Consider the following 72,089-nt stretch of genomic DNA (forward strand, 5'->3'; position numbering starts at 1 on the left):
CTGACCTCGTGTCTTCCTGACTGCTGACAACAAAGTAAAGGTGTGTGTGTTGTTTCTCGTCCCCGCTGTGCTCACTCAAAGTCTCTCAAGCAGCCCGGGGAATGCATGCAAATGTACTCTCACTTTGCAAATGTAATGAGCCGTTTTGAATGCTTTTATTTGGTTGTTAATAGACTCTTTTTCTGCGAGGTATCCTCCAGCTAAATACACTTTTTATTTTCTCCACATCTCTACCTTTGCATTTGCACATTTGCATTTTCGATCCCCCTCAGGGCGGGCCTCTCTGTGTGGAGTTTGCTCGTTCAGTTAATTGTTGACTCAGAAATTGCCTGTAGGTGTGAATGTGAGTGTGGCTGGTTGACCGTCAGCCCTGTGATTGACTGGCACGAGGATTTTCATCTCTGAGCAGTTATACCCGTAGAACTCACAAATAGAGGTCAGTGATAAAAACATATTCTCATAAATCAGTTTTACAGAGCGCTCTGCTCTCTGTCAGGGTTTTATGGACTTTCTAGAAACAGCAGAGACCAAGGTGACATTTCTGCTCTTTTCACCCACTTCCTGCTCTAATCAGCCAGCTGAGCAGCAACGCTTCTGCAGCATGGATTGGCAACAGGTGCTGCAGTGTGTGTGTGTGTGTGTGTGTGTGTGTGTGTGTGTGTGTGTGTGTGTGTGTGTGTGTGTGTGTGTGTGTGTGTGTGTGTGTGTGTGTGTGTGTGTGTGTGTGTGTGTGTGTGTGTGTGTGTGTGTGTGTACGAGATGTGGTCTAGGACTTCAGCCAGCGAGCACAGAGAAGGGGTCAAAGAGCAATGCGATGCAGCAAAAAGCCAAAAACTTCAAACAGACAACAAACACTCCAGATCCTCGACATGCACTCTCCCTCAAACACACAGAAAAAGAGTAGTTTGTGTTCTTACAAGCACTGTTCAGGGCTAATGTTAAGATCCACATATGATCCTTTAAACTACTTTGTTTCTGAAGCCATGAATATCAAATGACAAGATGAGATGGCCAAAAAAAAAGCTTTGGACAGATTTTTAAAACACCATAAATGTCAAGAGCTTTTGTAGACATGAGGATGATGATGAGTCATATTACACTCTGTGATAGAGAGTTGAAGGTCAACAGGTTTGCAAATTGCAATTTTGAATACAAAAAAAGCTAATATGGCTGTCTATGTCTATGCTATAGCATTCTGCACAGATATTACAGTGGAGACAGGGGGTGGCCCTTAAGAAGACGTGACCCTCTAAACCAGAAAGTCTATATCCTGTAGAATTTTTTTATTTATAGGGACATTGCATATTAATAAACATTTCAGTAAATATGCCAGTTAGCCAAAAGGCTAATTTTTATCTGTTGTCCCTGGCCAGATTTTATAAAAGGCTCCCTAAAAAAAACCAAATTCAAACATCGCTAAAAGCTACAAATAGAAATATCATGACAGTAATGAAGCAGACAGGTAAGCAGCCACAGGAGAAAATACATAAACCATGCAGGATACACATAAAGCAGCATTTGGTTAATATAAAAAATGTATATCATGTAGGACAGACATGGAGCAGACATAACAATGTACCAAAAAAAAAAATAGCTCCTTTCTCACCTGCACTTCTGAAAATGTCAAATTTGAGGACAGCCTTCCCCCTGAAATGTTTGCAAAGTTGTTGGGAGTTCGGCCGTTAGCTTCACACATGCAGCTCAGAAATTTTCAGGAGTTTTATGCAATGGACCCGTCTAACTATGAAAGAACATGGAGACATTTTTCTCCAGACTAAAAATTTATTCCTCACTGCGAGCCTTTTGGTGAACTTAAAACTCAACTGAAAAAAAACACTGCAAGGACATTTCAGCGGATGCAGCAGAAGTCGGTTTTCAACAACAAATTCTCTCTCTCTCTCTCTCTCTCTTGTGAGGGAACGCATATAATGGATACGATATGAAGACCACACCCTATACATATCCCCTTTTCTCACTGGAGCTCCATTTGGCCACTGCTGAGTGTTAAGTGACTAAATATAAAATCAAACACACCTCCATGTGTGTTCCCAGAAACAAAACAAGCCCCTGAATCTGAATCACAGAGATGGTGAATGATGACCTTGTACATCTGAGCTGCTCTGCCTCCCAGACATGTTTGCATACAACTGAAACTCCAGTCGACAGCCCCACACACACACACACACACACACACACACACACACACACACACACACACACACACACACACACACACACACACACACACACACACACACACACACACACACACGTTATTGTGGAGTGAAATCAGCAAAACGACAAGCAGAAATACTTCCTCCAAACAGCAGCTTGCATTGCTCATCATTTTCAGTTTGTTTCACCATTTGGGTCATTTAAATGGAAAGTGTTCAACACAGTCTACTACGGAGCAGATGGCTAAGTATTCCTGGATTTTTATATCCTGATAGCACACTGCACAGGCGGCTAATGGCTAATTATGGAAAGTGTAATGGTTTAGAGTCAGAATGGAAATCTCAAGTATGAGATTATCCTTTTTTTTATGTGGCCCATAATCCTCGACTGCAGCACAAAGAATCATCTCCCTCTATTTTTTTAAATCAGATATCCACAAAAAGGCACAAACAAGTTGGACTTGATTCTGTCACAAAGCCATAATTAAGCACCATAAAGCGATTTCACACCTCTCCATCTTACGCCCACGCAGTCAGGAAGAAACAAAAAACAACAATCTGCTCTTGTTCTCTGTGCTGATGAGCTGCTGCACCGTCTGACGGAGTCCGTGATGTCACACTGACACCAGATGTCCCACAATAATGTCTCTCTCGCTCTCTCTCTCTCTCTCTGTCTTTCTCTGCGTACCTGTTATCTCCTCCCCGGCTACTTTGAACGAGAGGAGATGTGAAGCTGCTTCATCCTCATCTCTGAGCAACCTGTGATTACGAAATATGACGGCGATAAGAGGCACAGCCGCGTCCGTGTTATCTGAGTAATGAACATCCTGAAGATGATTACAGCCATTATGCAGCATTTGAAAAGTTTTGTAAAACAGAGAGAGCAAACATGAGGAAGAAAAAAAAACAGCACAAATGAGAACATTAACTCTCGGCCCTTTGCAAAGGTTGGCATGGCAACCAACAAAAGCGCATGGAAAGCAATAGATTAGCGGTGCTGGTGGGCATCGCTGACCAGCAGATTGCTTGGCTCAAATGAGATGTTAAAAAAAGAATATGACTTCAACAAACAGATAAATGTCACTGTTTCTTGCTCTCTGTTAAATATTCAGCGTGCTGCATGATGCTGTGCTCGCTCATGCATGAGGCATACACTCATGCACACCACATATGTTTCATGCATCATGCTAACACATTAGCAAAGTTTCTGCATCATGCAAAGACCCTTATCAAGGCTTGCTTTCCGACCAGGCAACCAGACGATCTCTGTGAATCAGTCAGGTTTTTAACACAAATGCAGGAAACCTGCAGGTCCAGGTAGCCGAGGGGGGACTGTTTCTGTCTCTGTGGATATAACGAGGTTTCCACAGTCTGCTGTGTGCAGTGAACTTAGAGGAGACAGTGCACATGCATCATGCGATCATTGCACCCAAAGATGTTGAAATCCTTTTGAAGGTGGTAAATTAATGTTAAAGCTAAGTGTTTATCTTTTTTTTTTTTTACAACTCTCTTGACTTACTGAAAATGATCAATACTGCCGTGCATAGTATGAAATTATATAAATATCGTAGCTGAATGTCAGCTCACACTGTACGGCCCGATTGTCCAGCACCACCTCAGCGCTCTCTCACTGTACGAGTTCAATCAGGATGGAACACTGACAATAAAGTTTCCTTTGAAAGTAGAAGTCAGATATATGTATTTCAGTTGTCTCATATACAAACACTGTCAGAAATGATTCTCTCTCTCACACACACACACAGTCAGCGACTACAAAAAACACATGCTAACTAGCAGCTAAATCATAACAAATATTTATTTTCTGGCTACACTTTTCTGTTATTCTTGTTTTTCATGATGTGGTGGGGTAGACACATCGCTGTTTCCATGGTGATTTCAGACACTGTCTGCCATCTTGCGCGGGTACATTGGGGAATGGTCTTGTGGCTCTGCTGTCACTGTGCGAGTGTCTGCAGTCGTACGACCAGAATTTAAAAACATGCCTGAAATTCTTCTGGCCGGTCAGCTGCAGCTGATCTTCGGTGAGCGGCCCTCAGGAAACGATGCGTGATCGAACTGAAAGATGGCCTGAATTCACACAGTGTACGCCCAGCCTAAGTCAAGTCCAATGCTTTGACAAATAAAGAAAACTATTAGCTACCTGTTCAAGAAAAACACCTGTAGCTGAATCGTTAAGTCAATCCTTGACAACTGTACTTTGTTTCCATGACAACTATAGTGACACACCCTGTTTCATCACTTGATTCTGCAGCACTGTTTCTAAAGCAGTTTGAAAATAAAAAAATACTTTGCATCACCCCACTCTTTACCAAACAGCAAACAGGCATAGAAAACAACTTGGATGTGATTATTAAATTGAAGTTTAAAATATATTTTAACAGCTGGGAAGCTGGTTAGAGACCCAAACAAAGCTGGCTGTGGAGTAAATTAAAAACTGCTGGGTGTCCTAAAACAAGACTCATGAGACCAACACAGAGGTCCAGAGACCTTTTGGAATAGAGTGGCTCAACTGGGGCACTGACTTAAATCTTCATTTGTATAGCCCCTTGTATAAAGTGCATGAAGTATGTGTGCACACATGAACACCAATGAATAGCAAATATATACATTTTCTTTCATATCATATCTACTTTCACTGATATTCCTGTGTATAATTGTTTAACTTGAAATGCTAACACGTGGAGTGGCAACATATTGACCTACTGTGCTTTATTCTTTAAGGATTAAAAAAGGGAGATGTATTTCTAAAGACACAATTTTAAATTCAAAAAAAGGAAATGTATTGAAATGCAAATAAAGATACAAGCAGCCAAAAAATGTGGATTTTAAACGTACTGTATGTCTCGCCTTTGACAAGGCAATTAACCAATCACAGTCCAGGTTTTTGAGGCGGCACCATGGGGTGGCCAATCCGTTTGTTTCAAAGGGAATTGGGCGCCTGTGACCTTGTGGTTAGTTTGTGCTCCCATGTACAGAGGCTATAGTCCTCAAGGTTGGTGTCCCGTGTTGGAGTCCGACCTGAGGCTCCTCTCCTGCATGTCACTTCCCACTCTCTCTCTCTCTCTCTCTCTCTCTCGCTCCTTCCTCAGTTCCCCAATCTATCCACTGTCCTGTCCACTCAATAAAGCCCAAAAAATACATCTTTAAAATATGCCCCTGTCCACTCCTCAGGACCTCCTCCTGCCTTCACATGCTTTTCACCTTGACATTTTTTTGATAAAAATACCAAGAACTTAAGGTAACACACTGAATCTACACTATCAGACACTGTTCTGTTTGTTCTCCCTTTTAATTGGTCGTAACAATTAGTACATGCTCCTGAGTGCAGGATGAGTCATGAGGCATTTGAAACAGAAGGATAAAATACGGTGATTTAAAAAATACTCAGATAATAATTTATTGAAATATATTGGGGCAGATAAATGAACATTTTACACAGAAACACTCGATTAAAACTGGGGCAATTTATATTTCATCGCTTGGGGACTTTAAGTTATATTCATTTATTGATCAGTAACCCTCTGAGGCTCTCTTGTACTGCATCATTCATAATGTCACGCAGCCTAATCAGATACAGTGGGTGCAAGGACGATTATTGATTACTTAGAATATCCGGAGATTTCTAAACACATGAATGCAGAGCGATAAAATCAACAAGGCATGACAACTTTCATGCACTGTGTGACGGGCAGAGCTGTGGCGCACATACAAATGGTCTGTTTAAGTGGCTGGACAACGATCCACAGTCTCTGACAGACTCTAGTCAGGAGATCTGGGCAGGGTGCATATGAAGAATTCATTTTTGCAGACTTGATTTTTTTTAGGAAATCAAAGAATGTGTGAGACCGAGGTGATGTCGCTGACAGGATGCCACGGGGAAGGAGAAAGAGAAGTCAGAGAGGATTTGATTCAACGCTGTGTGTTCGTGTTTACAGAAGAGCGGGACATTGTGGCTCGGAGGAGGAGGAGGAGGAGGCTTGTCCGTTAACATAACTTCATCATGATGGCCTGTTGTCGCCCGGACTGACCACAGCTAGATAATGACGTAAACAAGCAGTCCAGCACTCGCCATCCATCCAGAGAGGCTGCTATGAGTCAGTAAGGCCAGCTTTTCCATGGGTCCTGAAGTTTGACTGGAAGCTTAAACAATCTCTCAGTTATGTTTGAGGGGTATTGGTCCATTTTGTGCTACAATATGTCATATGTCTATCAGGCAACGGTCCAAAAGCGATCTTTATTATGCTCGTATCTTCACACTGCATGTAAATTTACCTGAAATGAGCGTGATCTAGAAATACAGTTAAGCAGTGAGTACAGTATGTTATTCTTCTTTTCTCTAGTCCCTCAATTAAACAACTTTTATACTCGAGGGGAGGAGTCAGCCGGCCGTCCGGGCGATGTAAACAAACTGAAGATAGGACTCTGAAAACTCTGAAAACATCACAGACAGTGGGACTCGGGTGTTACACCCATTGTAGACAGTCATGACTCACAGAGTTATTTTCAGAGGATATATTTGATTTATATTATATTTAAGTGTGAGAAATCACATATAAAGACTTTAAATCTATCAAATTTGGAAAGTGCACATTGATCAAAACGGGAGGTGGGGTACACTCTGGACTGTTCTCAGGGCTGACATATAGAGACAACGTTTTTAAAAAATGAATTATTTTGTGTGCAAAAAACTTCAGTAATATTCAAATTGATCTTCACGCTCCTGCCAGAGGTCAACAGGTCAAACTGGGATGATTCCCTGTGATTTAGTGAAGGGCTTATACTGCATTTAAAGCGCTTCAGAAGTGACACACCCACCCTCACAGGTCCGTCCCTCCTCCTCCGGATCACACAGAGATGAAGATGTGAGGAATACGTTGGCGGTCAGCCTACATGCCAAGACGCCAGACCCACAGAGGATTCTTATGTAATGTTTGAGGAGCAGCTGCGGCCGTTCAAAGAAACTCACCGACATGTTTGAAAGATGTCAACAACGTAGGAAGGCTGAAACCTAATCATGTCCTCAACGAGCTTTTCTACCCTTATGTGAGTTCACTTAAACACTGACTGTGATTTAATGTTACAATCTGTTGAAGAAAGGATTACATCACTCTCTCTTATTGCTCCAATATGTCCTAAAAATATTGTCAGTTTAGTAATTGTTAGATTATTAAAAAGCAGTCATCCAATTCAGTCGTATGTCCCTCAGAGTCGTGGTTCTCAACTGGTGGGTCGGGACCCAAAGGGGGTCACGGAGCCGTTTTCAGTTGAGACATAAAAACACAGAAGTTGAGCTTGTTGTTACTTGTTTCTGAGTGGATTAAATACGTTTGTTTGTTTGTTTTGTCTCATAATTGAGATTGTGTCGTTGTTTGTTTTTGTTTTTTTATATATTTTTTATATGTGATGCGTCTAAATTGTTTATTTTAAAAAATCTTTCACCGTTTAACTTTAAATTAAACTGGAAACTTTAAACGCACAGCATGTAAATTCCACCACCAGGGGGCTCTCAATCAAATCACAGTGAGGCTGGCGGGGAATCATGGGAGTTCTCTCTGCTACTCTATCCCCAATGAAAACGTACTCCGCACTGACCGTAGTCAGGACAACAGGGTGAAATCAACCTGAGGAAGAGAATATGTTTACCGACAAGTATAATTTACATGATGTTTTTATCACAGCAGCACATACAGCAACAGTACGGCAACTTTCAGGAGCAGCTCGCGCTTCCTTATGCAGCGGTCTTTGACATAACATCGAGTGTTTCCATGGCAACAATAAACATGTTGTGTCTGACGTGGCGGCTCTGTCATATATCAGGTCTTTGTTTATCTCATTTCACTGCTTCGCGTGGTCTGGAATAATCAGCAGCTTGTGGTGGAATAAGCTCAGACATTTTAAATACTGTTCCTGCACAGTGTTTAAAATGTCTGTTGCCTAATTTTACGAGGCTTCTCTTTATTTGGGCACCTGTTACTTTAAGCTTTAACTAGAATATCACTCACTGGTTTGTAGACTGCTATTCTAAGCCTTTTTGAGGTTTTGCATATTGAAGTGGTTTTTAAGGCAAACATACATGTAGCAGCTTGTCGATCAGCCAACCGCCTGAAGAACTTGATAATAACAATTGAGACCATAAACTCGTTTGTAATAAAGGGTTACTTTGACAGAAAAATCATCTGCCATGTAAGTTCATTTTCTGGTAGACTTCAGCGGTTTTCACACATGCCCTCCTGAAAAATTCAACAACATTTCACAACAACCTGCCCCTGAAAGTAGGAGCTGTATGTGTGAACGTAAAACAGCCAAATGTTTCACTCGGACTTCACCCGGAGTTTCTCCTGCCAGACCCTGAGTAATATTTTCGCAGCAAGTCAGAGTGAGCTGATGTGAGAACACAGCAGGATGTTATTCGGAGAATTCACCTCAAGCCAATAGGAGGGGTGTGACATTTATATCCTGTGACTGGATTTAGCGCATAATATGCACGCGACCGCAACAATCTCTGTGCGCGTAATCAAACTGCTGCATAATGATTTCTGTTCTTCAGTATGTTCTTCTCCCCTCTGCTATTGTGATTCTGTTGAACTACACATAACATGGAGATAAAGGCAAATTTTCCCATTATTGCATTGCATAGCACACTCAGTTGCTTCATCCACCACTTCCGTGTTGTTCTTTTTTTAAAGAGGTCATATTATGCCCTTTTTGGGGTTCATATATTTAATCTATGTACCTACTAAAGTATGTTCACAATAGATAAAGTTATAAAAAAGTATCTGTTTTCATGTACTGCCGCTCCATGCACCGGCTCTCTTCTGACTCTCTCTCTAAGGCTCTGAAGTGCCCACGTTCAGAGTCCCCACGTGTGCCAAGTCTGATCTGATTGGTCGGCCTGTCGGCTCTGACGTAATTGGTCAGTCGCTCTGCACGGTTCTCGGAAATGTCCCGCCCCTTTTACCATATTGGGAATGCAGCCACTGGCTCCGAGGGGAGCAAAAACATTAGCACCTTAGCACTACTGTGCTACCGCAGGCTACGACATATCGTGGGCGTGCCACAGAAGTTAATGGGCGTGCAACATGAGCTGCTGGGCTTGCCACAACGAGCCAATGGGCTTAGATCAGTGATGTCACACTGACAAGACGTCACACTGACAATTTTTTTTCGAGGGGGGCTAGAACCGAGTGTTACATGCAGCTAATGCTACAGCTAACAGGAGGACGTAGGAGAAGCTACGTTTCTGCGGACTTTGAATTTTTGCACATAGATGTGCCTAAACATGCACAGGACACTTGGAAAACACACTAGAGAGCATATAAAACCAGAAAAAGCATAATATGGGACCTTTAAGTCATGTCTTGCCTCAGGAGACCCCCGCCCCCCCTCCTGTCAGACAGGGATAGTCTCTCGCTGTGAAGTGCATGTGTGAACAACCAGATCAGGAGCATTTCAGGGGCAGTCCTCCTGAAGTTCTCTAGAAAATGTAAAGGAGCGCATGTTTGAAAACCGCTTCAGTTTCTTATTCACACATCTTACTCTTATCACTCACAGCCTGATGGGACGAAACGATACGTTCAGGCGAAGCGAGAGACACAACAATTTTTTTTTTTTCCTTTTTATCAATGACACATGAAATTGGGAGTTATTCACAGTATCAACAAAGGAGGGGAAAAGAACTTAAGTCTGGATAAAGTCAGGGTGAAGATTTGTGGTCGTTTGCATTCACACGTGCAGCTCGTTTTGTGCATGTGTGAAAACAGCTTTACATATAATAGGACTCGTTTTTTGCAACCAGTGGAGTCGCCTCCTGCTGGTCAACTGAAAGAATGCAGCTTTCAGGTACCTCCACATGGACCCCACGTTTCAAACCAAGTCCTGCGCAGGCTTTTAAAAGTATTGCCATTTTTACACACTGCTGCAGCTGATTAAGGAATTGAGGCGTTTAAACTTGACACTAAAGGTTTAAAAAATAAATGTTATGTTTTAAAAATGACTATATGATGGTTTTTGATTTGCACCATGAGACGTCAGTACTGAAAAGAGGAGAAGCTGTATTCAAGGACTGGAGAAGAAGGTGACTTTTAATTCCAGACTGTAATATTCATGGAGACAATCTGCCTCCTGACACAGCGATGTTCCTCTCCAGCTCAGCGAGACTCTCATGTGTCAGAAAGGATGCCGTCATGTGCGCCCAGTTTAATTGAATTAGCTCGGCTTTAGACAGGAGAGCGGCCGGAGCCACGCGTGCATTTGACATTACGTGCTGGCAGTTTATCTGAGCGGCAACAACTGGCAGTGAAACCTAATTCTCCACACTGCGAGCTACTTTTAGAGCAGGAAACAGGAGGTGAAAGGTTCAGTGGTTGTACAGCATGAAAGGGCTGCAGCAGCTAGTTACACCGGTCACTTAAATGACCCCGCTGACCCCGCAGGGCTGTGAAATCCATCTGTACACAAGAAGGGAAAAAGAAACCACAGAGACACCGTGCTGTTTTTTTTTTGTTTTTTTTAATGGAATGTATCTTTTCAAGGTATGAAAATAGATCTCACGTTGAAATAAGAAAGAGCTATAACTGTGTGTGTTATGATGGCAACAGGCAGGCATGTCAGAGAAGCATCACACCAGTCGCATTAGATAAAGGGCACAGCTATTACCCTGTGTGGGAGATGACAACAACACTGAGGCATGTGTTGGTTGGCTGTGATACACAGGCGAGAGGGGGGAAGCAGTGGGAAACACTTCCTAGAGAAAAAGAGGAAATAACACGAAGCTTTGTGAAATGAAATGTTTTCAGACAGCAAGACATCCCTCCATTATGAAAAACAACCACACGGAGGCTGAACCACAACATGTGTCACAGCAATCGCACGTTTCAGTCTGATCTTTGCACAATTACTTTTTTTTCCCCTCCCTTGCTCTGTTAAAAGTTGCAGTTTTCTGACAATTTCTCAAAGGCAGAGCTAAAGAGAGACCAAAAGAATCTGATTGGTTGTGGTAATTGTAAGTGGGTGAGGCCAAGTCTGTGTGAGCTTAATTTAGCAGGTTGGAATGATTGAATTGCAATGAGGAACCCCTTTGCAATAACGGCAAAGTCAACAGAATTTGTGATATTTAACAAGCAGAAGCTAGTTACAAAGTGTTTATTTTGTACATTATTTAGTCCTCATTCTTCCATTGTATTAAGGGCCTGTTTGCACGGACGCCATTTATTTTTGCCCTAGTAGCGCTCATTTTCAAAACCAATGCACTTCAGCATTTTCTGCGTACGGCATCCGAAGTGTAAAAAAATGCCCTCGTCATGAGCTGGTGTTTTTGTGGCTGCGCTCATACAAGCTCAGTTAAAAACAGTTCAACTTTTGGAACACTGCCACAATGGTCAATGTAATTTCTCCCGCGTAGACCAATCAGAATCAAGAAGGGGCGGGACTTCGGATACAATTTTTGTCAACAACAATGGTGGAGGAGAAACTACTCTGACTTGTCTTTTTGAGAGTGCAATGTTCCAGGTCTAAATGAACAATTACTTTATATCACTTTCATGTTTTGTTTGTGATATTTCTTTGAATAACAGCAAATAATAAACACACAAAGCATTTTAAAACAGACCTTACAGTCACTAGCGAGGGAAGCGACAGTGCCATGAGCCAAATTTCATAACCTAGCGACAGTAAGAACTGGTGAGAAGCACTCTGAAATTTAGGTGGTCGCACTGCTAGTTCAAAAGAAAAAGCTGTTTATGGCGACTGAAGCGTTTATTAAAGGTTTTACTTTGACAGTTAGAAAACAGAATCCTACCAGGAAGACTTACAGGAACGCTTACATTGCTTTTGTAAATTCAAAATGTCCGCCTTTGGGTCCAATTAAAACAGTATTTTTGTGCTGTTCCTGTGCAGGTACAACGGGGACTTAGTGAACTCAGAACAGCATGACTCCAATGTGCTGAAAAAAAAAAATCAGCACTCCTTCATGACATATGCAGCTCTTTAAGACTGAATACATTGAGACTTTAAACCGGGCAAGACGGTAAGCTAACGTAGCTCACAGATTAGCATGTCAGGATCATGCTAGTGTCACTTTGAGATCTTTGACAAGCAAGCCAGTTAGCCCCTCAACAGTCAGTTTTCTAACTTGTTAGATTATCCAACTAGCTAAAGTTTGATCAAGAAGTTTATCACAGAGGAAGTGTTGTGGTTATAAGTCAGAAGAAGGATTAGCTTCTTTCATCTCTTAGTTTGAGACTGCTCGTACACTGAACCAGACAACACCACTCGCTAAGTTGTCCCCAAAGATTAAGAATGTGTGTAACCACTTATAATGTCTTTGTAGTAGCTGAACTTAACTGCAAATACGACACATCTCCATATCAATACGAGACAGAATGGATCGATCGTACCACATGTACCACTCTATCAATCGACATCAAACAGGTGGTCTACCCCGTGCAGTTTTGTTTGGTCAGGGTTATGAACTAATTGGTTATGGTTCAGAAAGTGGGTGCGTTACACAAATTAAATTGGGTATGCATGTTACGATAGGGACATGACGTAAATTAATCTCATATTCTATAATGACTTCTTGTTTGCACAAGGAGAACATCACTTTAATGAGTCTTGTTTTAACAAGCGTCCAGACCTAGCATAGGCGGACTTCCTAGAATTGTTTTGCTCCCGTCGATATAATTATGGCCACTAGAGGGCACCAACTAGCAATAAGTGTCAAGACAAGTGAAGATAGTCCTAAAAGGCTGCTTGCACAGCTGATTAGAACTGTAGGTAAGACTCAAAAAGATCGTAGATAGCAATTTTTAAAATCCAAATCAAATAAAAATGGCGGGAAAACGATGGATGTACAGAATGAAAGATTCACTGTAGCGATGAATAAATCAAGTGATCAAACAGAGTGGGTATTGATCGTGCAGGTAGCTCATTGTGTATCTAGAGTATTTCAGTGTAGTATATTCTGAGCTGTAGCTCTGCATGAGAACGAGAGAAAGGTCTGGAAATGATTCTTTGGTTCAGTTGAAAAATTAAAATATGGCTAAAATGACACATTTTATCTGTAGTTAAAGGATTTGACTGACGATACATCTTTCTCACATAACTATATTTACGCTTTTCTCAGCGAACTTCTTGTCAAACATGTCGGCTACAAACCTCCACATTAGTGTTTCCTGTTCCATTCTAGCAACAACCACACTGAACGTTCACCAACAATTTAACATTTTATATAGAAAATATATATACACATGTAATAAATAAGGGATAAACCCATCGCATGGTAGAATTCAGATGTTTTCTCACATGCTTTTAGTCCATCAGTCTTTGTGAAACAAGTCTCTGTCCTGAACAGGAGAACAGGATGGGGGGGCGCTGGTCAGTGGGAACCACTACATGGAAGAGGGGGACTCCTGGAGAGAGGGGGGGGGAAGCAGACCGGCTCGGTATTCGTCCTCCGGCTGAGTGTCCAATTAACCTGCGGATGCAATCAGTTAGACGTACTGCAGACTGATGGGTCTGACACAGGAGGCAAAGGTAATCTGAAGTCACAAGAAACATGGACTCAATATAGAGGGAGCTCCTCAGGCTGCACATTTCACTTCAACCGTCTGAGTCAAACCATCAATGCAACTCACCCTGACAGAAATAAGGATGTTTGTACAGGAGATATTTAAGGCCAGGATTGGGCCATCTTTGTTTTTTGTTCTGTGTTATGATAATAAAGTCAAAATGTATATATAAAGTTGAACTTTTCACAACTTTTTCTGTTTGCATTTTGAGAATTAAGTCTGAAGGACTAGACTGAATTTGAAATAGTTTTCATCCATACACTGCGAGCATGTAAAGCGGGGCCAGTAATGCTGATTCTAGAAGAACATTTTTCAAAATCATTGACTGTGTGTTAAGATGGACAGAGCACCAGCTGACTGGAGTGAAGGCAAATGATTTATAGCTCCCCCTGCTGACTGGCTGCAGTATAGGTCGTAAACCCCGCCTCCTCCATGTTAACAGATTCGACATGGGTCAAACTATAAAGTTAAAATACAGGTCAAATACATTTTGTCAAACTTGGAGCCTGTTGTAATGTGACAGAGCTGACGTGACCTCATGATCGACAGCTCTGTTGACAGTTGTGGCTCCTTTCAGCGTTCTTTGTCAGAAAGCAAGAAAAATCGCCGTGAAAGTTAACCATACAGTCATTGAACTTTCCATAAGTGTGAGTGTCTGTTACCCACCTGACGGATCTCTGATGCTTTACCAGTGATTTATACAAGTGCTTCAGTAAGGAAAGGGGCCGGACGTCTGGCTCTACATGACGTCACCAGTGCTAGATATCAGCGCCCTTAGTGGGAGCATTTTGGCTTCACTTTTCACCAGACAGTGACATGTTGTCCATATTAATACAGTCAATGGTCAAAATTCACGAGAATTCAAATTTAAAAATCTTCCTGTTCCAATATATTTTAATTGTATCTGACAAAACTAGAATTGCCACAATCTGAAGATTTACTTACATGTTTTTTTTTAATTGCTTAAACCCACCAAATCCTTAAATATAAGACATGACCTCTGACCTCAATGGAAGCTGCAGCCCTGCAGCTCACCTGGAGTTTAGGAAACATCAGCCCACATATTAAGAACACATGAATCACCTCTTATTGCCTGTTAATGGTGAACTGCCTTTAAACTTCATATTTAATTTTTTTGTTTGTGCTTCTTAAATAAGTTTCAGTTAAAGTGGTGATGGGTCATGTTCTTATTTCTGGTTGAGGGTCCAGTGGTTGATGCTCATAATGTATCACAACGACTGCATTAGTGAATCATTGCTTCCATATATTTATCCTTCCTTTTGTTTTGCTGGGATGAAATGTTGGTGTGACAACAAATCGCCACGTGCATGGAAAATACTGTCCAAACGCAAACAAAAAGCAGCTTATTTCACCGATTTGCACAAGTTTGAGTGAGAACGACAGTCCGGGTGTTCAGCTGATGTGTGAAGCTGCACACACTGGCTGTGATGAGTCTGAGCAACAGCACAGATAAGAGCAGTAGTGTACATTTTGGAGTCATATATGCATCAACCAACACAGATCTGACATTTAATTGGACGTTTTGGCGCAAGATGTGTGTGCGTCTTTACGCTAAATTGAGTCCTCAATGATTATATATGTTTAACATGTTTAGGCTTTGCATCCTTAAACATGTCCAAATGTTAACTAGAAGTAATTTCAAAAGGTTTGTTTGGACAGATATACATCTCGCCAGTTGTTCCCCATCATGAATATTGAAAATCTGCCAATCTCTGCGCGTAAATCCATGCTTAGGATTCGGAGGAGCCCTCCTTGGGTGAAATGTCAAACCTGCCTGGAAATGGATATCCGGCATGTTTTCCTGCAGAGGATTTCACCTCCATGAGGGGGGACATACAAAGAGGGTCCCAAACTTTTCTTTTACACAAAAATAAATCCACATTTTGCTCCCTTCTGGAAGAATATTCACTCAGTTTTAGATCTGTGAAGACTGCACGCTGTGGTGAAAACAGACGTCCTCGATCAGGGCACCAATATCCAGGGAATAAAACAAAACAAAAAAAAAAAGGGTCCTTAATTATGCGAGGGGATCCCCAGGTGGTCCCCGGACCTGGGGACCCCCTCCTCAATAGCGCTCTCTCTGTAGCTGTCTTACCGCAAATGGCGCACCAACGTCCACGGGTCTCGCCGCAGGTCACGCAACGTTTGGCGCGCTGCGGACCGTCTTCTGCCCGGGCATCTGCACCACGAGCAGCTGCTGCTTCTGCCGGGTAGACTTGACGGCCAGGATCGCCTGCCGGTTCTTGTACTGGACCATCTGCAGGGTGATCTCCGCGTTCCAGCCCTCGTCCTGCGGGCACCTGAAGTCGATCTCCTTCCCCTCCGTCATGACCACCGTGAAGTACACATACTTTCCCTTCCGCTCCACGCAGTCCACCGTCTTCATGTTGGCGAAGTGCAGCTCCTTGACTTTGCCCACGTCCCCGTGGTGCTGCTGGTGGTGGTGGTGGTGGTGCTGCGGCGGGTCGTGCTGTTTGGGCGGCAGCAGCAGCACGCCGTCCTCCGTCAGGACGCAGTGCTTCTTCTTCCAGAGCTGCAGCAGCCCGTCGCTCCGCTTCTCCAGCAGCCCCTCTTTGAACACCTTCCTGCCGTTTTCCAGCATCTTCATCTGGACGCTTCAGGCTTCCAGCTTCACGGCTGCTGCGTGTTCACAAGGCGGGGGAGAAGATCGCTCAGTGGAGGGATGGAGCCGATGGACGCACGATGCGGTGGGTGTAGTAGTGTTAGTGGTTGTAGTGAGGAGGCAGTCTGCCTGTCTGACTGTCTGACTGCCGGTCACCGTGTGTGAAGGGGGCGGGAGGGGTCTGCTGGAGATGTGCACCGCCCCCCTCAGTGACACACACACACACACACACACACACACACACACACACACACACACACACACACACACACACACACACACACACACTGACTACACTAACAGACTGCTAAGAAGATACTATTTCAAAAAGCTGCTACTTAATGATTCTTAAAATCTGGATTTAGTTTTTCAAATGCACATTGCAAATAAAAGATTTGGAGTAGTCCCAGTTTATACTGTTATACTAAGAGCTGTGTGGGGGAGACTGGGGGCAGTTTTCACGTTTTTCTTCCTAAGTCATGTATGGAAGCCCAAAGAGGACATGCATAAAGTTTGTTTTACTCCGTTTTCACACAACAAGTAAATATCTTTGAGTCTTTTAATTGAGACCTTGACTTAATTAGCCAGTTATCTCAAGATATTAAAGCTTTTTTTGTGTGTTTGAAAACAATAATTTACCCAGATCTCAAGAAAATGTCTCAAATCAAGTCATGATCCAAAGAGAAAAGGATGATTAAGTTGATATAAAAAAACAAAAACAACCAAATGTACGTCATTACTTGAAATGCACTCGTAATCTTTTAATACAAGAAATATGCGTAAACTTATTAACTAAGCTTTTGTCTTTTTTGACTAACAAAGAAATCATATCCCCTTGCCCCCTCCACCCTAGAGCCAATTTGCACGCAGGTTGCCATGTGGTGGACACTGAAGCTTCAGTGTTTATTCAGCTCTGTATGGGTCTGTAAACCTTTCTGTGTTCTAACCTTTCTCCATTTTTCAAAAGCATCTCCAATATTGATCCTAGTTTGAGCACGTTTCTGCTCGTGGAGCTTATTAGAAACATGCAGAGGCTTTTTAGGTCGGGTACAATCACTTCTATCTGAACCACTTCTCTTGCCCGCTTCCATCGCTGCAACACCTGTTGGTTTGACCTGATAACTGCTCTCATATCTGACAAACCGAGGGGCGTCCAAAACGGCCGTGTGGGGGGTGTCTTAAAAGCGCCTTCCTTCTCTGGTCCAAACAAATCCAGATCATTCAGGACCAGAATCTAAAGTTAGAAGGAGGACATACTGGCTGCTGCATTGTTGTCAGAGAAGCCAGCACTTCAACAGAGCATGTTTCCTTAATGTCTGATCATATAGTAAGATACCTTTATCATTTAAATCAGTAGATATCTTACAGATTGGACCTTTAATATACAATCAAGTCAGCAACACAAACTCCATTTACTGTTCGGCCTCTCTGAGTTATGAAGCTTTGTGTAAATAAAATTAATTCTCGGATGCAAACTTCTATCTAAAGCACAAATATTTCCATAAATTCAGATTTATGTGACTGAAATCTGGCTCACTCGTGTCAATACATGTATGAAGAAGCTGTTTTTACCTTCTTTGAGTGCATATATGTTGAAGAGAATGACCCATAATAAATCAAGGTGACTCGATCATGTGATAACGATAAGCAGGAGGAATTCATGTCACATCTCGCATTAATTTATGCATTAAACGATGACTCATGCTCTAATTGTTAACCCTTACATAAGTCTATTATTTTAGCCTTATAGTAAAATCTCACCATTCTTTTATTCTAGTCAAATCTTGAATGCAGATCTTTTGACATTAAATGGATTATTTAAAATGTTAAAGAATATTTTTATGACCACTTGTAAGTTTGTGTTAAGCTCGACTAACACTTTGCGGTGTTGTTGTTAAGTCGTCAAATATAAACCGTCTGGTCTGCTCTGGAGTTAGCATGTGGACTCAGCCAAACCATGACGTCTCTTCACACCTCTCGTTATAATTACTGCAGTGTTACCATGTGTAATATAACTGCTGAGGCAGATCTTTCTTTTTTTAAAGGTCATCTCTGTTGCTGTCCTCTCCACGGTTAAGTCCACCCAACAGCTCTCTTACAGAGTGTGTGTGGTATTTAATGTTGTCACTATTTCATTACAAACCAGATTCCCCATGGAGGCCAGTAGGTGTCAAGTCCTGAACTATCTTACAGCAATGGCGCCCTCTACTGGCCATGTGCAGTATAACCTTTATAATAATAAATGTGTTGACTTTCCTAGATCTAATAAATCAAAGGTTTGTTTTATTGTTTTTTGAGTCTTTCAGTTTGATAGTGAGAAATTTTTGACCACAATAACATCACTAAAAGCAAAACATGTTGCAGGTTTATTTTTGGTTGCCTTTATTATGACCATGCAGAGCAGACTGTTTTTTCTAACCCTGGTTCATTTTAAAGAGTTTGTGTGACAGTTTATAATCCAGGATCTTATTGAAATAAAGTGTTTTATTAACACATTTTGAAGAGGACATATTCTCCACCTTTTCAAACAGTCCCCCTGTGGTCTAAATGAAACATCTGTGCTGTGCTTTGATCAAAATATAACATGAATCAAGCACCAGAGGAGGTTTGTGACCCTGTATAAACCAGCTCTCTCAGAACGCTCCGTTTGGTGTGTGTCTCTTTAAATGTAATGACGGGGCGTTTTAGAGGAGTGTGTCAAGTTTAGAGCGTGACAATAGAAAGATTAAAACACAAACGTGTCGACCACACCACACATGTTTAACCAATTTATTCATGAACATACACGTACAGTTATTGAGTACATTAGTATTTTTGTAGCATAGCACTTTGCCTTGACAACAGCTGCTCAGAAGGACCCTACAGAAACCCTCTAGTCCTTTTTTTTTTCTTTTTTTAAATTTTAAATCCGATGAACATGATGTGAATACTCCCTGCAGAATGAGAAGTACCCTGCTCTCCACTGTGGACCGCCGACACAGGGCCTTTTTCACGACTTCAAACAAAAAAGGCCTTGAAGGATGGACAGGGAGGGAGGAGGGCAGGCTACGGTTCCTTCTCGGTCTCCCTCCTGGCGTTAAGTATTGCTCTGACATGCCTCTCTGTGGCCTTCTGGGTAACACAGAAAGGGGGCGGGGGGGTATGGTGGGTGAGGGAGAGTGGTGGTTCATTGGCCTAATAATAGCCTTATCACACATCCTCTCTTTCTTTCACAGTGATTCTTAATGGAGTGAGACATCGGGGGGGGGGGGGGGGGGGGGGGGGGTCGGCGTGAGTGACATTGACGACACAAGAGGTAAACTGATAAGAAAAAGGGAGGGGGGAGGGGTTTGGGAGTTTTGTTATCCTTTTGTCTTTGCTGTGCTACATCTGCCCAGAGCGTTCTCTGAAGACACCAAGTGTGCCTCCTGCGGTGAAAGAAGCCGCTTCAGAACCAGTTAGCACATGTTGATCTCTCCACAGAGCGCACCCCCCCCCCCCCCCCCCCCTTCTCCTTAAAGCAAGGGGGCGTGACACAAAAGTGCTGCTCACAAGGAATACTCAAACAGCCACCCAATGACAGGACGCCACTGGTACACAACACTAGTACAGAGTGCTAGAAAGGGACGACAGCGACGCCACTGTGAGCCTACGAGGAGCCTGAAGCACTCGGTTAGCGGTTTGCCCCGTTAATTCCTTTTTTATGTCCACGTTTGTTTTGGTATCCCCTGGAATGTTAAAGAGACTCGACCAGGCTGTGCTGAAGCCCTGGGAGCGATAAAACCACTTCCTGTCAATTTTAAACGTCCAGATTTTAAGAGAAGAGGAGCCTAACGGATGGTGCCGGCCAGCCTGCTTACTGGAATGTATCAAGAGCGGGGAAAGTATGAGCAGGGAAAAAATATAACACCGACTCCAGATCCCACGCTCAGCAAGATGAGACAGTGGAATAGACACTCGGCTGCAGGTCACACGTCCATCTCTGCTCCGTCACTCGACCTGGAAATGCTACAGTGCTTTTTTTACAAGTGCTAAAGGCCCCGCTAAAAAAAACGACGAACAGAACGGACCAATCTGGAGCTTTGGTAGGAGGCGGTGAAGAGGGGGCGGGGATTGTTAGAAATTGACGCGATGCAGTCTTAACCACAGCTGTTGTCTAAGAGCAAATACAACAAAAGACTTCACAAGAACCCAAACTAGTTTTTTTGTTTTTTTTAGCAGTGAAGAAACAAGTTCATGCTGTTCCAGGGAGATTTTTTTTGTCCTGTATTCTATCTAGTTATTGTACAGAGAAGGAGGAAGAGAAGGAAAAAACAGGTCTAGTAAAATACTATGTATATCGAGCGACACAGCTCCCAGTATATTACCATTTTCGTAACAAAAATCTTGAAACTTTTTTTTTTCTTCAAATTCTCTACCAAGAAAAATACAAAACATTATAAGGCGGTAAGTAACTATTTTTTTTAAATGTTTTTTTTTGTTGTTGTAATTTTTGAAGCCGTTACAGTGCAGTCGATCCTCAAGGCAGCCGGGCCGGGCTTCACTGCTGCTTACACTCAGCTGGGGGGGCTGCATCCTTCTGTAAGACATCACAGGGGTGGGGAGGGGGGCACGGTTAAGACCAGAACGACTCCATGAAGAAAACAGACACAGACACACACACACACGCACACGCAGCAAAGCCATTTCAACAACTTAACAAATCCAAACAACGTCTGAAAAGTGTTGAGACAACATCGTTAACATGAATGAACGTGGAGACTATGAGGCAGCCACATCAGACAAACTATGACAGCGATGGGGTCGAGACGGTTGCATCCTCATGAATGCAACAGGAAGCTGGTGCAGGTGTCCCTTCAACCTTTTCTGTCTTTGTGTAAATCAGTGGAGATACGTGGATAGTTTGACAGTTTTGGGAAATTCACTTCATTTGAAAATAAGAAGCACAGTGACGCCTCTTTTATTTTGTCTTTTGAGAATGAAGCTGAAGTCAGGAGATGGTTCGGCTCGCTCAGTCGTTTTAACAGTGAAATGCATCGCTAAGGAAATCCCTATAAACAAGAGACTGAACTAAACTAGTACTGACTGCCGGGGACAGGTGACAACGAGCTATGAGATGCAGTTATAAGCTCTTCATCCTCTTTACTTCCAAATTTGGCTGCTCTAATAATATTTCAGACACTTCATTGCATGCAGAAAAAAAAGCAGAATTATTAGCACGGCTGTTCACTGGCTGCATCACCCGAATAAATGACAAAACCCAAATCTGTGATGAAAGCAGACCAAGATAGAATCGGGTGAGCGTGAGGCAGGTGAGCCACAGATGAGCGCAGTAGGCTAAACCTCTTCAGTACGAGGCAGTGGTACAGCCTCCTACTGACCAAATAATCAGAGATAAAGTGCTCCTGACTTCGAGTAAAGACGAGGGGTACGATCTCATTATCGACCCCAGCAGGAAAATTATGAAGTGTATTTCCCAAAAAAGTCAAACTATTCCTTTAGCCAGTCAACTCTATACTTCCAAGTTGAAGTTACTGAGCACGTAGGAGTCGAGGGAGGTCAACCTGAACCTCTAAAACAGAACAGAGGCCAGTTTTTCCCTCCTCTCCACATGTTAGACCTCTCCATATATCCCTACTCTAATCATAGTTTCCTCACTAGCTGATGAATTTCATGTTGCAGTTACAGGAAAACGAATGGAAACACTTCAAACAGAACCTCAGGCTGTGGTGCTAAAATCAATTAGCTGCCAAAAACAAAGGAAACAGTCGAGTAAATAAAGGATGAGAGATCATTAACAGCCCATCATACAGAGGGGGAGAGGGAGGGGGAGGGGGGCGTCCTTCCAGCACACATTAGACTCTCCTGGAGGTGATGGCACTCTGCAGCTGCTCTCCGCGGGCCTGATGCCACACCGACTGAGCCGTGTGAGGTCGTTGTGGTCACTGTGTAATACGTTTGGCTGCAGCTGAACTCGTGAATATTCAGTCTAAAATTAGTTCTTTGTGCGAGACGGTTTTTCATCAGAGCGTGAGAACAGCTCAGCGATGATGCAGCATCGGTTATAAGACTTCTCTCAACATTTTTTTATCTGCTACAAGCAATGACGTTTCTATTTAAACGAGAGAAAATAAGGTTAAACTTCTGACAACGTCGGCAGCCCCAGGGGGAATATAACACTTGGATGTCTTTTATTCTATTTTGGTAATCCGCCAAATATAACCTGGTGCTTATTTTAGAACAGAAAAAAGCCATTAAAGGCAGTTATTTAAAGGAGGACATATTATACTACTTCTCCACCTTTTCAAACAGTTCCCTGTGGTCTAAATGAAACATCTGTGCTTTGGTCAAAATATAACATGAATCAAGCACCAGAGGAGGTTTGTGACCCTGTATAAACCAGCTCTTTCAGAACACTCCGTTTTGGTGTGTGTGTCTCTTTAAATGAAATGAGCCCCCCCCTGAGTTTTCCTGGTAGACATCACTCCTTCACTAGTGAGAATAAAAATGGCAGACCTGAACAAAAGTTTTGTTCTAGACTGGGGGTGGAGATACCAGGAGATGGAGGGGATTTTTTTTTTTTACCAGAATCCCACTGTGACATCACAAGGAGAGCACATTTGAAACTGAGCATTTCTCTCTGTGTTGTAAGACTTATGCAGACTATAAACAAAGGACTGGATGGATTTATTTCACATGTTGTGGGTCAGTAGACACTCAGGTTACCCAGATATATGTTCAAAAACACTGTCAATGTGGACTTTTCATAATATGTCCCCTTTAAGAATTTAGAAGCAGCTACAGAGGGAAAGCAGCTGAAGATGACTAATGTGAACAGGAAGGAGGATATACAAGTAAAATGATGCTTACATGGGTTTTATAAACAAACATCTGTGAGACAAACGCACAGATTATGAAGATTAAATCGCGACCCGGACAAAAACTGAAAACTAGACAGCTTTTGTGGATGTTCGACAAACAGAAAAGGGAAGGTCCGACTCGCTTCAACATACAGAAATAATACAGGTGCAAATGCAAAACTCACTATGGGTTAAACTGCAAAAAAATAAAAACACCAAACGGATGAGTTAGTAAGGGGTGCAGCACGGCGGCAGAGGAGGAGGGTGCTGATGTGAAGGGGGAGGGGTGGGGGGTGCAGAAAGAAAAGATGGAGGGATGGAAAAACAAAAGAGGAGAAAAGGAGGGCGGTGGGTGTGATGGTAGTAAGCTGACAAGTCACAAGCTGTACCTACCAGGATAGGGTTATTTTTCTACTGTCACCACTTAAACCTAGTGAGGAAAAATTTAAAGAGCAGCTGACAAAAGGTGCCAAAGTGACCGGAGATGAAGACACATTAATGAATAGGAGAAAAAAAAAAAAAAAGCAAAACTAGCAGAATACAGAATGTCAAAGGCGTTTTTTGTTGTTTGGCCAAGAAGCAAAGGTCATGCTTGTTTTTTTTTTTTATGGCGGGGTGTCAAACTGTCAAAGCTGCTCTAGTCAGGTGGAAAAAGCAGAGTAACCCGATGAAACTACACTGAACTAAAACCCTGAAGCAGATCATGTGGCCTCACAGTGTAAAGCTTAAACTACACAGTGTATGAGGAGACTTACACCTGTGCAAGCTCAACAATGCAAACATTAAACTGATCAAACTGTGTACCCTGTTTCACTGATTATTCATAGTTTTGTTTTATTCCTAAAGAAGGCTGTGAAGCAGTAAATCAGCCGTCTACAGGAGGGGAGCCGTTATCTGTTAGCCTCAGTTAAAGTAGAACAACAACCTCTCTGCAGATTGGAAATACAAGAGTCATCATTTAAACTAATTACTTTTGTGTCAAAGCTTCTTGAAAATTAATGATTTTAAAATGAGGCCCAAACAAGCTGAATGTGGATTACATTCCACACGAGTCCCCGTCCTGATGTTTAAAGCTACATCCACACTGCTACGTTTTCAGCTTTTGAGGTATCTTAAACTAACACAGAACTTCCACCAGATACGTTGATGTGTGTTGCACGCCAGCTCCGCTCTGGTAGGGCTCTGTGCTCTCTCGCCGTCAACACCCAAAGTTTGTGTTCTCAGAGCGCAGCACGGAGCAAAAGGACAGACAAAGGATATCCCGCAGTAATAACAGATTCATACACGACAGCGTGAGAAATCCCTGTATGTGGTATTAAACTGTAAAAAAAAAAAAAAAAAAACCTTATAAATACATCAACTAACTCACATAAGGTCAATGTTCCCAACCGTCAAAAAGTGTTTTATTCTGAAAATAAACCGAACATTTTAATGTTGTTTCAGTGTCTGACTTCCTGTCCTGCTGGATCTGCTTTGTTGTAAATTAATGCCCCGTGCTCCGGCCCGTGTATCTGCTGCAGAGAGCTCAGGACTGCCGGAGCTCAGAGAGCTGAACCTTACACGCGTCAGCTGGAATTTATCAGTTATAATCCAGCCCAGGCTGCAGGTAGGACTAAGCATAGGTCACTCGCTCTACTAGCAGAGCTTTTTCAACAACCAATAAAAACTGAGTTCTAAATAAATAAATCTACATTGAGTTTAGAGTTTTTGCACAGTTGCATAATTACTCACTACAATAACAGGCTCTTGGAACAGAAATTACAAAAACAGTACATGATTATTTTATCCTTTTCCACCTGTATGCAGTAGAATAAAAAAATGTTGATTTCTTATTTTTTTAAAGAATATTTTTGGGGCCTTTTCGCTGAAGCAAGACAGGAAATGTGAGTTGGAGAGAGTGGAGTATACATGCATCAAGGGGTCAGGGTCAGGAAAGTCCAGGACTGTGACCTTGTTGTAAGGGGCGCTTGTTGAAGGAACAGCAGCTAGCTTAAACATTAAGGTCAGGGTCTGCACTGATAAAACACAAACAGCAGGCCTATGTGGGGCTCGGCCTTAAACAAACGTCCAACCTTTTTCATCCCACATACTAAAAACTAATTTTAACTAAAAGGATTCCCGCAGTGTGATCAGTGTGAACGGGTAGACATCGAATCACATACTAGTGTGGATGTAGCCTTAAGTTGACTTGTTCTGATCTGTCGTTTGATTTGGTTTAAAATTTAGTAAAAACATGCAGTTAGACTTCACTAACGGGGAAATTAATCCTGAAAAGAGAAGTTCAGGGTTCAACCTGGTTAGGGCATAAAAAGGTTAAAATAGGGAACATGTACTGGGAGTTGGAGAGTTTATTTTTGTGTCTTTGAGTCAAATGAAGATCACAGCAAAAATATAAAAGCTGAAGCAAACCAAAGCTGGTGTAGAATGAGATGCATTTGACAGCATGTATTCTGTATGTTGAACTCTTTGATTGTCAAATAGATTGAGCACAGCTGTTCTCTACCTGCAGCTCAGAAACACCAGGAACAAAGAAAACGTCTGTAACATTAACAGCGTTTGAGCACGGCTCTGATCGACGTCCTCTAAAAAGGAGCTGCTTTTACTTTTTGGGAGAGAGCCGACCGAGTAGAGAAGAGCTGAGTCAGGTCTTTATAGAGACACCAGAGATCTTTACAGGGGGAGGGGCTCTATGAGTGTGTGTGTGTGTGTGTGTGTGTCTGTGTGTGTAGAGGTGATCTCACCTTGGGATCATAGTCGGGGTCGTTCTCCTCATCAGCCTCCTCCTCACCTTCCTGCACAGACACAGAGCCACGTCAGACTACAAAGCCAACACAACTGCACCGAGCATAACGCTGCGGGAAACGGATCTAAAATAAAAACAGCCTGAAGAGTATAAGCTCTTTGAAGCAGAGAGGCGTCTATCAAACAAAGACGTCTACCGTTTGTTTTGATAACCTTGTTTCTACATATCTGATATCAAACCATAACATCAAGCATCATTTGATATTGTTTTGATTGAGAGCCCCCTGGCGACGGGTTTTAAATACTCTGCATTTAAGCAAAGTTTTTACAGATTTGAGAATTAAAAATTATTTTAATTCTAACACAAGAATGTACCTTTAAATTAATCAAAAACAACAGTATACATGTGTAGTTTATCTTGCAGAGCACAAAGGGTTAACCATCATCCACATCTATTGCTGCTCTCAATAGTCTTACCTCATCATCTGCCTCCTCTCCCTCTTCATCATACTGCAAAACAAAAACATGTCCATTACATTTTTAATACTTCACAAAGATTCACACACACAGCGTTAATAAAAATAAATAAATCGACAAACGATCGATCCTACATGAGAATATAGTATTTACTGTGAAGCCACAACATGAAGTGGAAACATGAAATGATGTCTCTCTAAAGTCAAACGCACAAAGTTATTTAACCTGAAACCTCACTCATGTCTGTGTTTGTTTACTTTACAGCCGGACTAAAGAGGACCAGACCAAACTGCAGCTGAGATGGCAGCACTCACATCGTCGTCGTCGTCCTCGATGGCCTCTCCTGTGAAGTAGAGCACAGCCCGGGGAACGATTCGCTCGCGGATGAAGTGGCCGATTTCAAAGTCTGCAGCCAGGACCGCCTCCGAGTCCTCGTCCTGAAGACAGACAGATGGGTTAAGTTCTGCATTTTACAAACTGATGTTTCCCTGTGATCCTTTTTGAGTATCTGTAACGAATCTCTTGATCAACAAACATCAGGGAGTTAAGATGAACCTTTGCAGTCAAAAACATTGAATTTGAAACCACACTTCCTTCATACATGTTCTTCTCCATTATTACATATATGCAATTTTACGCATGAACTCTGACCCTGTGGTTGTTTTGGTGGTTGTGAAGTATCATTGACATGTCTCTAAACAAAAATGCCATCATCTTTTGCTTTAAGCTTTATTGAAGCTTACATAAACCCTTTACTTATTAGGAGGATCAAGGCTTTGTTGGTTTGGTCTTTTCAGGAGATTTGTGGACGAGAACAGGAGTTTATACTTTCCCACCCCACTCATCAGTTAATCTGCTCGCTGCAGAGTCAAATACACTGCTGGTTGAGTCAGGCTGAATTAAACAGTAAAAGATTAATGAGTGGAGACAAAGATCAGAAGTGAATCTTTGTTGTTAAATGTTAGGCCCTCAGGAATTTCAGCATTTTGTTATTTTGACTAATCGGCTGATAAAACTTTTGAAATCTATAAATAAGTGTAGAAGAAGAGCTCAGACTCACCAACTCGCCATTTTCTGGAACTGCAAACAAAAAGAGAAAGTCACAATTCAGTTCAACCACACGTAATCATCTGAGAGTCATCGGGGTACCAGTGGTTCAGTTTTAGTGTCTTACCCTCTGGCGGGGTGAAGAAGTTGAAGAAGGAGTCGTTGGGGACCGTTTTGGTGACCGTCCTCACCGTGCCGCGGCCCTTGTGCTTCTGTTTCTTCTTGATGGTTTTCAACGTGACGTTCTTGCCCTTCGTCCAGTCGATCGTGCACCTGTGGTGAAACACGAGGAGACGACGGCGGCGAGAGAGAGAGAGCAAGGTCAGTGTCCCGACATTTTAAATGTCAAATCTAAATGAGAGCTCGGAGCTTCTTTTCAGAGTGCGACTGGAGATGATGATTCAGAGGGGGAGGAGCCAGGGACTTTTATCAAAATGACAGCAGTATTATAAAACAATATGAACATCTTTGACAACATCACATCAACAAACGACAACAATCCTCAGCGTTCCTTTTTGACAGACAAACACAACAAGTGAAATCAGCATGAAAACAAATATGTTAATTGATTCTACTTTCTAACGGTCCAGGGACCTTATATCGTTTGGCCAAAATAATTAGGGAAATGTGTACATTTCTTTTTAATCTTCCATTAAAAAAAAAAACATCTTTGATTAAATTATATCTTACTTTGGTGACTGTGAATCTTTTTCAGAAATCCAATTTTTAAAATGATCCCTACAAAGATCCTGTGTATCTACAATCAAAAATCAGTTACTCTGCATTTTTGGTAGTACAAAACAAAAACACTAGCCAATATTGGGTGTCTAGGACTTCTATTATGTTGCCATGGTAACAAAAGAGTTGTCTTTTTATTTTCACAGGTATCATATCTTAGTTAAAATTTCTGGTATCATGACAATGCTAGTCTGCAGACATTAGTGGAAGAAGATTTACTTGAAATTCTGTTTTTACACTTGTTAATGAGTCATGCAACACACATAGGCTGAAATATACACACATGCACAAACAGGATCCTATGGACATGCACTAATGGAGTGTGAGGGAGCTGCACACAGTGGGGGATTTGGTGCCTTGCTCAAGAAGTGATCTAGCACCTCTCCAACTACCAGACCAACTTCCAGATTTGGTCTTTGACTTGAACCGGTGACCCGCCGGTTCCCAACCCAAGTCCCTACAGACTGAGCTACTGCCGCCCCCGAGCAAATGATCCTAGTTGTTCTGTGATTGGTACAGACCAGCCCCCCCCCCCCCATGGATCAGCACTGATGTGATCCGTTGATTGGTGTAATAAACAAATAAATACTGCCAAGACTTTGACAAGTGAATTAACAAAATGAACATAAAGCTGCAATCTGAGATGCTCACCCTGTGCAGCACATGATCTCTGGTCCGTCGAAGGAGAAGGGGTCGCTCTCGTCCGGCTCTGACCTCATCTTGTAGGTTTTCGTCAACACTGTGTTTGTGAAGAAGTCGTTGGCCTCAAAGTGAAACTCTAACGTGAAGCTCTGAGGAGGGAGACCAATCAGAGCGGTGCATTTAAAGAAAGTAAACAAGGGAATCGAACCGTTTTGAACAATTTCAACACGAGAGTCGAGCTCACTCACCATGGGCTGTCCTGGATCTGAGAATTTTACTTTAATATCTTGTAAATGTTTAAGGATGGGTTCATCGTGTTCCTGAAGAAAAAAAAGCAAATGACAGCTTTTAGAAAATCATCCTGCACATAAGGGCTGCCATATTTTTTTTTACCATAACACTTTACACAATTTGGCCAGCAGGGGGCAGCAAACCCTGTTTTTTTTTTGTTTTTTTTCTTTAATGAACCAACACCGTCTGTGACCTATTTTTTAGCAGCAGTGTGGAGGAAGGTACCTGCAGCATGTCACTGAGCAGGTCCACGTTTTTGAAAACTGTTAACCAGAACTCGGGGATGCCTTTGGGGTCTTCCTTCTCCTCGTCTTTCTTTTCCTCCTCTAGCTTGGCCTTCTCCTTCATCTCGTCCTGGTAGAGGAGACAGTTTCTCTTTAAAATAATGCATGCTCAACAACATTTACTTTCTGAACATCACATCATGTGAAGTGGAGCCTTTTACTGTCCACATGCCTAAAGACAGGACTACAGACTGGAAGACTGAACAAAGAAACACAGACTGACTTAACGGTGCAAAAAGAAATAATCTAAAAAAAAAATTAAAAAAAAAAACAGTTTCTCTTCATTAGATTTATGCTTGAAGGTGGGAAAATTCTCTTTTCAATGAGCCACCATGCTACATGCATGAAATGTGTTACTCGTAAAAGCAACAAGTGAATCAAAGTGACGAGTCAGACAGGAAGCATGCAGGTGTATACGTCACCTGTACCTGCTTACTTACTGTCAACTCTTCCTCTTCATCTGCCTTCCATTCACACTCCTCATCTGTGGGCTCGTAGGCTGCTTTCACAATTTCACTTCTCTGTGAAAACGGGAGAAAAGATTGAAGTTAAAGGTTGTACCAGCTGCTCAAAGTTACACCAGACTTCAGTTCAGTAAGCATTAAAATCCCACGTTTGCTTTCATCTGATGGTTTTAATAGAGGCGTGATTAGTTTCAGTGGCAGGTGTGAATGTTTATGACATCTCTGCTGACCTGGACCACCGGACCCAACCAAACCCACTCTCCTGACCAGTCCAGGGCATCAAGTCCCACGGGTTTTCTCTGAACTTGGAAAACCCGCATTTTGCTTTTTCACTCCAAAAATGTGGAACAATTTACAGCACTCTCTCAATATTGACACTCTTGTTTCTCTTGGACAAATTAAGACAATGATCTCAAACCTCTTCACCACAGTGTGTGATTGTTTTCTGTCTGTTGTTTTATATGTGGTCTTTTTTGTTTTGTATCTTGACATTGTAAATGAAGGTTTGAAATGACATGAAAGCACACAGACTTTATGCGTGTATGAAATTAGCTATACAAATTAAAATGTATTGGCTTAGCTCGAGCAATATCATCTTGGCCTTGAGTAAAATGCCATTATCAACATTTCTGGATACATTTAGTAAAAGTGATTAATTAATTTGCAGATATTAAAATTGTTTACATCCCTCAATTTAATTGTAAACAACACCTAAATGCTACAGCTGCCGACACAAATATAAACAGGCTTCTCTTTACAGTGATTCGTTTTATTTTTGAGCTTTTGAGTCGATCAGACAAACTGAGCTGCTTGAAAAATCCTGACGTTGTACTGAACATCAAAGGTATTGGGTGTTTGGGAGAGAGGGAGGGCTTTTTTTGGACTGTATGTACAGGAGTAAGTAGGAGTTAAGCAGCTTTAACACGGCACAACACTCTAGGAGCGTTGTGTCTTTATCAACGGCCACATTTACTTCCAGAGTTGTAAAAAAAAAAAAAAGCTGATCCAGTTATCAAGTAGTTTCAAGATATGCATCAGATTTGAGTTCCTAGAAAAAGAATCATGACTTATTTTCATACGAGTCTTCCTAACAGATACAAACTACACTAGATAGAAGCACAGAAACCAGTTTAAGCAACAATAGAGAAAACAACATACTTTGTCGAATAGGGGTTGGTAGAGCGCTGCGTACTTTCTCTCCAGCTCATGGACTTCTTCGTAGAACTTCGCCTCAATGTGGGCGCATTTGACCTGCAGGTTCTTGAGGGCGTTTACACGTCTCTTTACAACCTTTGGTAAACTGCAACAGAAGAGACAAACACAGAAAGAGACATGAGTACATACTGGGAAATAGGCAGTAAAACGGCTGTAATTATCAAGTATTAAGAGATGATTTTTTGAGGGGGGTTGTATCATCATAAGGGATGAGACTGCCAGAGGTGAAAAAGCTGGAGTGATTTAGTGAGAACTTGATGACTTGACTCTGCTAGCCATAACTGTATCTAGGTTGCACGCCCAGGTAGATTTTAGCTTTGCAAAATACTTTAAAGGCTTTTTTTCAGTCAATTATGTCAGCTTAAGTCAGTTATTGGTTGATTGGTTTCTGATCTGTATCACTAGTGTGCCCTACAGATTCTTGACTGACATGCGCCTGTGTCTGTACGCAGCCATGGACCACGAGAAAAACACGATCCTACAGGCCTCAACTGTATGATTGAGATGTGTGGTTCAGAAACAGAGATGCCTGACATTTGAAAATGATTCATTTCAACCTGTGGTTTTATTTCATGGCATGTTTTATAATCCTCTTGTTTTGCAGATTTTGTTGTATTAACTCAATATTGTGTTAACGTGGGGTTAAAGCCATGAAGAGAGACGATCGTCTTCTTGATGATAGTGGTTCCCAGATTTTAAGAACTGTAACGATGCTGCACAGAATCAAGTTTTCCCCCACACTGTGGGAAATCAAAACGCCCGCACTATGCTGGCAGGGGAATTCATGTTTGGTCCAAATCGCTGGGATGTCGTAAGTGTAGGGTTTGTTGGTGCCAGACACTTGACATGTTGATCAAAGAGCTGCTTGCTGATGTTTTTTTTTTTTTGTGGGGAAGAAGAGGATCAGTGGGTGGCATAGCCCTGCAGCCAAGACACACAACCACGCTCACTCAGACGCTAATATCAAAGACTGAACCTCTGCTCGTGGGTTATTTTAACATTTTAGTTTCTGGTGCATTCTGTTCATCCATGAGTATGATAAGCTGAGTATTCACATCATCCTGGACTCTGACTGAAGTATAACACGGCATTAAACTTTAAGACGAAAGTGGGTACAAGTTTAATCAACCACTCTGGAGACTCATCCGTTAAACTCCTAAAGGTTACAGATGACAGAACAATAATTCGCCTCATTGGGATGATTAAGACTCTCCAATATGAATTGGAAATGTATCCTTACAACCTGGAGCTGAACAGGCTTTTAACAGGAGTTCACTGTCATCCATCACTACAGATAACAGTACAGTTACGTCTTCTGTTATGGAAATTATTCCCGGGGCATGAAGTGGGCTTAAACGGCAGACAGAAACATGTTCTTCCTGCAGCAGCTCAGGAAGTTCAAGCAGCCTCAGGATCTGCTGATCTAATTGTACTCCACAGAGATCCAGTCTGTTCTCTGAACATCAATCACTGTCTGTCCTCGCTTTCTGTCTCGTTTGGTGAATGATCCAAACCAGTCAGGACTGCAGGGGGAAAAAAAAAAAAAGACCTCAAGGTCAACCTGTCCTCCTTCAGGGCGTAAACATCACCAGAGTCAGAAGGCATCAAACTAAGACAAAAACTAATCCCTCTTCTCCCCTCTGGTAGGCGCTATAGACTTCTGTATACCATAACAAACTCACAACCATTTCATTTTGCTTTCAAGATATGAATATCCAGATATATCTCCTCATCAGTAACCATCTTTGTTTACATGTTTTCTGCCAATAAGTGATTCTGATTTTTTTTTTTTTTTTTTTTTTCATCTCATCATCATGCACAATGGACAGACAAGACAGCTGCAGATTTCCCATTGTGGCCTGTTACAGGGAATTCATTAGTATGATTCTATGTAGAGGATTTATAATGCTGCATTTTCACAGCCATGTTTATCCCAGAAAGCTTTTTTTGTTTTGCATTTCTGTGTGAAAGATTCAGAAGGTGCATTCTTACATCAGTAGCTATGTTTATTCAGGGGCTACACCGTTGACACCTGCCTGTTTTATAAACAAGCTGCAGGGACCTGACAAACTGGAAAGCAGCTTTTTGTACTCTCAGGTCTCCCCTGCTTGCTTAGCCATTTTTTTGTTCTTCAATCAAACATAGCTAAACAACAGGCGGGTTTTAAGCACACTTCATACGGGCTGTCTGTTTAAGCTTAAGTGATGCCTGTGAAGTTTGGCCAGATTCTCCTTTTGCTGTTTTGCTATTGAGATGGTAAATAAGCGACCAAATGTGGGCTGAGACTCAACATCATCATGTGAGCAGCTCAGCGGTCACAGTTAAATCTTCGTGCTCGGACATTAAGTTTGGGTTAAAACGTTTTATTTGTCTTTACCTTTGGTCTTAATAAACGTATCTGCTACCAGACACTGCTGCTAAATATGAATCACTGAACTTCTCTTGAACTTTGCATTGCTGCTCAGCGAGGCAGACTCTAAAGTAATTATCATGTAAATATGCAAACAGAAAGCAAAAACATCCACCTACCACTGAGGTGTTTGCTCATGTTTACAGCCTACAACTAATACCCCACAGCAACAGAATTTTTCAGTGAAGTAGTGCATTATTTCTGATTAAAGAAAAGTGTTTGGCAGCATTTTGCCAGACTTAAAATGCACATAGTTTGTTATAGTTACACGTATCAGGGATGTCTGAAGGAAACTCATTTCCTTGTTAGTTTAACAGTTATTTAAATTCAGCCTAACTAACTAGACTAAAGTTAGAAAAACAAATCAGAAAACAGCCAAACTTGAGCACAATATAATTAAAACTGTCTTCGGGTGAATGATGCATTTCATTTTGCTGAGCGTGGCTAACGTTACCAGCCTTCGGTGGTCCCTGCAGGTTACCCTCCAGATGCCTGGGGTAAAATGTTGATTCGCACTGCTTCGGTTGATATGCCAGTTCAACCTGACACAGCCTTCATGTGTTTATTTCCTCCATTTTCTGGATCAAAACGCTGCTAAACTGCGCTGCATGTTCCCTGCTTTTAAGTCCTTACAGATGTTCAACAGCTGCTCTATGGGGACTCTGGGCAGGGACACAGCTGCATGTATGCGTTTGAGGATTAAATAATCACTTAAGTCTCGTTCATGACTCACCTCTCGATGTACCCTGACGGTGAGCCGTTCAGACCGTCCAGCCTCTCCTGCAGCGCTGCCAGGATCTGTGGATTCTGCATCATCTGCACGGTCAGCTGGCGAGCTAAAGACACAAACAAATACAGTCAGATCAAGGCTGATTAATTTGACTTTGAAAATTATTTTTTTTCAGTTCTAATTTGATGCAAAATGAGCTCAAGTGGGAGGTTTGATTTAATCTTGGACGAGAAACACAAGACGCACAATAATTCAAGATGGTTGTCCTGTGTTTTCTTGGACCAAAATGAGAACAATATTGTTTTGAGAGATTTAGAAATGGCAGAAAATCCAAAGGAGTTAAAGGCTTTGTGTAATTCATCTACAATACAGATAATAAAGTTCTCTTATCTGTGTGTTTCTAGTCATCTTGACACTGCAGTTCCTGCAAAATGACTTTAGCACATGAGAACCATGGATGGTATTTCAAACAAGACCAGCTGAAAAATCACTGGAAATATTGAAGTATTTTGCTCGTGACACTTCCTTTTTGTCAAAGTAGTTGTCAGCTGGAGAATCTTCTGCATCCTTCTCTTGTCCCAAATCTTACAGCCCCACACCTGTTTTACCTGCACCTAGTAATAATGCTGCTTTCTTTTTGTTTTTTAATGCCAGTTAGCGAACTAGCAGCAATTACACATTACATCAAATCGCTGAAATTCCTCCTTGTTTTTATAAAGTAATGACTATTTGAGTACTCCAAAATCATGATGCATCTCTTATTTGAACATTTGCAATAGTTAAACAATGTTACTTCATCCTCCCTAGTAACATCTAACGTGCATTACCCATCTCATAATTGTGTTTACCAGAATATTTGAGCAGGGCGGAGCAGAGTAAACAAGCACAGTCATATCTCAGATCCATTTAAACATGTTTTTTTCCCCTGATTATTTTGCCTGTGGTGTAATTTGAAGTAAATAAATAAAACCCTGAATGTATGCATGTTGATACATTGCACAGACTGAATGAGTAGTAAAAGGCTGCTCTCTTTGTGTAAGCAGACAGGTGACAGATGGTACCATCCCAGTGTCCGACACACCGCCTGCACCTATCAAAGCTCCGTGAGAGCGCTGCTGGCAGGTGAGAAGATTAAAAGAGATTGGAAGTCACTTTTCCCTGTTGGCATTTTGCTTGTAATGTGTTATCAGCTAGCATAGATCGGCTGTCCAAGGCTCAGCTTCCAGTCAAATAAATACACCTCTGCTTGTCTGAATTCACACAACACAATCTGTTTCCTGGATGCTTCGATACAAAATGCTTCTTTTGGTGAATACATCAGTGAGGGGTCAGCTACTGCAGGGCCACATGTCTTTTTGAGGAGACAATGAGTGCTTTACTCTTTGTTTGCCTCTATTGTCCACCAGGCAGTGTCCCTGCTGAATACTAACAACTTTCTGATCTCTACCTCACTAAAACTTCAGAATTAAAATGTTCTTAAGTTACCATATTGACCTGAATATAAGACAAGTTTTTTTCATATAAATATATCTGAAAAGAGGGGTCGTACTATATTCGGGATCTAGGAATTTAAACAGCAATATACATCGACAACAGCCGGTTGCGCCAAATTCTCAAAACCTGAATGTGCCCCCCCCATGACTGGAGGAGCTGTCAATCCAAAGTCACAACAGTGAAAGCAAAGGGTCGAGGTCGGATTCGAACCCACGGTCGCAGTGCTGAAGACTACTTCCTACGTACATGGGGCGCGCACAATAACCACTAGGCTATTGCCACCCCAACGCATCCTGTTTTTGAAGGTTTTTCACAGATTAAAAGATGTTTAAACTGTCATCCAGTGAGACAATTTCTATTGTGTTCAGCAAAGTCAACAACATGCAGTTTCTGTGCAGTTGTGTCTTTCTTTTAGTTCCCATCTGTTTTCACTTTGTGGAGTTTGCACTCCTACCAGCTACAGTACAGTAAATGAGCTCTCAGCCTGCAGTGAAAGTTGTGAAGCACAGACCCCTAGATTACGAGCTCTCTGCCAGACTCTGCTGGTTTTTGGTGCAAAAGAAATAGGGTGTCTCTTCAGATGTTTGATTGTAGATCAGCCAAAACTCTGCAATGACGTCTCAAATAACCTAGGCAACTTCTTAAAAGACTACCTTAAATGATCTTTAAGCACTGAGCTGTGATTTGCAGGCCTAACTGAATTTTATTATGGAGTCAAACCCACGAGTTTACGACAAGCAGTGTGAGTTTGCACTGCATGTTAACACCATCAGGCTGTAACTGTGTATTACTCATGCATTTATAATCTGCCTCATGTAAGGCTTTCCTCAGAGTGTGGTCTCGATGACAGATCGGTCGTAGGAAGCCAGAATGAGCCTTCTTTCAAGTCTGGTTTTAAAAAAAGACTAATCAACTTGCTATAAATAGAGACGACCAAACAGCTATCTATATCCGTATCCACAATGAGCCGGAAGAAGGCTAATATGTGAGAGAAACTGAATCATAAATTGAGCCATGAAGGCGGCATAAACAGCATCCAAGATCCCAGAATAAAAACAGATATTGCCTCCCAGCTCTAAACTACATTTCAACATTGTGTCATGCAAATAATCCTGCTGTTTTAATACCTGGAAGAGACACAGAGGTCAGACTGTGACTGCTGCCAAAATGACACTTTTATGCACCTGAATGATTTAAAGCTTGTACACAGCTCTTGAAATAATCTTCTCCTTGGCATATATACACATCAACACAACCATAAATGAAAATATATTGGCATAAATCTGTAACATTTTCACAGGGAGACCAACCTTTGCTGTTTTCATCTTCTCCCGTCTCCTCCTCTTCCACATCCTCCACGTCCTCCATATCTGCCGGGTCCATCTCAGCCTGGTCTTTACTGCTCCAGGAGACACACAGAGAGAGAGAGAGAGAGAGAGAGAGAGAAGGAGGGAAGGTCAGCCAAAGCACAAGACACTTCAGTTTGTGCACAAAATTAACACCAGCCAACAAACTTTCCCTGGCATGTTTAGTGTGATGCTGCCAGGGACTTAGGCCACCCTTCAAGCTGTCTAAGATACTCATGGGACAAGGAGAAGACCCCCAAGACTTGCATTTTATCCTGCAACCAGCGGCCAAACGTTGTGATCAAATTAATCACATTGAAGCTGCCTTATACTCTCGCTTACCAAAAATATTACCCACTCATTCGTGTGTACCATCAATACGTCCAATTACATGTATCATTGATATAAAGGCAAAAAAACTCATCATTGCATTGTACTTTGTTTGCCAACTCCACACTGTCCTTTTGACATCATGTCCTGCCTACAGAATCACATCAGCAGAGAGAGACAGAGAGAGGTCCACCGTCTGTAGATCCTTCTTGTAAATGCACCTTGCTCCTATCAAAACTGAAGCTTCTCATGGCTTCATTTTTAAAATGTCAATGTACAGCTGCTTGCTGCTGATTCTGTGCTGAACCCCTATAGATAACGGAATATTGAGTGGACCTTTTAAAAGATGCCCAGGTATCGCGTCATTCTGTGGGAAACACTGTAGAAACAGAGAAGTCAGGAAGATTTAAGTGGCAGCTTGTCCTGAAATTATTTGAGAGCAAGTGTGAATAAGGATTTACACGGACAACACGGCTTTGCTGGTAGAGCAGGTTTATGTTGTTCTGAGCTAAAAAAAAATTTAAAAAAGAACTTGTGATATCTTCGTATTAAAACGAACAAATCTGTGTTGACAGGAAATTAATTAACAGGAAACTCTCATTAGGTCTTAAGGAGTTAAAGTAAGAATGATCTGGTGCAGTTATACTGAAATGCTTCACTCAATGGATATCTGAAGGACAGGGCTCAGTCTTATTCTCTGCACAAACAATACTGCCCGTCTCAGCAGTTAAAGATCCAGAGGCTCCAGTGTAACTCCAGCAGTGATCAAAATTGCAGGCCTTTGTTTTTCTACCCATGGTGCTGTTCAAAGCACTGAAACACGACACCATGCTTTAAGATGCAGTGCTGCAGAGCTCAATGATGAACACAACACAGACAGCCTCCTGTCTGTCTGCAGGACAAAGCTTAACTTATAGAGTTAGATAAGCATGTGTGTGAGGCGGAGGGAGATGGTACCCTCGCTAGTGCAACATCAATCTTGTTTAGAAGCATAAAGATGGATGGATGCCACACACGGGGAAAAGATGGCATCTTCACCCTTACCTGAAAAGACGTGTTGGTGAATGTCTTTTCCCCGGGTGTGGCGTCAAAAATAGCCCGGGGATAAGTAAACAGAGCGTGCTGTGCTTCCCTCTATCTGTTTAATCATGTTGTATATCTGACCATGGCAAAACGAGGCAGGTCACAGCAGGGGATCCCTGGCATTACAAGCTTTAGACCTACAGAGGAAATAAGAGAGCAGCCGAGTGTTTGATACAGGGCGGCACTGGGAGAAGATTACTTACTTGTCGATGTCTGCCATCTTCGCTGAGTCTCAAGTGATGCTAAAGGGAGAGAGAGGAGAAAGTAATTAGTTTACCTAAGGACACAAGCTCATTAAATTTTGAGTAACATTTGACTGCTACGAGATCTGGGTCAAACAGCGTTTGCAAATAACTCCTCATGCTAATTTTAAGCTGCTTAGAGAGAGAGAGAGAGAGAGAGTACTACGGGGTGATGCTAAAGTTAGCAACACAAGAACAATGGTTAAAAACCGCCTCGTCATTTTTAAAACAAAAACAGGTGTGTCATCTGAGAGCTGCAGATCTTGGTACATTTTTTTTACATTGTGTGTTTTATTTACACGACTTGAATGAAGTTTTGGGATGACCTGAGCTGATTATAAGGTTCTATTTTAAGGACAACACTGGCCTATTTTAATGGATTGCGCTGGCTAAAACAAGCACAGTGCTTACCTGACTGTACTCTGACTGCTGAAGTTGGAGTGCTATGCTTGTTTACAAAAGCCAGGCTTGACATTTCAAGTGAAATAAGTGTGAATAACTGTTTGTTTGCGTCAGTGGGTGACCGATCTGACACCTGGTTGGTAGAATACAGTGATTGTACTCATGCCTTTAAATCGAATTAAAAAACAAGGTAGCAAAACATTCAAGAAAAAAAAAAACTGACTGACCCTTCCTGAAGCTGAAATAAAAAAACTGCAGAGGCAGAATAAGAGACTTTGTAACGGATTTTAACTCCACTGTTCGGTTTGTGTTTGTACAAGACGACTTTGTATACTAAACAGGCAAATAGAGAATAAAGCTCTTGGGTGTGACGTTACCAAAATGGCGACAGCAGACTCAGTGGCGTTGCTTTGCATAGCAACCAGGCTTGGCTTTAAGTGTTATTTTTTCAGTTGTCAGTTTGTTGTGTCTTTATGCAAATCAACGGGCTGAAATTGTTTGGAGGCTGAAGCAACAGATTGTGATGAAATCTCACCTCTTTGATAGCATCTTACCCTCCTAAAAAAGTAAACTTCAAAAGATAAGGGTACAGCACTGAAAAGATACTACAGACACACAGGGGTGCAAGAAAGATTATCTTTCAAAGAACGCACTAATACTGCCTGCTGACATGTATGCTACCTTTAAAAACAAGGTTGCCACATGTCCACATTATGCACTCCATACTACAAGAGATTAGAAAGTCATATATCATGCTAAATGCACTTTACCATGTTTTTTTTAACTCTAACATGTGTCTCTAGTCCGTCTACAAACCCCCAGATGATGAGAAAAGTCCATCCCCTGCGTCTTTTGCCTGCTTCACTTTTCAGAAAATGTGTGCTCAAACAGGCTGTTTGGAGATTTTCCCTTCATGACATCACAAAGGGCAGTAACCCCTCCCCCAGGTTGGTGACACTCCCACAGCTAGGTGTTTGTTCTGCCCTTTGAGTCTGCCTTCTCACCATAAACAAAGCCCGAGACAGAGAGGGGGTGTGGTCAGACACAGCTTATTTACATATTTAAAGGTACAGACACAGAAACAGCCTGTTCTGATCAGGGCTGAAATAGAGGGGTTTATAGACATGATCAAATACAGGATCAGAGTGGATTTAAAACAAGAAACTTCACACATGTTTTGGGGAGTTCTGAGACTTATTTAAACTGGTTAAAGGAGGAGAATATGTGACCTTTAAGACCTGCTTATGGGATGCAAAGACTTCCTTTTCTATCCTAGTTTGTTTTTAAGTTAAAAAAAAAGTTTCAAGTCATTAACTCAATGTGGCATGAATAGAATTTGAATATTTGATTTTTAGAGGGGGGTAAACAACACTACTCCTGCAGAATACAGCTCTTTGCAATACCTCCTGTAATAGGAAATGAATATTAAAAGGGAAATACAGCTGCCAACAATACTTCACCAACAGCCTGCATCTAATAAAAGATCAAAGAGCAGAGTTTTCTTTAAAATAAGAAGAAAGAAACCTAACTGGCAGCTGAGCAAGTTGCTCTTTGAGATTGTCTCAAACTTTATGTGTCATGTCAGCAATACAGAAACATTCCTTCAAATGTACGCTGCAACTAAAACTACTGAATAAAAAACAGCCTGGTTGTCACGATGAAAAGGTTTCTCCAGGATGCAGCCTGACTCAGCTCCGCCTCCTATGTAGACATCTTGAGTTTATGACAAAGTGCGTAACCAAAATAAGAGAACTAAATAGCACCAGGAACATGGAAGGTTAATGTTCGCTGCAAAGGTTCAAATTTTAGGTCACCTGCCACCATGACACATTTCTTCTAACTGGTAAAGAATATTTTTGTACAATCAGGGAATCAGGCTGTATTACAAAATCAATATTTGTACTTTCAGGTTACTGTGACTCAGTGTTTACTGTTTACAATTGGCAGGTGAGAAGACTCTGAATCTAAGATGAAGAAACTAAATATTTACCCTGCTCGAAAAACGAGTGGTTCAATAGAATATCAGGCTTCAGCACTAATGTGTGATTTAGTGACTCTCCCTGATCCCAACACGGCACAAGAGGGTTGTCTATGTATATATATATATATATATATACATATATAAAAACATTTCACATCATGTCTGTGCATCATTTTGGAAATGTGAAGTTCTTAACATGGACTTTGGTCTTCTTTTAAAATAATTAAGTGTGATGCAGCAGCGCAATTAATAACATGTCAATTATCAAAAAATGATAAATTGCATGATTTATTTCCTGCTGTGAGTGGATAACAAAGATTTAATTTAACCCTGGTCTTGAATGATAGCTTCTGAAAGAAGTCCTTCTATCTTTTGGTACAGGCAGGACGGGGTCTGACTGTGACTCATCCCCTCTCAGAGGAGTTTTCCCTTGAGATGAGATTGATAACTATGGCAGTCTTTCAGAGCGGTGCAGATAGTGGAGACCAACACAAGAGGATCTTCAGTCATTGTGAAGAACAAAGATATGAAGACTCGAAAGTTTAGCAGGAGTTTGTTTGAGAGCTATTTGCTTTTCAAGTAAACTGGTTTTATGTGCAGTTCATTTGAGGGTAAACCTCACTGACCGGACCAAGATGTCACAACCGATTCTTGTTAAATTGACAAACCTCCAGATGTGTAATAACTCACGCACAGACTACAGTTTAACACGTGTTGTATAACTTTAAGTGTTAGCATTCCTCCTGCCCCACATGTCCTGCCAGGTCCATAATTGATAAGAAAATAAAACTACCAAATCTGCAGCACAACAGTTATTATATAAATTATTTTGTTTTCCTAGTTTCCATTGTAGTTTGATATTAAGAACACATCTGAAGCTACACTGGGTGAGGAAGGAAGGCTGTGACGTCTTCATCTCTGACTATTAACTTCCTGCAGCAAGTTTCTGCATCCCCTTGCTACCAAATCATAATAGCCTTACCATTCACTTTAAGTATTGCATGTATTTGCAAAGCAATTTCTCTGCCTGATGTATGCAAACAATTGTGATTTAATCTTAACATTGCACCTCAGTTGAAGGTGGATCATTTCAGTTGCACAACTGACCTTTAAATCGGCTCACAATCTACACATTTTTTTAGGATGAGTAAGAACGCACATCCACAGATGAATCAAACGACATTCAGCAGAATAAAGAACTGACACTTTAACAGAGGTGACCTGTACCCAGAAGAGGATTAGGCAATGTTTCTAAACATGCCTTAGTTGCATGACATGCATAAATTATGTTACCTTTATTAATCATTAAAGAATATGGATTTATCATGATTTTTATCTCTACATGAATTGCTTAATTCTAATTTAAACACACACATTCATGAGGAGCCTAAATGTGACGTTTCTAGAAAAAATAAATCACCTGCTGCAAATGAAAATGACATTTCACTTATGTGGCAAAGGCTACTAATCCTGGTCTTCGACTGCCACCTTGCTGCTGACACGCCTTTCTGTCAAGTCATTAATTGCGTTCACCGGTCATCCTGAGGGAATATCAGTCCATTATTAGATGATGACACTTCAACAGCTGCACTGATCTGCGTCCCAAGGGCCCAAGTCAAAACCTCTCTAGTCACATATGATCAGAAATCAGCCTCACAGGCGACACAGAAACTGAAGAAGAAGCCAAAGATTGTTTCAAAAAATGAGCAAGACGGATTCCCTTTACGCAGAGCCATCACATCGACAGCATCTCCCTATACATTAGCTGGCCTACATTCAGCTCATACAGCAAGATTATTCAGCGACAGAGCTGATGTGACAGTTCACCAGGCGCTGTGCAAAGTCACGTGGCAGATCAAATTGTTACTCCCTCCGTACGGGGGGATAACTGATGAAAAGAGCCGCCTCTGCTTTGTGGTTTTAACATGTCCCATTTCTCAAAACCAGACATGCGTCCTGTTGCTTTTTAAATACGGGGAGATACTTGAACAATCCAAATGCACAAGTATGGAAGCAAATACAAAAGTGTATGCTCCACATCACCCTGAGAAAATCTAAGGTGACACACACTAACTGCAGCTTTCTTGCATGGTCCATTATAATCTGTAATTATTGATGGGAAAGTACAGTAGGAAGCTCTTAGCAGCAGCAGCCCATATTTTTCAAAATGTATACAGTTACATAAAATGTGATGACAGGCTGCTTCAGGTCCAGGTCAATAGATGCTTTTTAAAAGGACTAAAATAGTTGCAAGGAGACAATATTAGATAAAAAGCTTAATAGGGATGAACGGCTCCAGACCTTTTAAAGACTATAAATGATGATCATAAGAAGCGCAAGTGCATGAACATCATGTCGAAAATACATGAAGGCACATGCAATATAATACTCTGATCTGCAATTTCAAAAACGGAGACTCAGCTTCAAATCTCAGGAACAGAACATCTCGATGTGACATCATAAAGTCATTACCGAGTTGTGATTCTAGACATCGCTTACTTACACATGTTCAGTTTTAGAGGGTAAATAACACTGAACTTAAGAGTGTGGTGGGGGGTGTTTTCACAGCCAAGCTTTGCATGCTCACTATGATGTCATACGTTAAGTATTTTTGAACTACGACAAAGCTACTTGAGGGGAAATGATAGCGTGGTAAATGTAATCTACTTCATTCATATGGCATTGGGAATAAATCAGCTTAAAGCGTACATGTGATATAACAAACAACAACTATGCAATTTAGTAACATAGGTCACACAGGCCATTACATAAACCAAGAAAATTACAAATGCCTGGCTTTGTGGGAAAATGTGAGGAATGTCCGCTTTGGATTCGAGTACAGCGGATGATTTGAGTACGAGTGGTACATGTATGGTGGTTGCACAAAGCAGGATATCTCAGTGAGCCAGGTACATTCTGACAACATGCCTCAACTACTCTGCACATTTGAAATGAATAATAACTACTGCATTGTTTCAGCAGGTCAGAGGACAAAACAGACAGGACTGGTCAAAAGGCAGAGCAGAGAAGCAATGCTAAAATAATATTACTTGTATTTTCAGAAGTTATTTTCACAACAGATGGCATTTCACTGTTTAAAGTTAAGCGAATATAAACTTAGTAGTTCAATTCCGGTGTTCTCCTTTCCCAAATACGGCTAATTCATAAAGTTCAGACCTGTGTATCATCTCTGCCCTGACACAAAACGTTTAAAAAAATGAATTCATAAATATGAAAAAATAATCCAGGTGGGGATGCGGCACCCAGCAGGTAACTCAGAAAGTCAGCATGTCAAAACTTCTGTGTTCGGTGATCATGCCTATAATTCTATACATATGATGAATGCATTTTTTAGGGCATGCCTGGTAGTATAGTAGTATTTAAATTTCATTGATACCCATTTTGATGCCACAGCAAGCCAAAAAAATAGTAGATCGACACTTGATATAGAGTAATTTCTTGTTTTGCAATTTCCAAAATATGCAAATACAAATACTTTGGCACTAATATGATGCTTATGTCTTTATGCTTTTGTGTGCAGGAGGTTGCTTGCAATTTATTGATGAAGTCATTCTTTCCTCTTCTGTGCACCATCACATGTCTTAACTACATGAATTTAGGGTTTTTTTAAAAGCATCGGTAGTTTTCATACCATCATTAAAATAACAGAATGTGTCATTAAAAAAAGAGTTATAGAAAAGCATCAAATTTAAACAACTTAACTCCCCCATCACTGATTATGCATAAATAATATACTTTTTTTTTAAATCGTATTTCAGTAACAAAAAGCCAACATATTCTATATCCAAAAGAATATCCATCAAGCAATACATGTTCATCAGATGTAGGTGTATTTAAAAACCGTTCTCTTTCCAGGACATGCTTTTCTCCTCTAATCCTGCACAGAGACCACGTGTTGCATGCTCAGGTCCATCAATTACTGACAAGACGCCCTGACACATTTTATTAAACTTTATTTTAGCCACAACCTGTTGGCACATCTACCTTTCGAGATGTAGCAACAAACGTCCACCCGATTTCTTTGCCCACTACCCCAAATCAGGGCTCGTAAACAGGCCAACTTCAGCCGGCCTGCCCGGTCTTGTCCCCGCACTGCCTGTATGTGTGTACGGCTAGTTCAGCTAAGCTAATGTGCAGCTAGCTCGATGCGCACTGAGTGGGAGGAACAGCTTCTCTGGACACGGCGCCGTAAGCTCGGAAATATGGGCCGGTTTAGGAAGTGGTGCCAACCCCATCGGCACCGTGTTTTAACCGGCTAAAGCTAAGCAATATCATCGGCTATTCAGTCAAACCTAATCCTCATTATGTATCCTTAAGTCCAGACTCACATCCACAGTTCTCCACCCTCCAAAAAAAAAATAAGGTCAACTCCAAAAAATACAATTTTGAAGACACGTGTCAACAAATGTCCGGCATTAAAGACAATTACACGACATTATTCCTTTTTCTATATGAGTTATTGGTGAGACAATCGGAGGACAAAGGGTGCACATAGAAATCCCTGTTTTTATTATTTTTTTTCCTCGTTAACACACATCATGGTGGAGCCTCAATGGCTGCTGTTTGTCTCACTTCACTAGCATTAGCAGAGCTCCGCCGTCTTCCTCTGCTGTCGATAATTCAAGCAGCAGAATGTAAAAAATAACTTCTGAAACGACAAGCAACTTTAGGGCGTTGTCACTGAAGCCATATGCAGGTCCTGTCCCCCCCCTTACCTTGGCTCTGTGGGCCGGGAGGCTGAGCTGGTGAGGCGGCGCTGCGCAGTGAAGAGGTCCCGGGGAAGAAAGAGACTCCGCTCCGATGGCGGTAAAAGGGGAGACAGATCCCGCCGCCTGCGCTCATATACATCCGACGTCATCACGTAAACCGGCAGTCACCGAGGCAACGCTGCTCTTGGGAGGGGCAGCAGCGAGGGTGCCCCATACAGGGGGTGGGGGGGGAAACATGAGATGAGAGTTTCAATATATGTACACCACCACAATCATCTTCTACTTCTCACCCTCTTCATCACCTTTGTCTTCATCCTCCCCCTTTTTCTCATAATCATCTTTATAATCAATGTCATCACCAGTGGTTTAATCATCCCACCATCACTCATCAGCTGCTCCATCATCAGCTGCTCAATAAATGATGCAGTCATCTTCTCCACTCTTGTGTTTTATGCAGACTGTGCAACAGGAGTTATTTCCAGCATGTTGTATGTAGATTTATGTTTACAACAGGCTTCTCTGTTTACATGTGGATGGTTGTTTTCTTTCATACTACTCCGGAGGCAAATAAATGAGCGCAGCACAAAACACGTTTCCCCAAGGGGACAATCATATCTTATCATATCTTATGACGATTCCATCGTGTTGTATTGTGTCATATCTTTCAAGAGCTCACACTAATCATCATCTTCCAGTTATATTTTTTAATAACTAATATAAGTTTCTATGTGGATTATTGTTTGCTTTTTCCCTAAGGAGACAACCCTGTCCTGTCCTGTCCTGTCATGTCCTGTCCTACCCTATCCTGTCCTGTCCTGTCCTGTCCTACCCTATCTTGTCCTGTCCTGTCCTGTCCTGTCCTATCCTGTCCTGTCCTATCCTATCCTATCCTATCCTATCCTATCCTGTCCTATCCTATCCTATCCTATCCTATCCTGTCCTGTCCTATCCTATCCTATCCTATCCTATCCTATCCTGTCCTGTCCTGTCCTGTCCTATCCTATCCTGTCCTGTCCTATCCTGTCATTTCCTATCCTGTCCTGTCCTGTTCTGTCCTATTCTGTCCTGTCCTGTCCTGTCATATCCTGTCCTGTCCTGTCCTGTCCTGTCCTGTCATGTCCTGTCCTACCCTATCTTGTCCTGTCCTGTCCTGTCCTGTCCTGTCCTATCCTGTCCTGTCCTGTCCTGTCCTGTCATATCCTGCCCTGTCCTGTCCTGTCATATCCTGTCCTGTCCTGTCCTGTCCTGTCCTATCCTGTCCTGTCCTATCCTATCCTATCCTATCCTGTCCTGTCCTGTCCTGTCCTATCCTATCCTATCCTATCCTGTCCTGTCCTATCCTGTCATTTCCTATCCTGTCTTGTCCTGTTCTGTCCTATTCTGTCCTGTCCTGTCCTGTCATATCCTGTCCTGTCCTGTCCTGTCCTGTCCTGTCCTGTCCTATCCTGTCCTGTCCTGTCCTATCCTGTCCTGTCCTGTCCTGTCATATCCTATCCTGTACTGTCCTGTCCTGTCCTATCCTATCCTGTACTGTCCTATCCTGTCCTGTCCTGTCCTGTCCCATCCTGTCCTGTTCTGTCCTATTCTGTCCTGTCCTGTCCTATCCTGTCATATCCTGTCCTATCCTGTCATATCCTGTCCTGTCCTGTCCTATCCTGTCATTTCCTATCCTGTCCTGTCATATCCTGTCATATCCTGTCCTGTCCTATCCTGTCCTGTCCTGTCCTGTCCTATCCTATCCTGTTCTGTCCTGTCATATCCTGTCCTGTCCTGTCCTATCCTGTCATTTCCTATCCTGTCCTGTCCTATCCTGTCATATCCTGTCCTGTCCTGTCCTGTCTTGTCCTGTCCTGTCCTGTCCTGTCCTGGATTATTGTTTGATTATTATTGATTATTGTTTGCTTTTTCCCTAAGGAGACAATCCTGTCCTGTCCTGTCATATCGTACTGTATCCTATCATATTCCATCGTATTGTATCATTAAAGAGCTCACTCTCATCATCATCATCATCATCATTTTCCTAACAAAAAGAATCACCTTGCTGTAGCCATCGTCCTCCTCTTCACTTTTATCAGCAATAGACATTTCCCCAAAAAAATCTGTTAAAACATTTAACTCTAACTTTGAAAATACCACAATATGTAATAATGTTAATGCTACATAAAGCCATAACCTATCTCAATAACTGACTGATGGCAGCCTCAGATTGCATTACTTTTGATTGAATGCATCTTTCAGTCATATTTCATGAGCATCAACTGCTGAGGAAACTCACAGATATATGGATTAAATATTAATCTCTAAAATCATACCTTTATGGAGCACCTTAGGGAACAGAAAGTATCTCATGCACAGCATTACTTATTTTGTGAGCATGAGAAGGTAAAGTGTGCGCACAAGATACTTTCTTAAGCTCAGCAGAAAATATTGCATACGCATATCTAGCACGTAAAACATTCTCGTGAGCATGAGATACCACCTGGCGCCTCTCTGGGGCTCCATAGATTTTGGAGCTGCACGATTTCATCAAATTAAAAAATCCTACCCAACATCTTTGCAAACTATTTGATATTTCCCGTGTGACGTGTGTGATACAAAAAGTGATAGCTATTCCTTTACTTTATTTTGATTATTATTTGCACACAGTTAGCACTGCTGTCAGAGATAAGTGTGGATTTTCCTGTCAGTATTAGACAAGCTGCTACACCTCTCACATTGAAAAAAATGATAGGAAAATATTTAATTGGCACTTGTCTAAATGCTGCCAGCTGTTGACAGCCAGCTCGATGATTAGCTCGGGTGCGATCACACTCAGAGCTCGCTCTCTTCTTTCATACGTTGTGCTGCATGTCTTTTAGCCAAAGTTGATCAGAACCAACATGTTGTTAATCACAAGCAGCATAACAGGAATGTTTTGATGAATCATTGGCCGATAATTCTACTTAAGCATGGAAATCATGTATGCATATATCTATTATTTTATCATCACATAACTCATCATAATGTACCATCTTTCTTGACATTTATGGAGGTTAAGAAACACAAAGAAATTGTTTATAAGAGCGTTTATACAGACTGGTAAGATATAAGCTTTCCCAGCATGCAACTGCTTGCATGTAAGTGTCACCTTCTATTTTTCCCCGCAGCCTTAAACTTCTTTACTGTACTTGAACTTATGATGTGTTCAAGTACCTTTCACTGAACTGAGATCCTACGTTGTAACCCTCAATCAACACGATTAACCAATTATGCTACTTTTCTGACATCTCATTTGAAACGTCTTCGTGTCTGAAGTCACCAAATCCTTTAAACTTAAAACATAAAACACTGTTGTAAGACATCTTATCATGAACTTTTAATCTTATAATCTTGTACCTTACAATGGCAGGGTTACAAGGTAGCTTGCTAACCAGACATTGTATGCTAACAAGTAGGCTTGCATTAAAAACATATACGTCTGTTCTTATTACTTTCTTGGTACAGCTCTAATTTTGAATTGTGTAGGGTTTTGTAAAGATTACTTTTTGGCTTTTTGCCTTTAATTGATAAGACAGTGGATAGAGCAGGAAATCAGGGTGATAGAGAGAGTGGGGTATGACGTGCAGGAAAGGAGCCCCAGGCCGGATTTGAACCCAGGCCGCCCATACATGGGGCACGACCCAACCGCTAGGCCATCTACCGGTTTCTTTAAATCTTCGTTCGGGTTAATAGTACATGTTAACCCGACTCCTATATTAATAGGAGGGGGGGAAGTGGGTGTTGTTAGATGTAACAAATGTCTCAGGTCATTTCTCTAAAATTAATCCACAGGGAGAAGTCCAGTAGGACAACGGGGAAAGCTAATAAATTGAACAAGACAAACATTAACACTAACACGAACACTGTATGAACAACGGAAATGTTTAAAAAATAGTTAATGAGACAATAATGTGAGTTGAACTGTAATGAGATCTGCTACGAGCATTCATGCATCACGTCTCCTTGTCTCACTTTGCTCTCCATGGAAATGTTCATTTTAAATTAAATTGTCAGCCTAATTAAAAAGGCTGAAGTGTTTTTTTCTTTTGGTGTGAAGCTGTTCCAGATATAGAATCTAAGGAAACGCATACTACTTAAATAAAAAGGAACCATTCGATTTGAGCAGTTACAGCATTTCCGTTTCAACAACTTGCTCTTTACACATTTTACTTCAAGGTTCATGAAAAAAAATAAAATACGATAAAGTACTTTTGCGCCGGTAGCATAGTGGTTATTACGCACACCCCATATACCGAGGTTTCAGTCCTCCAAGGTGGCGGCCCGGGTTCATATCAACCTGTGGCACCTTTCCCGCATGTCGTTCCCCCACTCTCTCTCTCTTCCTGGTTTCCGCCTCTATCCAATGTCCTCTCTATGGACAACGCTCAATGCTTTGGTTCAATTATGGTAACTTCAGTTTGGATTACTTGCTAACTGACAAAGAAGCACATGAGCAGTACAATGCTGATGTCAGAGGGCTGTGATTGGTTGATTGCTATGTTGGATGTTGATCCATGAAAGACTGCTACATTTAAACCACATCAAACCTTAGTTTGAAGTAATTTTACTGAATTGTTTTAGATTACATGCTCTGGGAAAATTGGTGTTAATTTTCAGGCACATCAATCAATCAATCAATCAATCAACTTTTATTTGTATAGCGTCAACTCATAACAAGTGTTATCTCGAGACACTTTACAAGAAGCAGGTAAAATACCTTACTCATTGTCTGTTAACATTACAAAAGAGCAGGTAAAAAGACCTTACTCATTGTTATGTTACAAAAAGCAGGTAAAAGACCTTACTTATTGCTATGTTACAAAGATCATAACTAAGAGCTGGTCTACACCAGCACCAGCCCTAACTATAAGATTTATCAAAAAGGAAAGTTTTAAGTCTAATCTTAAAAATACAGACTGTGTCTGCCTCCCGGACCCCGGCTGGAAGGCGGTTCCAGAGGAGAGGAGCCCGATAACTGAAGGCTTTACCCCCCATAGTACACTTGGAGACTGTAGGTACCACCAGCAGGCCTGCACTCCGGGACCGCAACGCTCTCGAGGGACAGTACAGCACTAGTAGCTCCTTCAGGTAAGATGGTGCCTGGCCATTTAGAGCTTTGTAGGTGAGAAGAAGGATCTTGAATTCTATTCTAGACTGTATAGGGAGCCAGTGCAGAGAAGCCAGGACAGGAGTAATGTGGTCCCATTTCCTGGTTCTGGTCAGTACACGAGCTGCAGCATTCTGGACCCGTTGAAGAGTCTTTAGAGATTTGCCAGAGCACCCTGACAAAAGAGAGTTACAATAATCCAGTCTGGAGGTAACAAATGCATGAACTAGTTTTTCTGCATCACTTTGCGACAGGATATTCCTGATCTTGGATATATTACGAAGGTGAAAGTAGGCTGTTCTTGAAACTTGACTGATGTGAGAGCTAAAAGACATATCTTGATCAAAAAGAACTCCTAGATTCCTAACAGTGGTGCTAGATGCCAGGCTGATGTCATTGAGGACAGTCACATCACTAGAAAAAGTCTCTCTGAGGTTCTTAGGGCCTAGCACAATAACTTCAGTCTTGTCTGAGTTAAGTAGCAAAAAAATTCTGGTCATCCAGGTCCTAACGTCCTTAAGGCATGTTTCTAGCTGACATAACTGACTGGTACCATCGGGCTTCATTGATACATAAAGCTGAGTATCATCTGCATAACAATGAAACTGTATGGAGTGTTTCCTCATAATATTTCCCAGAGGAAGCATATATAATGTAAAAAGAATTGGTCCAAGCACTGAACCTTGTGGGACTCCATGGCAAACTTTAGTGTGCATAGAGGACTCATCATTAACATGTACAAACTGAGATCAGTCTGATAAGTAGGATTCAAACCAACTTAAAGCAGTCCCTGTAATTCCAAGCAAATGCTCCAGTCTGTACAACAGGATCCGATGGTCAATGGTGTCAAAAGCAGCACTAAGATCTAACAAGACGAGCACAGACAGAAGTCCCCTGTCTGAGGCTAGAAGTAGATCGTTTGTAACTCTAACTAGTGCAGTCTCAGTGCTATGGTGGACTCTAAATCCTGACTGAAACTCATCAAATAAACTGTTGTCATGGAGAAAGTCACACAGCTGTTTAGCTACCACCTTCTCCAGGATCTTCGAGATAAAAGGAAGGTTGGATATAGGCCTGTAGTTAGCCAGAGTTCCTGAGTCCAGAGTAGGCTTTTTAAGTAGAGGTTTGATTACCGCTACTTTAAATGTCTGTGGTACATAGCCTGCCAGTAAAGACATATTGATCATATCTAATATGGAGTTGCTAACTAAGGGAAAGACTTCCTTAAACAGCTTGGTTGGGATTGGGTCCAAAAGACAGGTTGACGGTTTCGATGCAGAAATAATGGAATATAACTCTGAAAGGTCGATTGGAGAAAAACAGTCGAGACTAATATCTGGTCCTGGAACTGTCTCTACCGTATCAGACGTATCTGCACCAGGTAAGGGCAGGAGGTTACCAATTTTGTCTCTGATGTCTAGAACTTTGTTGTTGAAAAAGCTAAGGAAATCATTACTGCTGAGGGCTAGAGGAATACAAGGCTCAATTGAGCCATGACTCTCTGTCAGCCTGGCTACAGTGCTGAAAAGGTATCTAGGATTGCCTTTGTTTTCCTCGATTAGAGAGGAGTAGTAGGCAGCTCGGGCGTGACGTAGAGCCTTCATATATCTTCTATGACTATCCTGCCAGAAAAAACGAGATTCTACCGTTTTGGTCGAACGCCATATTCTTTCAAAATTCCGTGATGATTGTTTCAGAGTACGGGTTTCTGAGTTGAACCATGGAGCCACTCTCCGCCGCTTGACAACCTTCTGTTTCAGGGGAGCAATCGAATCCAGAGTAACTCTCAGCGAATCCACTGCACTATCAACAAACTGATCTAGCTGAGAGGGACTAAAGCTATCGTAAGAGTTTCCAACTGGGTTGAAACACGGTACTGAATCAAAAACAGCTGAAATAGCTTCCTTAAATCTAGCCACAGCACTATCCGACAAACTTCTAGAGAGCACACCTCTTCCAGGCAGAGGTAATTCTAGTAGGACAAAATCAAATGTAATAAAAAAATGGTCTGATAGCAGAGGATTTTCTAGGAAAACTGTAAGGTTATGGATTTCAATTCCATAAGCTAAAACAAGATCCAGGGTGTGGTTAAAACGATGAGTAGGTTCATTTACACCCTGGGTGAAACCAATAGAGTCTAATAGTGACATGAAAGCTGTGCTCAGGCTATCATTTTCAACATCCACATGGAAGCAGGTTTGGTTCCACCTGAAAATGCATTTCACCTCACCTGTCAACACTCACAAATCTGAATAAGTTAAAGGTCACATATCCTCCTCCTCTTCAACCAGTGTAAATAAGTCTCAGAGCTCCTCTAAACATGTGTGTGAAGTTTCTTGTTCTAAATCCACCCTGATCCTGTATTTGATCATGTCTATAAACCTCTCTATTTCAGCCCTGCTCAGAACAGGCTGTTTCTGTGGCTGTACCTTTAAATATGTAAATGAGCTGTATCTGACCACGCCTCCTCTCTGGAAGGGCTTGGGTGTACTCTGGCTTTCTCGCTCCATGTCCTATTGTTTACTGTGAGAAGGCAGACTTAGAGGGCAGAACAAACACCTAGCAGTGGGAGTGTCACCCACCTGGGGGAGGGGCTACTGCCCTTTGTGATGTCATGAGGGGAAAAATCTCCAAACGGCCTGTTTGAGCACACATTTTCTGAAGTGGAGCAGGCAAAAGACGGAGAGGATGGACTTTTCTTATAACTGGGGGGTTTGTAGACACATGTTAGTGTTAAGAAAACATGGTGAAGTGTATTTTGAATAAAATGTGACCTTAAATGTTCCAAAGGGAGGGTTTGCCCATAACTAGGGGTCCTACTAATGCAGACTGATCACTTGTGTTTCATGAATACGTGGAACCTTCAGAAGTTGATACATGCAGCAAACTCCTGAGCTTCATTTGAAATAAATTTATCAGTGATGACGCATGTGAAAACTCAGGAGGACTCAAACAAACTGTCTCTCTGTTGACCCTGACCAGAGCCAGAGGCAGACACTGTGAGGTTTCGTTGTGATTCATCCATCAGGCAGCAGCAGCCTCAGTGTTAGTAACACCCGGCGTGCTGCTCGCCCTCATCTCTCTCTCTCTCTGAGCTCTGATATCTGGCGCGAGCCCAAAGGTCACATCTGTCATCCTACGCTTCCCCACCGGAGGAAACGTTCCCACGTGTGTCTCCATGTCAGAAAGTCAGAAGTGAATATTTCCCTGAGTCATGCCTGCCGGTAGCTCAGGAGCAGACAGAGGAGCAAATAACAGGAGGCGATCGAGGATGATTTCCTAACACTGCAATCACAGTTCAGTTACACCTGAGAGCTGCAGGCATGGCCAAAAACAAATTATTAGACACAAACATTAGTTCTGATGTACATGTCTAATACATCACTTTCATATTTTATCATTTATTTTATTTAATGAAGTTTCTGGAATGCAGAAGCACTGAACTAAGTTTAATGTTGAGCACCAAAGCAGCAAGAAAAAGTCACTACACTGTTTAAACCTTCATGGCATTTATCGATTTAAATCCTGTTTTGAAGTTATTTTAGTATTGTCAATGACTTTTGTAAAACATTTAAAATAAAAGCTGTGCATTCAAAATTAGCAGAAGACAGATTAAAACAGTTTGTGCCAAAGTAAAATGTGTTTTTGTGCCTTTAGAAAAAATATATCATTTCCTTTTAACATTGGCCACTTTTGCACGTGCACTCCTGACATTTCCATTGCCATGGTGATCTTTGTTGTGCCTCCTGCTTCATTTAGCTCGCATCCTGATTGGCTAATGTTCGCTCTGGGTGACAATCTTCAGATGCTGAGCTCGGACGTCCTTGTGCTCTCCCAACACAACAGGATTTCTGATCGTAAATACTGAACATGGATCGTCTTCTGAGCAGATCTGGGACATTAAAATCACTCTTAACACACAAGGACAATCTGGCAAGATCATATTTGGAACAGGCATAATCAGCCTTTGCTGACTTTGATCTGAAGGGGGGGATCTGGCTCAAAACTGCCCCGATTATCTTGTAGTGTGCACCCTGCTTAAGGAGGGCTTATGAAACTGAAGCCAGATCGACTGAGCGTCCGTTGCAACCAAACAGCATTTTAGCTTGAAAGCTTCAGCGTGGGCATGTATATGTGATAGACGTCCATCTTGGAAGGAACCAGTGAGTTAGCAGACAGAACAGTCTGGCTCATAACAAGAGCAGTTATTTTTAAATAATTGGGAAATAAATTGGAATTTGAAGAGTGGTCTGGGTTTGGAAACATACTTCTGCTCATATTAATTAGCCGGGGCCGCTAAATGTTATCCCAAATGTCACAGGCCCTCTATTTCAGTTCTGCCGTCTCTCTCTAGGATCCACTGTCACATTGTTCATGGACGTTCACAAGAGCTATCAAGTTTGAAGTGTATAAATAGTCCTGCTTTGTTTGCAGAGTGAGACGGTGACCTGACTGTGAGAGGAGGAGAAATGCACACCGTGATAGTTACTGCAAATGCATTCAAGTTGAAAATTAAAGTTTCACCATCCCTCTGCATTATTAACAGGCGGAGGACACTCTGCTCCTGAGGAGAGACACGCCTGCCAGCTCCTGCAGCCAATTAAGCATAGAAAAAAATAATATTGTGTTGACAGCGTGCGAAAATTGTGATGTTATTCCTCGCAAGCAGGCAGGATGTAATTACTTCTACCAGGAATGAAGAGATTCAGAGGGAACATGCCTGAAATTTTAAACATATTTCGTCCGTTTACTCTGACAGAAAGAGAGCTTTCGCTTTCTAAAAAGTCAGCCTGTGGTGTGACCTTTGACCCCTCGGTGAACTTAGACCCTGTGGTTGAATCAGCAGCTTCTGAATCCAGTGGAAAAGCAGTGACCCAGAAGACAGAGGTGACACTTTGTTATCTGATGAGATCTCCTCGCTGAATGGGAGGCATTTGATGAGACTGCAGGCGCTGGAAGAAAAAAAAAAAAAAAACCTCTTTATTTCAAAGAAGTTTCCCCTCCAATCAAATCTCTCTCATCGCTTTTTATGGAGCACAAAACCTCAAATACATTTTTATTTTCATGAGTTGGCCTTAAAAGCATCTACCCCGAACAGATCACACATACATAAATGAAGCACTACAAGGCTTTTTTTTGTTCCGTTGTGTTCAAACAAAACATAAGTTTTATTGACTCAATCTGAGAGTTTGTGTTACAAAAAAACCCTTTTTCTTGACTCATATTAAATATTTTGTCACAAGACTATTGAAAAGCGTGCATGATTTGGTCACTTCAGTGTAGAAATTTGCAAACATTCAGTGAATTTTCTACTGCACACAACATAAACTACAGCTCAGGTTTTCTGCCATGCATTCGATTAAAAACATGTAGCTGTGATCTGTTCACTTTATTTCAGGGTTTTGAGAAAGAGATGCCAACTAGCCCTGGGAAGAATTAAGACCTGGTACTAGTTGAAGCCGGGTACGTCGGGTTAGAGCAGTTAGAGAAAGTGTTCCAATGAACACAAACCACAGACTTATGTGAGAATAGCATCTTGCTTTCGAGAATGAAGCCATATGAGGTACAATTACGGTTCAACTTGTTGCAAAAAGAAATCAGAAGTCTGTTTGAGAATAAGTTGCTTCTCACTTGTTTTTTTACCTCATCAAACATTTTCCCAAGGATTTTATGGTCTCTAAGTAGTTCCACATGTTACTTAATACAGCATGATCATCATTTGGGTACTTCTGTTGGATGATAAAGCAGGGTATGCTTTAATGCTTGGCACTTGACCAGTGTACGATAAAGGCAAAGTGATCCATAAATAGTGATAAAGAAAACACGCTCAACTCCCTTTCAACACAAAACAACTGGATGCTGAATCCCGAAAAAAAAATCAAACAAGAAATACAATAAGGACAGCTCTCCAAAATTGTATCTTTTGAGCAGACGCTCTTCTTCAGTGTGTAACAGGCAATGATGTGTTTTTAAAAGTGATGCATAACCAATTTCTTGTCATTATATGTTCACTTCTGATTTAAGAAATTCACACCAAAAAAGTGATGGCTAAAATGACAAACTTACATCTTCAAGGCTGTAGCGCAGCGACCAAAGGGGATGTCACTGCTTCTCACCTCTTCCATACAGGTGATCTCAAACAATAACAATAATAATAATAATACATTTTATTTAAAGGCGCCTCTCAAGGTCACCTTACAGAGCAGAGATAAAAACAACAAAGTAACAACACAACGAAAAAATGAACATTAAAAACACAAATGTACAGGATGTAAAGGAGTTATGAGACCGGATGGAGAATGATCAGACTGAATATGCCAGTTATAATAATAAGAACATGTTAAGTGCTCCTTGGCATGACCTTTCCAAGTGTGGTGAACTTTATTTGAGGGATGAACCGCTTTCCTTCCAAAACGATACTTCCTTATTTGGGTGTTTGAAAAGTTTGTAGGTCTACTTTAATGCAATTGAAACTATTCAAACATCGCCCTTCATATTGTCAACGTTTGTAATGTTTCTGCCATTTCTTGACTTTGTGAAGCACTTTCAATTTTCTCCAAGTTTCATAAATGCCTTGCCTTGGTGCCCCTGCATGAAGGCATCAGCTTTATTGCCTTCATCGTTCATTGCCTCTCACCCGTCGCCCATCTGTCTCTGACTAATGGCATCAAACTATTTCCAGCAATGAAATAATACGTAAGAGGTTCATCTATATTTGCAGAGTCAGTGTTGTGTTGATACTGCAGCTTATACTAACACCTCAGACTATTCAATGTGAACAAAAAATCTGCAGAGAAATGCCACATATTCCTCCAGGGCCCCCTGGCAGATCAGCATCCCGTGGCCATCAAAGTGCAAACTGCCACACAGAGCCGGCGTCCTCACAGTGAGGCTCCCTAATGGGCTGTTTAATGAGACCATCAGATGCTAATGGGACCTTCGTTGTGACTCTTGGGCGCCCAGGCAGAGCATTCAGCCCCGGAGCGTGTGCGGGTGAATATTCCACCTCTGCAATTTTTCCATTCAAGTGTAGACATTTGGCTCCAGAGTGATCGCTGTGGGAAGCTCTGAGGGACGTTAGTGGGTATTGATAAGCACTGAGTCACACTTAACCATCACTGAAGACTCACAGGCCGGCTCATCAATCGGAAGAAGAGCGGAATAAACTGAACCTGGATGTGTGTGAGTTTATGTCGTTTCTCATTTGTAATATTGAGCAGCACTAATTATTGTCACAGTAATCCATCTGCTCACGATCATGCTTCAGATTGGCCCTCTGAGCTCTCCCTTACCTGGGACAACATACCTCCTTTATTATCTTTACAAAGGACACTTCAAAGAGGAGCCATCAAACAAAATGACTCTCTATGACTTTCAGGACTAAAGACGCTGGAACAGAAAGTCAAACTTCATGATGGATAAGCAGGATTTCACAGCTCTGATTGTCAAAACAATCATTAGATGCATGAGAGACATACTGCACCATGAATACACATTTGCATGTGCTTGAATGGTCAACATGGTGCAAAAAAAAAGATCCAACTGCAATGCTAGCAGCTCTGTAATGCAGCACTTGGGCATATAGTACATGCTCTACACTTCATGCTGAGATCAGTATAATAATGTGCTCATGCTGAAAATGGTAATGAGTTCATGTTTACATTGTCCATTATCTTATAGGTCTTTCACACTTGCAGAAATCTCCTGATATTTCCAGGAGGAGCTGTATATGTGTGAACGCAAACAGCCACATTTTTCACTCAGAGTTTCTCCTGCCAGACCTCTAGTAAGTCAAAATGAGCTGATGTGAGACCGCAGCAGGCTATTCTCCAGAGAATTCACCTCGAGCCAGTGGGAGAGGGTGTTGATGTGATGCTTCAAGAAAATAATATGAGAGGATCACCAGGGTCAGGGTTGAATCATTGGAGGAACCTGAATATTTACATATACTGTATGTATCCCTATAAAAGGCTTCTGCTGCCAAGGCAACTTCACTAACAGATGCACAAATGTCATTCGTTTCATTCAAATTTCACTTAAAGGTAGGGTTGTTAATTTCCTCCAGATCCACTTTTTAAGATGTTGGTTGAAATTGTCTTTAGGTCCTGACAGAAATTAATAACTCAACAAAGGAAATCCATCATCTGTATCAGTTTGTAAGCCTGTAAAAACTTCAACCAATGTCTGCCACGAGGTACCAATCTGATGAACCAATCAGACGCCTCCCTGTCTCCCTGCTCGTTCTCGAACCCTTGCATGCACTAGCCCACACTCAAAGTGCGTCACCGATGATGGAGTTTACACTGAGTTTGTCGTTGGCTGTTTTAGTAGTTAGATAGTCAGGTTTTAAAAAAGAAAATGTATTATGATAAAGTTTAGTGTTTATTTACCGTTGAATGAGACATGAGATGACGTAATTTCTACACACTGCAAGAGATGAGTTGAGGTCCACTTCTGGAGCAACGGTGCTCGTGCATGTAAGTGAGGGGGCGTGGCTTTTGAACGACACTTTCAAAATCATGCTCTTTTAAAAAAAATTACCAACCCTGCCTTTAATTATTCAGGAGGTTCACAGAAGATTGACTTCACCTTTTCTTTAAGCTGAGGCCCGCCAACACAGACATCTGTCATGTGATGGAACCACACTTTTTGGATTATGGATAACATACTTTCTGCATGTACAACATCAGAGGCTTAAGTGTGAGTCTATTCTCTGTGGATTTTGCTCTCTGGCTCTGCAGGATAAAAACTGATGACAACACTGTCAACAACTGCAAAGCTGTGACTCGACATCTTCTAAGAAGCTGTAAGGAGAGATGACCAGCTGAGGTGCCAAATTTAAATATTAATGGCAGCTTTGTGCTTTTTCAAGCATTTCCTTGGGGGGGGGGGGGGGGATGAACACTCCCAGGTTTTCTCTCTTCTCTCCTCTCACATAGAATCTGTATGAAGGTGTTGGCAATCCTCTGGAGGCTGAGTGAACACAGCAGGAGGTGACGAGGAGGGAGAGCAACGTCTCGTCTCAGTGTCTCAGTGTAAAATTAGCCGCAGGTCTGATGTTAGCACAGCAGCAGCCCGAGAGTGACAAACAACCTCAAGGAAAGAAGAACATCCTGTGTGTTTCTGGAGGATTTCTGGAATGTGATTTGCAAAATACACTTTTTTTTTCATTAAATAAACAAATAGGATAAATGTAACATTAATTATAAATGTCATAAACACCTTCAGATGTGTGCGTGCTGTGGCTGCTTCTCTACTGCATGATTCATAACAATATGGAAGAACAAATGTTTGAGGCAACACAGAGAGTTAGTGAGATACCAGAATTCATTACACGGCTTGTTAAGCTGAGCGTCAGTCGTCACTGCGAGAATTCAAACTCCTGCATGCAAACTTTTCCCCGGCAAAAAAAATGAACTTAACATAACAAAGTTGCAATGGGTGCATTAAGAAAAGGGGATTAGGCCAGCTTGTCAGTATAGCTGCAGACCTGAAATCATGATAAGTTTACTAACATACTCGAGCCTAATTTATACTTCTGCGTTGAATCTAAGCACATGTCGTATAAGCTCCCATCGCCCCGTACCAAGCGGTAACCTCTGATGTTTAAAAATGAACAACGAGCAACATCCTGCAGCTCGTCGAGTGTCCACTAGAGGCTGGCTGCAGAAGCACCGGAAGTCACATACATTCAAAAAATCCAGTTTTTACAGCAGAAATTAACATGTTTACAGCCTGGTTCAAAAAACAAAATCGGTCTGATCAACTCCTGATATTTCCAGGAGGAGCTGTATGTGTGAACGCAAACAGCTGAACTTTTCACTCAAACTTTACCCGGAGTTTCTCCTGCCAGGCCCCCAAGTCAAGTTGAACTACACCAGCATTGATATTAAGGCAAATATTGTCATGACGGCAACGTATCCTCTGTTGCTTTGTCTGCTACTTCCTCGTCGTTCATTTTACGTTATCTCAGGAGATCGCCCCCCCCCCCCCAGAATATCCAGAGCAGTCCTCCTGAAATGATCTAGATATTTTCAGGAGTGCAGATGTGAGAACGGCTTGAAACACCTTTTAACCAGTTCAGTTCTGACCTTTGGAACCGACCGTAAGCATCTATACCTTTCGATCAGCATGAGATCGAATATTCCTCCTGTGTTCATCCAACACGTGCGTACAACAAACAGTGATGCAGACGTGTTGTCCATCTGTATACGTATACAGTCAATGGGTCTGAAAAAGCTGTATAAAACATCTTAAGAATAAAAACTCTGATTTCAATGATTCGTCCTTGAACACAGCTCTTATCCACCCACAGCTTCATCCTCAGTTGCTGTAGCTACAGAGTCGTCCAGGAGGTGAGTTACCCTTTCCCTCTCTGCTCCGTCCTCCTGCAAAATGTCTCCGCTGACAACACTGTGATGGCTGTGATCCACCTGCCAGTCGACAGACTGGATCCCAGCCTGCGCTCTCTGTCTGCCACCACAATGCATCATGGGAATTTCACTTTGATTTGCAAGATGGGATTTTGGTCACATAGGGGCTACTGTAAAAACTTGAGACAGGTGACGAGTGGCAGTGGAGGAGCTCAATCACTGCATGTTTGATTTCCTGTCTCAGCCTCTGTCTGGGTGTGATGAACGGCTGCATGTGCACTCGTTCTCTTTTCTTCCACGAGGAGGAGGAGGAGGAGGAGGAGGGTGGGGCATCACTCAGGGGACAACAGGAGGCTAAGTTATGTTGCTGCATAAGAATCGTGCATTATCAGTGAAAGTCACGCCTGAGTCTCTGCACATTTAGTACACACAGGCGCAGGCGAGGGGTTGGTCGTGACATCTGGGTTTCCTGTGAGCGCACACACACACACACACACACACACACACACACACACACACACACACACACACACACACACACACACACACACACACACACACACACACACACACACACACACACACACACACACACACGAACACAGTAAATGGGAGGAAAAATAGATGAAGGCTGGCAGGGGAGAGAGAGAGGAAGAGGGGAAAGGCGAGTGGCAGCCGCCTGCCATCCCCAGCTTACACAAGAGGCCTGATAAATACTTAACTAGCCTGAAGCACATGGCACAAACCCCCTGTTGTGTAACAAAGCGGTGAATAAGGCTGGAGAGGCCGACAGCGGGATGCAGGTCAGAGGGGTGGCATGATGGTGGTGGGTAATTCTATCTGGGGGATATATGGACTGTGTGACATCCCCGGTCTCCTCCTCCTCCTCCTCCTCCTCTTCCTCCTCCTCCTCCTCTGTTTGCGTTTGTATGAAGCCTCCAGCTGTTATCTTCTGGATGATAACCTGAATGACACACATGAGGCCATGACTGAATAGATAGAGGACAGTGGATAGAGTAGGAAACTGGGAAGAGAGAAATACAGAGAGTAGGAAATAACATGCAGGGAAGGAGCCAAGAGTTGGACTTGAACCCAGACGGCCTGCATGGAGGATTATAGCCGCTGTACATTGGACTCAAGCTAACCACTAGGCCATCGACGCCCCCACACGAGGCTAACACAAGCCTATTTCACACATGCACTCCTGAAAGTTTCTAGAACTGTCAAGACAGCCTGCCCCCTGTTGGACAGGGGAGGGGTCTTAGGAGGCCGGACATGAATTAAGAAGGACTCTGGAGTAGTCTTAGACCTCGTGTCCACCCAGCGTTTTTTTCCGTGCAGAAAAATCGCTGGCTGTGCGCTGAGAAGAAAAGCGCCGCTCACCCTGTCCTGTCTCTATGAAAAAGACAAACAATCTGTTGATCAACGGCCGCTGTATGACCGACACTGCTCTGTCACTTTTTACTGCATGTTTTATATTTGAGATCGTTTTTTTTTACCCCAGCAGACATGGAGCAAAGAGGATGTGGGTATAAGATAAGATCCACTGGAAGCTAAAATAGGAGGGATATCATACATTTTGAAAAGAGCGTTGGTTACACCATCAGCGCCTTTCTGAAAAGTGGAAAGATCTTCAACTTGAGCGCTCAGAGCGGCTGAACAAAAACGGCAAAAAATACATTTTCATTTTTCTTCTCATTGAAAACAACAAAAAGACGCTGGACATGCACTCAGGGAGAATCCATTTATTGGCCGAGGTACGTACGACTCTGCAACCGAAGTTGGCAATAAGCCCACCATTCAATAGATTACTACAGGACCTTCTTCTTGTTGAACTATAACATCATATACGTTCAACCAGTTTGTAAACATGTTTGTAGGTTGTGTTCAGCTGACACAACAAACACTGCGTCTCCTCACTGTCCAAAAAAGCATGTTTCTCACACAAGCACTCGACATGTTAATACCTCTGTCCTGTCTTTCTTGGCAGCTTTTCTTCTATGCATATATGCTGTATGCATGTGCTGTAAATGCAGTTTGACTTCCACGTCAAAGCTGCGGAGCATGCTCAGAATACCGAGGCCAGTTTGTGGCGTCCAAGAGTAAATCAACCGCCTACTGATAAATCCTGACGTGTTAGTAATGGTAAATGGACTCGAGCGCTTTTCTAGTCTTCTGACTACTCAAAGCACTTTCACACCACATGTCACACCTACACATTCACACACTGATGGTGTAGAAGAGTAAATGCTCTTGAACAATCAGACAGAGACGTATGGCTTGTGAATCGAGGATCTGTTTATTTCTGTCTGATCAGTTCTTTTATAGCATCCCAATCATCCCGTTATGGGCAATCATCACACTGGGCTATTACAACATGGCTGCTATATAAAGACCATTTCCTAGAAGTTTCTTGGCCGGACAAACTGGTCTATTACCAGGAAAGGGTGGATGGGTATGTGTGTATGTGTACCAGAACATGACCTTATGACCTGGATAAATTCAGAGGTTAGATAACTATTGGTTTGTGCCTGTTGCTGTCCAGATGGTGTGTTTCTGTTATGATTCAACCTTTCAAACTACAACAATGGCAGAGGTTGCTGTGATGCTGTGATGTGGTGAGACCATCAGAAGTAACTAATCCATTCATACACATTCATAAGCCGCCGACGAAGTAGCGGGAGCAACTTGGGATTAAGTGTCTTGCCCGAGGACACATGGGACATGTGGCTGCAGGAGCTGGGGATCTTCCAGATGACAGACTGTACCAACTGAGACACAGTAAGTACAACTTAGCGACTGTACGGGTTCAAGGGGTTCAAGTTAAACTGTATTATCCTTGAGGGGCAATTTGCTCCACAGCCAGCAGTAAATAAAACAACAAAAAACTGGAAACACACACATTAAGGAATGAGGACTCACACGATGCTGTTGAGGAGAACAATGGTGCCAGGGACAAAATGAGTTTTTAAATGTGTTGGTCGTGCACCTAGGCAGAGTATATCTGTGACCAGATGGCAGCAGCTTGTACTCTGTGTAAAGAGCAGTCACCAAGGAGAGCCTGTGCTTTTTGTTTTGAAGCTCTGGCTCTGTATTAAAGGGCAAGTTCATGAAAACTAGTGCCAGCAATTTTTTGACCGCACATTCTCACGCTTTGTGAGGATTTTACATCATGGGGGACTTGAAAATATGACATCATTTAACATTATTAATCTAAGTCGTTCCAATAGTTAAGTTACTATATTATAACACTACTGAACTTTTTTAAGGTTCAAGGTGTTTTTTACGACTGATGACGGGTTTGGATTTGAGGTCCTCATGTGGATATAGCTGTGATGTTTCAGCGACAGACACTCTGGAGGATGCCCTGAGGAACATACAGACTTTGATTTGTACATTAGAAAAGCTTTGGGGGGGGGGGGGGGGGATGAAGACACAGACTCAAACTGACTTAATGAGGAAGAAAATCCAACTTTTGTTGAAATCAACTGCTGGGAACAAAGAAAGAAGAAAAACAGAGAGGGTTCAATCTCTCGCTGTCTTCACTACATAATCATGTCGTTTCCTTTATCATTGAAATACTCCTCCCTCTCTCTCTCTCCCTCTCTCTCTTGTCACATTTAAGGTAATAATAAATCAAAGATAAGATATTTCCAGCTGCAGAGTGATCACAGCCTCCGGCAGAAAGAGAACAGGACATAATAAAAAAGCTACTTAAGATCCCTCAAATGACAACAGGAATGAAAATGCATTGCGTCAAATGTGAAGCACAAAATGTACCAGTTGAAAAAAAATAACAGAGCAGCTGAGTCACAAATACTCAAAGAGGATTATAAAAAAGCTCTGGAGGTTCAGTCTCCAGATGTCAGTCCCTCTCTGAAGTCCTCAGTGTAAATAAAGAACAAGAATTAAATGAAGCCGAGAATAATTTGTTGATGACAGGAAGTGTGGAGGCACAAGCTGAATAGAAAGGTTTCTGCTCCGGTAAAGGATACGCGTCTGACTTTCTCCAAAAGCTTTGAGTTTCAGTGAAGCCTCCTCAAAGCCGGAAGTGATTTTTCTGAATTTACCTTCATGCATTATTCATGTGCTGGCGGCAGCGTTGGCCAGCTTCTGTGCCATGGCCTATTTACAGAGCCACTCGTGAATCCATTAGCTGTGAACGCTGGAGAGCCGAGGCTCATCTACAAGCAGCTCTGCAGGAACAGGAATCCATTCAGAACCTCTGAGACAAAGACAGCAGCGGCCGGCCTTCCTGAATCATTATCATTAATATCACATCGTCAAAATAAAAGAGTCAACATGAAAACCAAAGGTTCATAAAGCTAGGGAAACCTTTCAGGTAATTCTAGTGTCTTCAGGGTCCTGACTCTTGAAAAAGATCAATCTTGAAGGCGTTTGTGATCCACTGACTTTTCACTGGTTAAGCAATAATCATGTCAAATGTTTTATTTGTTCAACATTATAAAAGAAAGTTAGTTGGGAAGTAACTTCACATTTTTTGTCTTCAATCCTCACATTAATGTTGACATAATTTAGAGTTGCTGTGTCAGTGTGAGAGGAAACAACCCTCACATGTCATATAACATTTGTCAGACTTATCACTATGCTTTGAAAGCCACAGACTCAGCAGTTGATATGAAGCATTTCATCCTCAACATACCTGTCTATCAGTGTGTTTAGTCCTGCTTTACAGACGGTGATTAAAATCAAGCCCTATCTGTTTGGATGGAGCGTCTCCTCCTCGGTCTGATGAGCTAACGTGAGCTGCACCGGGTCTCAGGTGTCTGCAGCACCGAGCTCTCTGATAGCTAGTTTAGTATCAGTTTTAAAGAGGACATGTCATCCCGCTTCTCCACCTTTTCAAACAGTCCCCCTGTGGTCTAAATGAAACATCTGTGCTTTGGTCAAAATATAACATGAATCAAGCACCAGAGGAGGTTTGTGACCCTGTAGAAACCAGCTCTCTCAGAACGCACCGTTTTGGTGTGTGTGTCTCTTTAAATGTAATGACCCCCCCCTGAGTTTTCCCAGAAGACACCACTCCTCTGTAGAGAGAATAAAAATGGCGGACCTGTGCAAAAGTTTTGTTCTAGGTTGGGGGTGGAGTCCATGGGGAGGGGAGGGTATTATTTATACCAGAATCCCACTGTGACATCACAAGGAGAGCACATTTGAAACTGAGAATTTTTTGACTTATGCTGACCACAAACAAAGAACTGGATGGATTTATTTCACATTTCACAATCACAAGTGGATTTTTCTTAATATGTCCTCTTTAAATTTGGTGCTCCATGAGATTAGAAAGACTATTCTTGGCTTTGGGCAAAGTTTTCTTTCCTGAACATAGACTACAACTCACTGCTATATTCCTGTTATTTAGCTCGAGCAGGGAACAATCATGTTGGTAATTCACAGACAGAAAGCCTCCGCCGAAGAGATCATCAGCTGTTGTACGTGCTGATGTCGGCATCTTCAGACTTTTCAAACCAGACAGCCAAACAATAGATCACAAAACTGTGACAAACAGCAAGTTTTAAGACGGTATGGTGGACGACTGCTTTAAGTATTTCTGCACCAATTCTGTGAAATCTGTGAAACTGGCTGCTTAGCTGCCCTCTCTGGTATCATGTGGTGTTTTTAAAGAGCCTGCGTCTGAACTACTAGAAAAAGGAAATGTCATGTGTTAAAGGCTTAATATGTGATTTTTTGATCCAGCAGATGTCGCCCTTGAGCACCAGCATGAAACCAAAACAACTCGCGCTGCATTGTTGTGTTAGCATGCTAATGCTAGTGATCTTTATTATGCTCGTATCTTCACACTGCATGTAAATTTACCTGAAATGAGCGTGATCTAGAAACACAGTTAAGCAGTGAGTACAGTATGTTATTCTTCTTTTCTCTAGTCCCTCAATTAAACTACTTTTATACACGAGGGGAGGAGTCAGCCGGCTGTCCTGGCGATGTAAACAAACTGAAGATAGGACTCTGAAAACTCTGAAAACATCACAGACAGTGGGACTCGGGTGTTACACCCATTGTAGACAGTCATGACTTACAGAGTTATTTTCAGAGGATATACTTGATTTCTATTACATTTAAGTGTGAAAAATCACATAGAAAGCCTTTAATGTGTTCTAAAATGTAAAAAATATTGAAAGAGGCACAGACTTGAATATGTAAAGAATGTATTTTGATTGTTTTGCTGCAGGAGACTTCTGGACAAAGAGACTTTTGCTCAGTGGGTCGTCCCTGCTGAAATAAATGATGAATACATTCAAACAAATGCTGATGAAAGCAATGTTTTGAAAGCGCTCCAGGTGACTTTAAGTACCTGGAATCTAAATGAAGCATTCATGACATCCATGGTGTTAAACCGTGCAGCGGCTGGTTGTTATAAGCACTGTAATGATTGTGTCTAAACCTGACATAAGGCTTAGTCGTGGGGATAAGATAATTTATGTGCATGGATGTGCAGTACACTAAAAGAGTACAAGTTGTAGATTTTGATATGTACATGCTGAGCTAGCAAGGAGTCTTGTCAGTGTTCACTGTAGCTCAAGCTTTTAAACCTTTCCACTGCAGCATCAGTACAACTTCAACCTGAACTGAACTGCAACCTTGCAGCATTGTGTGTCAGTGTGTGAGCCGTCGGCCACAAAGAGAGCAGGCTGGGCCTCCGAGGTGAAGAGGGACAACTGAGGTTTCTAATCCTCACGGTCAATGAAAAGCGCCACATCAGCTGGTTGGAGCACACAGAGAGAGCGGGGGTCATTGTCAGACGCGTGTTCGCTGGATCTGGCCTTCAGAGCGCGATCGCCATACATCCAGGGGTGTCTGCTGATCAACGCAAACCTGCAGGATGCTGGATTGTTTATCATGCAGGGCTAAACAAAAAACTGAGATTTAAAAAAGTGTCACAACACACAGCGGCGGTGCAGATCTCAGGTCAGAGTTAAAGAGTAGATATGAGTCACTGTTTTCACACAGCCGCTCATGAAGGCTTTTTTCTTTCATAAACAACATCTCTTATCATTCCTATAATAACACCTGAGAGGACATTCATCACTGTTATTATCGGTATAAATAGAAGGTTTTATGTCCTTCACAGTATTGTGGGTTTTTGACAAAGCAGCCAGTGACACATGCAATGACTGACACGTTGCCTTAAATAAAAAGGGAACACAAATACTCAGATGATTTACGACCTTTAGTAGACATTTCTTTTTTTAGAAGGATAGAATTTTTGTTTTTTTGTTTCTGGTTTTTTGAAACAGTACATTTTGCTCCTGTTGTTTCCATTTCCATCTATATTGAAAAGGAAATAATCTTCAGAAAAGGTAAAGGGGTAATAATGGATTTGAAGTGTCTAAAAATGTAAATTCTGGGTGGCGTTTTATGTTTTGTTTTTGAAAATTTCAGAAAATCGAAAAAGACCAAGTACTTTGAGTTTTCTGTTGTATCTTTCATCACAAGAAGTACACTGATGTCCACAAGTCTTGTAAGTCTAGATTACTGTTTCTTCTGCAAAAGATGGGGATGTGTATTTTTGTAAATGTGGTTCAGTTTCTTACATGCTTCAAGGTGTGGCTGCCTGTGAGTGTCAACGGGCGACCATGGCAAACAGTCAACTTGAGACATAGTGATGTGCATCATGCTCTCATCCAAAAAGGTAAAAAAAAAACAAGATGGCAACGGTCAAATTGCCCGACTTTAGAAGTCAGAAAAGTTGTCCTAGACCAAATGGGTGATACCCTGTTTCTACAGCAACTTAGACTACTTGTTAGTAGTGGTAAACATTCTTCTGTTTTACTCAGCAGTGCAGATTGTATTCTACCATAAAACTTTAAATAAGGCCCATCACGATTTCAAGCACAGTCACTTTTATTGGCCTGGTGTTGCCATTATGACAAATGAAGGCAGGTCTCAGTTAGCTGCTTGTCAAAGAGATCTTCATCTCAATGGATTGAGTTAAATACAAAAAAATACATTGACTTGAACTTGCAGCTGCTTCCTTTTTAAAAATGGCCGGCCTCTTGCCTGACAGTTGTCTAGTATCAAAACTTTGCAAAACAATGTGTTTTTTTATTTTTTTGCAAGTTCGACAGTATGCAGAAGTTTGTATGCAGTTTTTGATGGAGCCTGTCACGCATTAAAATCCTGCCCCATGCATACACACAACATATAGTACAGAGTGCCATTAAACAGACATAGTAATGTTAAAACTAAGAGTATATGCTAAGTGTCTTCTTGAGAACAAAACCATTCAATTCCTCTTATGAAGCCATGTTTATTTTTAGAACTCTTTTAAAATGAGTACCCACGTATTCCTCGTCAAACCAGAGATTTAAAGACACGTACACATCTCCCACTGCCTTAGGAAAAGTCCCTGCTATTCTAAAAGAATGTGTCAGTTTTCTATTCGAGAATGCTGCTGCTTCCTCTCTTGTAAATTTCCAAGATGAAATGCTCGCACAGAAATGGATGTTTTAAGGTTAGTGCGCTCTCACGGGGGGAAGCTGACCTTTCATTTAATCAGTTCATTCTTGATAATATAATGAAACCTGAAACCTCTGACTACCCACATTTCCTGATGCTCTACGACGTCTGCTGCCCCCCCAAAAAACAAGAGTTACATTTAATCAAGTTAATTTCCCCTTTCTTTAATCTGAACTGCTGATGTGCTTCACCGTACGAGAAGCATCTGGAGCTTCAGTAATGAAAAGCTTCCCCATGTCCAAAAGCTCCCAGCAGCGTCCTCTCATAACCTTCCCTCCCACATGGACTTCCTCCGTCGCACTGAGTCATCCTCACATCGATCGTCAGCTCACAGCGCTCCACCAACGACCACGCAGATTTATTCATTTCACTTCAAGACGCCTTTCTGTCTTCCTCTCATTTATTTTAATCTGACTCTGTTACTGCTGCATTTGTTGTGGGACATTTACAATCGCATCACACATGCGGGAAAATACATTTTTTTTCCTTTATTGCATGAACTCTTTATTTCGATGTGCAAACCTGTGCAAAATCCAGTCTTAGGGTGCTGAAAGTAAATGCTGGGCCTCCAGCAAATGCCACCTCCACAACCCAAATCAGTCAATGACAGGTTCACAGTTTGTTGGTGTCATTGAAGGATTCGTTTGTGAAGGACAGTAAGGGAGATGTCAGAGGAATTATGTAAAATCAGTCAGTGGATTTGGATGAGGAGAAATAATACCAATAGGTGGAGTCTAAACAAAAGCAGGAGAAAAAGGAGGGAGTAGGGGAAGGTATAGCAACAGCCCAATCCGGTATGGTTGAGTGCTTGTTGTCCCCGATCAGAGCACCTCGCTCTGGCTCTGCTTCCTCTGTCCTCTTTCTGAGGTCTTTATTCAGACTTTTCTCTGTGTCTCTCTATTTTATTTTTGCTTCATTTACCAATATGTAACTTTTTCCGTCTTTTTTTTAGTCTCATAAAATAACATCTAGCCGCGAGTGAAATAAATACATTCTCATTCTGTAGAAAAATGTATGTTAGCTGTCAAACTAGCCAGAGGAAGTAGAAGTGGGCGGTCAGACTTCTGTTTCAAGGTGTGATATCTACATCCAATGTTTCCTCATCAACTTGAATGTCACAGGTGTTATGGGGAGACTAAGTGACCCACTGTCCAACCCTGCAAAAAGGTTACATCAGCTGCTATAAATAGACATGTGACAAATCAGTGAATACTATAATTACTTCTGCTGTTTGAAATGTCAAAGTCATTGGTCTTTTATTTCTTCAAAAAGGTTTCTGTCTCTCACCTGCACCACTCACACTCCTAAAGTGTTTTCATCATTTGTACAAAACGTATCACCTGATGGCAGACAGTCTACTTAAATCTACTTATACCGATCTAAATCAAAGGAAAGTTAACTGAACACTTTTCTCCTTTAGAAGCTGACGACGTGGTGCTGGGAGGGTGACCTTCCTGCGCTTTGCTAATTAGAACATTTCACCAAATCCACGTCTAACTTTCAGCACAGCCTTTGATGCATCAAAAATAAAAGAGACATGAATGAGTCCAGAGCCAGACACTGGTACGATGTTAAATGAATGAAGGAGAATGACATCCTGTTTGCAGAGCTGAGAATAACACCTCTTCCTGCTTTCACAGGCTGTTAGCTCGGTCGGATAAACAGAGGTGGAAATGATAACAACATGACTCGATCAGTGACAGTGAAACCTGTGAAGGGTGTTTGATTACGCAGGAAATGTGTGTGTGGAAATGTGTTGTGTCTTTCATTGTAGAAGAGGCAGAAATACAGGCCTGCAGTGGGTGACACTGCCTGTGTGTTTCCAGGCCGCCGTCTGGGTTCACTGTTCGTCGTGTTTTTGTTGATCGGTTTGAAGGCAGAGGATTTGAGGACTTCAGGAAACTTGCTGCTGCAGGCAGGACGAGAAAGCAGCAGTGATTCGCTCAAGCACCTGTCAATCAAGCAGACACAGTGGGGTTGTTTAAGAGTCTGTGTAGACCTCAACAGTGTGGTTCCAGAAGTCAAAATCCTGTTCATTTCCTCCAGTATGGTTTTAATTATTCGTCATTATGTCATAAACATCCAAGGTCGACCTCCCACGAGCCACCTGAGTGTGACACAGCGGTATATGCTCCTGAAGAAGACCGAGTTTATTCAAGATCTTGGGGAAAAGAACTACAGCCCCCACAATCCTAGAGT

General features: G+C 41.9%; 2 protein-coding genes and 1 long non-coding RNA gene across 5 annotated transcripts; 1 reads left to right on the plus strand and 2 right to left on the minus strand.

Annotated features, from left to right (window-relative positions):
- Positions 1–13,234: 13,234 nt before the first annotated feature.
- Positions 13,235–16,570, minus strand: phlda1 (pleckstrin homology-like domain, family A, member 1). The gene is made up of 2 exons (XM_061030043.1): positions 15,879–16,570; positions 13,235–13,668 (listed from the first exon to the last, which is right to left on the minus strand). Exon 1 carries the CDS (start codon positions 16,389–16,391, stop codon positions 15,918–15,920), a length of 474 nt encoding a protein of 157 aa, XP_060886026.1. The 5' UTR covers positions 16,392–16,570; the 3' UTR covers positions 13,235–13,668; positions 15,879–15,917.
- Positions 16,571–18,925: 2,355 nt separating this feature from the next.
- Positions 18,926–19,603, plus strand: LOC132956318 (uncharacterized). The gene is made up of 2 exons (XR_009666008.1): positions 18,926–19,062; positions 19,100–19,603. It is a non-coding gene; the product is annotated as an uncharacterized LOC132956318 (long non-coding RNA).
- An 832-nt stretch (positions 19,604–20,435) lies between these two features.
- nap1l1 (nucleosome assembly protein 1-like 1) lies at positions 20,436–46,035 on the minus strand. Of its 3 annotated transcripts, XM_061029675.1 has the most exons (16): positions 45,900–46,035; positions 38,742–38,780; positions 37,090–37,178; positions 34,289–34,391; positions 31,089–31,230; positions 29,895–29,987; positions 29,408–29,536; positions 29,140–29,211; positions 28,901–29,040; positions 27,639–27,784; positions 27,525–27,544; positions 26,779–26,901; positions 26,465–26,497; positions 25,987–26,037; positions 23,639–23,675; positions 20,436–20,964 (listed from the first exon to the last, which is right to left on the minus strand). In XM_061029675.1, the coding sequence occupies exons 2-15, from the start codon at positions 38,756–38,758 to the stop codon at positions 23,670–23,672; spliced, it is 1,164 nt and encodes a 387-aa protein (XP_060885658.1). In that variant the 5' UTR covers positions 38,759–38,780; positions 45,900–46,035; the 3' UTR covers positions 20,436–20,964; positions 23,639–23,669. The 3 variants fall into 3 exon arrangements, with proteins under 3 accessions (XP_060885658.1, XP_060885657.1, XP_060885656.1); XM_061029674.1 differs by lacking the exon at positions 23,639–23,675 and having other exon boundaries at positions 29,907–29,987; XM_061029673.1 differs by lacking the exon at positions 23,639–23,675.
- Positions 46,036–72,089: the final 26,054 nt, after the last annotated feature.

Source organism: Labrus mixtus, chromosome 22 (assembly GCF_963584025.1).
Source record: "Labrus mixtus chromosome 22, fLabMix1.1, whole genome shotgun sequence".
NCBI classification, from domain to species: Eukaryota; Metazoa; Chordata; class Actinopteri; order Labriformes; family Labridae; genus Labrus; species Labrus mixtus.

What these genes read in the sequence shown, in the direction of transcription:
- phlda1 (XM_061030043.1), bottom strand. Translation starts at nt 16,391, where the DNA reads ATGAAGATGCTGGAAAACGGCAGGAAGGTGTTCAAAGAGGGGCTGCTG.
- nap1l1 (XM_061029673.1), bottom strand. An exon ending in ACCAACCCCTATTCGACAAA is followed by an intron (nt 29,988 to 31,088) that starts GTATGTTGTTTT and finishes CCGTTTTCACAG; the next exon opens with AGAAGTGAAATTGTGAAAGC. An exon ending in CTTCTTCACCCCGCCAGAGG is followed by an intron (nt 27,545 to 27,638) that starts GTAAGACACTAA and finishes TTTTGTTTGCAG; the next exon opens with TTCCAGAAAATGGCGAGTTG.